Source organism: Aegilops tauschii, chromosome 2 (genome assembly GCF_002575655.3).
Source record: "Aegilops tauschii subsp. strangulata cultivar AL8/78 chromosome 2, Aet v6.0, whole genome shotgun sequence".
NCBI classification, from domain to species: domain Eukaryota; kingdom Viridiplantae; phylum Streptophyta; class Magnoliopsida; order Poales; family Poaceae; genus Aegilops; species Aegilops tauschii.
The window spans coordinates 618,587,377-618,659,465 of record NC_053036.3 but is presented as its reverse complement, the minus strand read 5'-3'; the positions used below and the strand labels follow the sequence as shown (position 1 = coordinate 618,659,465).

The window sequence follows — 72,089 nt, the reverse complement described above, 5'->3', positions numbered from 1 at the left end:
CCGGCAACACGGGTCTCACAAGAGGTGAAGTCAGTATTCAGCTCTATCGCCGCTGAGTGTGCGGCCTCCATGGCGGGGTCCATCCACCCGTCCTCGGACGGCGCAATCTGCTCCGGATCGAGGGCCGGAGTAGCTGCAGGTGGGATCTCCCGAACACTGTCCGTCGGCAGAGCTAAGTCATGCCTGTCGTGACTGTGTGGCGCACCTGACATGGGCTCGAATCCGTCAAAGATCAAGTCTCCGCAGATGTCGGCAGTATAGCTCAAGCTTCCAAACCTGACCTGATGGCCAGGGGCGTAGCTTTCGATCTGCTCCAGATGGCCAAGCGAGTTGGCCTGCAGTGCGAAGCCGCCGAATACGAAGATTTGTCCGGGGAGGAAAACCTCACCCTGGATCGCATCATTGCCGATGATCGAAGGAGCCATCAAGCCTTATGGTGACGGCACAGTGGAACTCTCAATGAAAGCACCAATGTCGGTGTCAAAACCGGCGGATCTTGGGTAGGGGGTCCCGAACTGTGCGTCTAAGGCGGATGGTAACAGGAGGCGGGGGACACAATGTTTACCCAGGTTCGGGCCCTCTCGATGGAGGTAATACCCTACTTCCTGCTTGATTGATCTTGATGATATGAGTATTACAAGAGTTGATCTACCACAAGATCGTAGAGGCTAAACCCTAGAAGCTAGCCTATGGTATGATTGTTGTTGTCCTACGGACTAAACCCTCCGGTTTATATAGACACCGGAGGAGGCTAGGGTTACACAGAGTCGGTTACAAGGGAGGACATCTACACATCCATATTGCCAAGCTTGCCTTCCATGCCAAGGAGAGTCCCATCCGGTCACAGGACGAAGTCTTCAATCTTGTATCTTCATAGTCCAACAGTCCGGCCAAAGGATATAGTCCGGCTGTCCGAGGACCCCCTAATCCAGGACTCCCTCACCCCCTCCTTGTCTAATTCGGACTTGGGGGGGAGGGGCGCGCGGCTGCCCCTTGGCCGCCTCTCCTCTTCCACCACTTGGGCCCATGAGGCCCAATAACCTCCGGGGGGTCCGGTAACCCTCCGGTACTCCGGTATTTATCCGATCACCCGCGGAACCATTCCGGTGTCTGAATATAGTCGTCCAATATATCAATCTTCATGTCTCGACCATTTCGAGACTCCTCGTCATGTCCGTGATCACATCCGGGACTCCGAACTACCTTCGGTACATCAAAACACATAAACTCATAATATAACCGTCATCGAACTTTAAGCGTGCGGACCCTACGGGTTCGAGAACTATGTAGACATGACCGAGACACGTCTCCGGTCAATAACCAATAGCGGAACCTGGATGCTCATATTGGCTCCCACATATTCTACGAAGATCTTTATCGGTCAAACCGCATAACTACATACGTCGTTCCCTTTGTCATCGGTATGTTACTTGCCCGAGATTCGATCGTCGGTATCTTAATACCTAGCTCAGTCTCGTTACCGGCAAGTCTCTTTACTCGTTCTGTAATACATCATCCCGCAACTAACTCATTAGTTGCAATGCTTGCAAGGCTTAAGTGATGTGCATTATCGAGTGGGCCCAGAGATACCTCTCCGACAATCGGAGTGACAAATCCTAATCTCGAAATATGCCAACCCAACAAGTACCTTCGGAGACACCTGTGGAGCACCTTTATAATCACCCAGTTACGTTGTGACGCTTGGTAGCACACAAAGTGTTCCTCCGGTAAACGGGAGTTGCATAACCTCATAGTCATAGGAGCATGTATAAGTCATGAAGAAAGCAATAGCAACATACTAAACGATCAAGTGCTAAGCTAACGGAATGGGTCAAGTCAATCACATCATTCTCCTAATGATGTGACCCCATTAATCAAATGACAACTCTTTGTCCATGGCCAGGATACATAACCATCTTTGATCAACGAGCTAGTCAAGTAGAGGCATACTAGTGACACTCTGTTTGTCTATGTATTAACACATGTATCATGTTTCCGGTTAATACAATTCTAGCATGAATAATAAACATTATCACGATATAAGGAAATAAATAATAACTTTATTATTGCCTCTAGGGCATATTTCCTTCAGTCTCCCACTTGCACTAGAGTAAATAATCTAGATTACATAGTAATGATTCTAACACCCATGGAGCCTTGGTGCTGATCATGTTTTGCTCGTGGAAGAGGCTTAGTCAACGGGTCTGCAACATTCAGATCCATATGTATCTTGCAAATCTCTATGTCTCCCACCCGGACTTGATCCCGGATGGAGTTGAAGCGTCTCTTGATGTGCTTGGTTCTCTTGTGAAATCTGGATTCCTTTGCCAAAGCAATTTCACCAGTATTGTCACAAAAGATTTTCATTGGACCCGATGCACTAGGTATGACACCTAGATCGGATATGAACTCCTTCATCCAGACTCCTTCATTTGCTGCTTCCGAAGCAGCTATGTACTCCGCTTCACATGTAGATCCCGCTACGACGCTTTGTTTAGAACTGCACCAACTGACAGCTCCACCGTTCAATATAAACACGTATCCGGTTTGCGATTTAGAATCGTCCGGATCAGTGTCAAAGCTTGCATCTACGTAACCATTTACGATGAGCTCGTTGTCACCTCCATAAACAAGAAACATATGCTTAGTCCTTCTCAAGTATTTCAGGATGTTCTTGACCGCTGTCCAGTGATCCACTCCTGGATTACTTTGGTACCTCCCTGCTAAACTAATAGCAAGGCACACATCAGGTCTGGTACACATCATTTCATACATGATAGAGCCTATGGCTGAAGCATAGGGAACATCTTTCATTTTCTCTCTATCTTTTGCAGTGGCCGGGCATTGAGTCTTACTCAACTTCACACCTTGTAACACAGGTAAGAACCCTTTCTTTGCTTGATCCATTTTGAACTTCTTCAAAACTTTGTCAAGGTATGTGCTTTGTGAAAGTCCAATTAAGCGTCTTGATCTATCTCTATAGATCTTGATGCCCAATATATAAGCAGCTTCACCGAGGTCCTTCATTGAAAAACTCTTATTCAAATATCCCTTTATGCTATCCAGAAATTCTATATCATTTCCGATCAACAATATTTCATCCACAGATAATATCAGAAATGCTACAGAGCTCCCACTCACTTTCTTGTAAATACAGGCTTCTCCAAAAGTCTGTATAAAACCATATGCCTTGATCACACTATCAAAACGTTTATTCCAACTCCGAGAGGCTTGCACCAGTCCATAAATGGATCGCTGGAGCTTGCACACTTTGTTAGCTCCCTTTGGATCAACAAAACCTTCCGGTTGCATCATATACAACTCTTCTTCCAGAAATCCATTCAGGAATGCAGTTTTTACATCCATTTGCCAAATTTCATAATCATAAAATGCGGCAATTGCTAACATGATTCAGACAGACTTAAGCATCGCTACGGGTGAGAAGGTCTCATCGTAGTCAATCCCTTGAACTTGTCGAAAACCTTTTGCAACAAGTCGAGCTTTATAGACAGTAACATTACCGTCAGCATCAGTCTTCTTCTTGAAGATCCATTTATTCTCGATGGCTTGCCGATCATTGGGCAAGTCAACCAAAGTCCATACTTTGTTCTCATACATGGATCCCATCTCAGATTTCATGGCCTCAAGCCATTTTGTGGAATCTGGGCTCACCATCGCTTCTTCATAGTTCGTAGGTTCGTCATGGTCTAGTAACATAACCTCCATAACAGGATTACCGTACCACTCTGGTGCGGATCTTACTCTGGTTGACCTACGAGGTTTAGTAACAACTTGATCTGAAGTTTCATGATCATCATCATTAACTTCCTCACTAATTGGTGTAGGTGTCACAGAAACCGGTTTCTGTGATGAACTACTTTCCAATAAGGGAGCAGGTACTGTTACCTCATCAAGTTCTACTTTCCTCCCACTCACTTCTTTCGAGAGAAACTCCTTCTCTAGAAAGGATCCATTCTTAGCAAAGAATGTCTTGCCTTCGGATCTGTGATAGAAGGTGTACCCAACAGTTTCCTTTGGGTATCCTATGAAGACACATTTCTCCGATTTGGGTTCGAGCTTATCAGGTTGAAGCTTTTTCACATAAGCATCGCAGCCCCAAACTTTAAGAAACGACAACTTTGGTTTCTTGCCAAACCATAGTTCATAAGGCGTCATCTCAACGGATTTTGATGGTGCCCTATTTAACGTGAATGGGGCTTTCTCTAAAGCATAACCCCAAAACGATAGTGGTAAATCAGTAAGAGACATCATAGATCGCACCATATCTACTAAAGTACGATTACGACGTTCGGACACACCATTACGCTGTGGTGTTCCGGGTGGCGTGAGTTGCGAAACTATTCCGCATTGTTTCAAATGTAGACCAAACTCGTAACTCAAATATTCTCTTCCACGATCAGATCGTAGAAACTTTATTTTCTTGTTACGATGATTTTCAACTTCACTCTGAAATTCTTTGAACTTTTCAAAAGTTTCAGACTTATGTTTCATTAAGTAGATATACCCATATCTACTTAAATCATCTGTGAAGGTGAGAAAATAACGATACCCTCCGCGAGCTTCAACATTCATTGGACCACATACATCAGTATGTATGATCTCCAATAAATCAGTTGCTCGCTTCATAGTTCCGGAGAACGGCGTTTTAGTCATCTTGACCATGAGGCATGGTTCGCAAGTACCAAGTGATTCATAATCAAGTGATTCCAAAAAGTCCATCAGTATGGAGTTTCTTCATGCGCTTTACACCAATATGACCCAAACGGCAGTGCCACAAATAAGTTGCACTATCATTATCAACTCTGCATATTTTGTCTTCAACATTATGAATATGTGTATCACTGCTATCGAGATTCATCAAAAATGGAACACTCTTCAAGGGTGCATGACCATAAAAGATATTACTCATATAAATAGAACAACCATTATTCTCTGATTTAAATGAATAACCTTCTCGCATCAAACAAGATCCAGATATAATGTTCATGCTCAACGCTGGCACCAAATAACAATTATTTAGGTCTAACACTAATCCCGAAGGTAGATGTAGAGGTAGCGTACCGACGGCGATCACATCGACTTTGGAACCGTTTCCCACGCGCATCGTCACCTTGTCCTTAGCCAGTGTCCGCTTAATCCGTAGTCCCTGTTTCGAGTTGCAAATATTAGCAACAGAACCAGTATCAAATACCCAGGTGCTACTACAAGCTCTGGTAAGGTACACATCAATAACATGTATATCACATATACCTTTCTTCACCTTGCCATCCTTCTTATCCGCTAAATACTTGGGGCAGTTCCGCTTCCAGTGACCAGTCTGCTTGCAGTAGAAGCACTCAGTCTCAGGCTTAGGTCCAGACTTGGGTTTCTTCTCTTGAGCAGCAACTTGTTTGCTGTTCTTCTTGAAGTTCCCCTTCTTCTTCCCTTTGCCCTTTTTCTTGAAACTGGTGTCTTATTAACCATCAACACTTGATGCTCTTTCTTGATTTCTACCTCCGCAGCCTTCAGCATTGCGAAGAGCTCGGGAATCGTCTTATCCATCCCTTGCATCTTATAGTTCATCACGAAGCTCTTGTAGCTTGGTGGTAGTGATTGAAGAATTATGTCAATGACGCTATCATCCGGAAGATTAACTCCCAGTTGAATCAAGTGATTGTTATACCCAGACATTCTAAGTATATGCTCACTGACAGAACTATTCTCCTCCATCTTGCAGCTGTAGAACTTATTGGAGACTTCATATCTCTCAATCTGGGCATTTGCTTGAAATATTAACTTCAACTCCTGGAACATCTCATATGCTCCATGACGTTCAAAATGTCGTTGAAGTCCCGGTTCTAAGCCGTAAAGCATGGCACACTGAACTATCGAGCAGTCATCAGCTTTGCTCTGCCAGACATTCATAACATCTGGTGTTGCTCCTGCAGCAGGTTTGGCACCTAGCGGTGCTTCCAAGACATAATTCTTCTGTGCAGCAATGAGGATAATCCTCAAGTTACGGACCCAGTCCGTGTAATTGCTACCATCATCTTTCAACTTTGTTTTCTCAAGGAACGCATTAAAATTCAACGGAACAATAGCACGAGCCATCTATCTACAACAAACATAGACATGCAAAATACTATCAGGTACTAAGTTCATGATAGATTTAAGTTCAATTAATCATATTACTTAAGAACTCCCACTTAGATAGACATCCCTCTAATCATCTAAGTGATCACGTGATCCAAATCAACTAAACCATAACCGATCATCACGTGAAATGGAGTAGTTTTCAATGGTGAACATCATTATGTTGATCATATCTACTATATGATTCACGCTCGACCTTTCGGTCTCAATGTTCCAAGGCCATATATGCATATGCTAGGCTCGTCAAGTTTAACCTGAGTATTCTGCGTGTGCAAAACTGGCTTGCACCCGTTGTAGATGGACGTAGAGCTTATCACACCCGATCATCACGTGGTGTCTGGGCACGACGAACTTTGGCAACGGTGCATACTCAGGGAGAACACTATTATCTTGAAATTTAGTGAGAGATCATCTTATAATGCTACCGTCAATCAAAGCAAGATAAGATGCATAAAAGATAAACATCACATGCAATCAATATAAGTGATATGATATGGCCATCATCATCTTGTGCTTGTGATCTCCATCTTCGAAGCACCGTCATGATCACCATCGTCACCGGCGCGACACCTTGATCTCCATTGTAGCATCGTTGTCGTCTCGCCAACTTATGCTTCTACGACTATCGCTACCGCTTAGTGATAAAGTAAAGCATTACAAGGCGTTTGCATTGCATACAATAAAGCGACAACCATATGGCTCCTGCCAGTTGCCGATAACTCAGTTACAAAACATGAGCATCTCATACAATAAAATATAGCATCATGCCTTGACCATATCACATCACAACATGCCCTGCAAAAACCAGTTAGACGTCCTCTACTTTGTTGTTGCAAGTTTTACGTGGCTGCTACGGGCTGAGCAAGAACCGTTCTTACCTATGCATCAAAACCACAACGATAGTTCGTCAAGTTAGTGCTGTTTTAACCTTCTCAAGGACCGGGCGTAGCCACACTCGGTTCAACTAAAGTTGGAGAAACTGACACCCGCCAGCCACCTGTGTGCAAAGCACGTCGGTAGAACCAGTCTCGCGTAAGCGTACGCGTAATGTCGGGCCGGGCCGCTTCATCCAACAATACCGCCGAACCAAAGTATGACATGCTGGTAAGCAATATGACTTGTATCGCCCACAACTCACTTATGTTCTACTCGTGCATATAACACGCATAAAACCAGGCTTTGATACCACTGTTGGGGAACGTAGTAATTTCAAAAAAATAACTACGCACACGCAAGATCATGGTGATGCATAGCAACGAGAGGGGAGAGTGTGTCCACGTACCCTCATAGACCGAAAGCGGAAGCGTTAGCACAACACGGTTGATGTAGTCGTACGTCTTCATGATCCGACCGATCAAGTACCGAACGCACGGCACCTCCGAGTTCAGCACACGTTCAACTCGATGACGTCCCTCGAACTCCGATCCAGCCGAGCTTTGAGGGAGAGTTCCGTCAGCACGATGGCGTGGTGACGATGATGGTGTTCTACCGACGCAGGGCTTCGCGTAAGCACCGCTACGATATGACCGAGGTGGATTATGGTGGAGGGGGGCACCGCACACGGCTAAAAGATCCAAGGGATCAATTGTTGTGTCTCTAGGGGGTGCCTCCCTCCTCGTATATAAAGGAGTGGAGGAGGGGGAGGGGGCCGGCCACCCTCGGCGCGCCCCATGAGGAATCCTACTCCCACCGGGAGTAGGACTCCCCCCTTCCATGTTGGAGTAGGAGAGGAGAGGGAAGGAGAGAGAGGGCGAAAGGAAAGGGGGGGCGTCGCCCCCCTCCTTGTCCAATTCAGACTTGGGGGGAGGGGCGCGTGGCTGCCCCTTGGCCGCCTCTCCTCTTCCACCACTTGGGCCCATGAGGCCCAATAACCTCCGGGGGGTTCCGGTAACCCCCCGGTACTCCAATATTTATCCGATAACCCCCAGAACCATTCCGGTGTCCGAATATAGTCGTCCAATATATCAATCTTCATGTCTCGACCATTTCGAGACTCCTCGTCATGTCCGTGATCACATCCGGGACTCCGAACTACCTTCGGTACATCAAAACACATAAACTCATAATATAACCGTCATCGAACTTTAAGCATGCGGACCCTATGGGTTCGAGAACTATGTAGACATGACCGAGACACGTCTCCGGTCAATAACCAATAGCGGAACCTGGATGCTCATATTGGCTCCCACATATTCTACGAAGATCTTTATCGGTCAAACCACATACTACATACGTTGTTCCCTTTGTCATCGGTATGTTACTTGCCCGAGATTCGATCGTCGGTATCTCAATACCTAGCTCAATCTCGTTACCGGCAAGTCTCTTTACTCGTTCTGTAATACATCATCCCGCAACTAACTCATTAGTTGCAATGCTTGCAAGGCTAAAGTGATGTGCACTACCGAGTGGGCCCAGAGATACCTCTCCGACAATCGGAGTGACAAATCCTAATCTCGAAATACGCCAACCCAACAAGTACCTTCGGAGACACCTGTAGAGCACCTTTATAATCACCCAGTTACGTTGTGACGCTTGGTAGCACACAAAGTGCTCCTTCTGTAAACGGGAGTTGCATAATCTCATAGTCATAGGAACATGTATAAGTCATGAAGAAAGCAATAGCAACATACTAAACGATCAAGTGCTAAGCTAACGGAATGGGTCAAGTCAATCACATCATTCTCCTAATGATGTGACCTCGTTAATCAAATGACAACTCTTTGTCCATGGCCAGGAAACATAACCATCTTTAATCAACGAGCTAGTCAAGTAGAGGCATACTAGTGACACTCTGTTTGACTATGTATTCACACATGTATCATGTTTCCGGTTAATACAATTCTAGCATGAATAATAAACATTTATCACGATATAAGGAAATAAATAATAACTTTATTATTGCATCTAGGGCATATTTCCTTCAGTGGTTGCCCTGGCAATTTCTTCAGCGGCTGGAATGCACTCATCAGCCCTGGTACTCTGAGTTTCTTCAGCAGCCTGATTTTCATCAGCGGTGCTGGCATGTTCTTCAGTAGGCTGAGCAGATCCCTCAGCCTGAGGATTTTCTTGTTGCATTGGGGCTGCAACATTGGAAGTGAACTTCTCAGCTATCTTTACAAATCTGACCTTGGCTCCAAGCCAGTCAGCATAGTAGCGATCAAATTCATCACTTAGCCGCTTGATCTCAACTTGCAAGGCAACGAGTTCTTCAGGGGAAAGCTTCAGAAACCGCTGTTTCTTGTACTGCGATTTATTCACTCTCCTTCCTTGTTCAAATTTCCATTTCTCTTCTTCAATGAAGGCAGTCAAAACATGACTTTGACCAGGAGTGAGGTTCATCTCCGGCAAAGGTGTGTTGGGATCCTTGTGCCATAGGTCGATGAAGTCTAGAATCAACTTTGGATCCAGAATCAATGGCACATTGCTACCTTTGGCTCTAGCGGCCTTGGCCTGCCTGTCTCTGATGATTTCGGCAAGTTCCTCATCATCAGCTTCGTCATCATCATACGACACTTTAAAGGCGACCTACTTCTTGTGAGGACTTGGTCGTGTGCCTCATCCAGCAGTGGCCTTTTTCTTCAGCAGAGAGGGGCCAGTTGAAGAATTTGGTGGAGATGAAGAACTAGCAGAAGCTCCTGAGGCAATCGAGATGCCTGTTGTCCTTTGGCACGTGGTGAGATGCACAGGTGCTGAGGATTTCGTCGGAGGAGCTGAGGACTTTGGTGGAGGAGCTGGAGCAGCTTGAGGAGTTGGTCGTGAGGGCTTTGAAGAGTCTGGCCGTGAGGGCATTGCTGAGGAACTTGGTCATGAGGGCATTGAGGATGAAGCACTTGGCTTATGAGCAGGCTTCTTTGCCATGGCCTTCTTTGGCTTGACAGCAGAGGCCGCGGCAGTGGTAGCAGCAGCAGCAGAATCTTCATTAAATTTCCTCACTTCTTCTTTTGCCTGTTTGGCCAGTTTGGCCTAGCGCTTGGCCCATTCTTCAGGATAGTCCTCACCGCGCTTGAGGCTGGTGGGATCTGCTTCTTGGCCAGGTGCCAATGGAGGCCTTGAGCATGGAGGGGTAACAGCGAATTTCTTCATGTACTTGGGAGTAACATATCTGTACTCCCTCCATTCCCATGCCCATCTCCTCTCAATCTTTTGAATGTGCACCTTGCGCTGATTTTTATCTTCCTCAGGGGGTGTGCAGTACCCAGCATAGATGTCATCAGGGATCTCAAATGCTGTGTTGACCTCAGGCCTCTTTCCTCCTTTCTGTGGCTTCTTACCGTCAGCCATTTTCTTCAGCTGAGGAATATGAACAACTGAATTTTCTGAAGAGGTGTGCAACTTTTCTTCGAGGAACGCTGCAAATGAGTTAAGTTGATGAGAACCTAGTGATTCAGCAGCGGACATGAGTACCTGTGAACAGAGTATAGTTGCGAGGAATTTGGAGAGGTCATATGCGTTCTCAGAAGGTTTTTCAAAAAAGAACAAGTTTGAGGAATTTGACCAGATGTTTCTTGAAGAATTTCACTAAGCGTTCTTTCTCTTAGGTTCTAGAGTTGTACAGATCGAAAATCCACACAATTTAGGAATCTTGAAGAAAAATGTTGCTTAGAGAAACGGATCAAGAATAGATGAAACGTGAGGTGTTTAGTGTGTGAGAATATGAAGAATAAACACCTTTGAAGATTTTGAAGTAAACATTTGAATCAAAGATGGCAGTAAAAGTAACTTTTAATTACCCTGGATGAAGAACACGATGAACTGGGAAGTGTAGATGTGAAGTTCGTCAGTTCAGATCTTCCACACCCTAACTCGGCAGAGGAAGACAGCTACGGCGGCGGCAGAGAGAAAAAATCCGCAGCCGGCGCGAGTACGACGGCGACGAGGTCGAGGCAGTGAAGCTCTTCCTCACCGGCGATGATGGATGTAGCGGCGGCGCTAGGTTTTGGGAAGCTCGAGCAGGAGAGAGGTCGAGCGGAGTAAAAGTGAAGTGAGGAAGGGGAGGGGTATTTATAGTCAGAGTGAAAAACTGTTCGCCCGAAGAAATTGGACGAACGTGCCCCTGTCCCTTCTCATTCGCTTGACATCTGTCACCCACGCATAGAGAGGTAGCGATCGTGTGAGATCGTGGGTGAATAGATAAACATTACATAGAATGCGGAACGGTTTGAGTGGCAAAGCCGAAAATTTAGACAAGATAGGTTTTAAAGTACTGTTTGCAAATTCTTCAGCTAACAAGGACACAGTGAAGATTTTGAACGAGTTTCAAATAGAACGCACATGAAGAATTTGTGAATACACTAGCATAGAGGGGGAAGGGTCCGATCACATTCACTTAGCAGAAAAAGCAACTTGAAGAATTAGCAATAAGTGAATGTTGTAGAGGACATAAACTCTCTATATATAAATAGCCAATGAAGAAAAACGACGGAAATGGTGAAGACAATGCAAACTTGAATAAAATGAACAACTGAGGAATTTCAAAAACTGAAAAAAAAACTCAATTGAAGATTTTTCAACTTTTGGTGGTGGCGTAACCCACCGTGTAAGAATGATGATTTCAGACACCGCGTACAATTGTCGTAGGGCTCTGAAAATCAAATTATTCGTTAATTTCTTCACACTTAGAGTGTTAGTCTTCATTGATTGAAGAAAAACGTTTCTTCATGTGTTTCACATCTAAGTCATCAATTTTGCATAAGTGTTAGGATGAGTGTCCTTTTCAAAGAACATTCGAAGATTATAGGATATTTAGCTCACACCTCAACTTGCTAAATCTCTTCTCATCCAAGGGCTTAGTGAAGATATCAGCTAGCTGTTCTTCAGTCCGTACATGCTCAATAGAGATGTCACCCTTCCACACATGATCACGAAGAAAATGATGATGAATTTGAATGTGCTAAGTCTTCGAGTGCTGAACTGGGTTGTGAGAAATCTTGATTGCACTCTCATTGTCACAGTAGAGAGGCACATTCTTCATGTTGATGCCGTAGTCCTTGAGAGTTTGCTTCATCCACAGTAATTGAGCACAACAAGAACCAGCAGCAATGTACTCAGCTTCAGCAGTATACAGTGACATGGAGTTATGTTTCTTCGAGGACCAACAGACCAAAGATCGTCCGAGGAAATGGCATGTGCCTGATGTTGACTTGCGGTCCACATGATCACCAGCATAGTCAGAGTCTGAATATCCAATGAGATCAAAAGCCAAGCCCTTGGAGTACCATAATCCAAGTGTTGGTGTGTAAGCTAGATATCGAAGAATATGCTTCACAGCCTTATGGTGTGATTCCTTCTGTGTAGCTTGAAATCGGGCACACATGCAAACACTAAGCATAATATCTGGCCTAGATGCACATAAATACAATAAAGAACCAATCATGGAGCGGTATACCTTTTGATCAAAGTCAATACCATTTTCATCAGTGCATAGATGGCCATTTATGGGCATTGGAATTTTGACCCCTTTGCAATCTTGCATGCCGAATTTCCTCAGTACATCCTTGGGGTATTTCTCCTGAGATATGAATATGCCATTGCGTTGTTGACGAATTTGAAGACCTAAGAAGAACTTCAATGCTCCCATCATAGACATTTGATATTCTTCACTCATCATATAGGCAAATTCATCACTGTAACGTTGGTCAGTACAGCCAAAGATAATATCATCAACATAAATTTGGCACACAAACAATTCACCATCATAAGATTTAGTGAAAAGATTAGGGTCAAGTGAACCGGGTTTGAAGCCTTTCTTCATGAGGAATCCCTTCAAAGTATCATACCACGCCCGAGGGGCCTGCTTGAGGCCATAGAGGGCCTTATTGAGTCTGAAGACTTTGTCAGGATGCTTTGGATCTTCAAAACCTGGGGGTTGAGCAACATATACTTTTCCTCAAGCTTACCATTGAAGAATGCACTTTTCACATCCATTTGATATAAAGTGATATCATGATGGTTAGCATAAGCAAGTAATATGCGAATAGCCTCAAGTCTAGCAACAGGTGCAAAATTTTCATCAAAATCAATTCCTTCAACATGTGTGTAGCCTTGAGCTACAAGCCGTGCCTTATTACTCACCATAAGGCCATTTTCATCTTGCTTGTTGCGGTAGATCCTCTTTGTGCCAATGATATTGTGCTTGCGAGGATCTGGGCGATTAACCAGTTCCCAGATGTTGTTCAGCTTGAACTGATGCAATTCTTCTTGCATAGTTTGAATCCACTCAGGCTCCAGAAATGCTTCATCTACCTTAATGGGCTCTGTGATAGAGACGAAAGCAAAGTGCCCACAAAAGTTAGACAAATGTGAAGCTTTTGAGCATGTGAGAGGACCTGGAATGTTGATGTCGCTGATGATTTTCTCAATTTGCACTTCGTTTGCAACGCGAGGATGAGCGGGTTGTCGTTGAGGAATTTGATCAGCATTTTCTTCAGGTGCATCAGTATGATGTTCTTCACGTTCTGGAATGATTTCTTCAACAGATTCTTCGGTAGGAATGACATCCTCGGTAGCTTTGAACTTGATAGATTCCTCAGGTGACTGTTCATCTAACACAGAAGGTAGGTGCTCTCTTTGCGAGCCATTAGTTTCATCGAACCGCACATCTACAGTTTCACCAACTTCGTGAAGAACGTTGCTGAAGACTCTGTAGGTGTGCGAGTCCTTTCCGTAACCAAGCATAAAATCTTCATGTGCTTTCGGTGCAAATTTTGAGTTGTGGTGAGGATCTCTAATCCAACATTTAGCATCGAAGACTTTGAAATAACTCACATTGGGTTTCTTGTCAGTGAGGAGTTCATAAGTAGTCTTCTTGAAGAATTTGTGAAGATATACCCAGTTGATGATGTGGCACGCAGTATCAATTGCCTCAATCCAGAAACGATGAGGCGTCTTGTATTCTCTCAACAAGAGTCCTGTTCTTGCGCTCCACGATGCCATTTTGCTGAGGAGTAAAACGAGCAGATAACTCATGAGTAATACTGAGTTCATCAAGATAGTCATCAAGACCAGAATTCTTGAACTCAGTTCCATTGTCACTTCTGATGTGCTTGATCTTCACACCGAAGTTGGTTGAAGCCCTCGAAGAAAATCGTTTGAAGACTTCCTGCACCTCATGTTTGTAAGTGACAATATGCACCCATGTGTAACGAGAATAATCATCAACAATAACGAAGCCATATAGAGATGCATCATTTGTAACTGCAGAATAATGATTAGGACCAAAAGATCCATGTGAAGCAATTCAAATGGTCGAGTGGTAGTCATGATTGTCTTCGCTGGATGCTTGGCCTTCGTCATCTTTCCAGCTTCACAGGCTCTGCATAAGTGATCCTTGAGGAATTTGACATGCTTCTTCTTTGCGAGTGTGTTCAGGTTCCTCATGCCAGCATGACCAAGTCGTCGATGCCATAGCCAGCCTTCTGAAGCTTTTGCAAGTAGGAATACAGCTGGTTGAGGTCCTGTAGAGAAATCAACAATATACAAGTCTCCTCTCCTAAAGCCTTCGACGACTTTGGAATTGTCAGCTTCCATGATCACAACACAACGATACTTGCCAAAGACAATAACCATATCAAGATCACAAAGCATTGAGACAGACATGAGGCTGTATCCTAAGGACTCGACAAGCATGACTTTGTCCATGTGTCGATCCTTTGAGATTGCAACCTTACCTAGACCCAATACCTGAGTTTTGCCTTTATCAGCGAAGATGATATGCTTCAGATGCGATGGAGATAAGGGAACATCCATCAATAGATTCTTGTCACCAGTCATGTGATTTGTACATCCACTATCGAGGACCCACTCGTTGGCTTTGGGTTGATCATCCTGCAGATGAATTAGTGCATCTTACGAACTCATATACTTCATAAGTGAAGAATATGACATCAATTCATCAGATCAATTTCATCAACCAATAGAATAGATAAAACAGTATGAGGACGTGAGAAATGAGGGTTCATTTCTTCATGATTAGCCTGCGTCCTTTCAGGCATTTTCAGGTCTCCAGCAAATTCTTCAGACGTTTAAGCACGTCTGGAGACCTGACCCTGCAGAAGAAATTAGTTCTTTTTCTTCACCACCCACATCTGAAGGGGTGGCAAAGAGTTCATTACTCTGCAAGCTCCATACGAGAAAGGTGGCATAGAAGCCAGTCCACTTCGTTTCACATAAGAGGAGTTAGAGTAAGCATATGAATAAGCAGAGAAATTCTTCGAGGACTTATGAACATAATGGTTAGAAGAATAATGCTCATTCATAGCCCTTAGCTCTTCCCTGCAAAACAGAGGTGTTAGCACGATATGAAGAATTTGATCCACGTGAGGAATTTGGTCCATATGAGGACTTGGATCCATATGAAGAATTTGGTTCATATGAAGAATTTTATCTGGGGTTCCTTTTCTTGAAAGGTGGTGTCATGAGGACATTCACCTGAAGTTTTTCAAGGTACCTTTTGGGAACCCAGATTTTCTTCATAGGGGAACCGTTCCTGCAGTTAGTGCCAACATATCTAGCAAATACTTCACCATTCTGATTTTTGAACAGTTTATAGTTGGAGTCAAATGACTCATCAGAAGAATGAGGAGATTCACATGTAAAGCCAGATAGATTAGATGGATCTACTGGAGGTCCCTTTGCAGCAACCCATGAGGTTTTGGGGTACTGCTCAGGCCTCCAATATGTTCCATCAGCATTGATTTTCCTCTCAAAGGCAATACCCTCTTTCCTAGGGTTCCTGTTGAGGATCTGCTTTTTAAGCACATCACAAAGAGTCTGATGCCCTTTGAGGCTTTTGTACATGCCTGTCATGTACAATTCCTTCAGCCCTGCATCATCAGTGATACTAGCAATGTCCTCAGATGAGGAATTAGTGATAGCAGAGACAGGTGAAGAATTTGTAGCATTAGAAGCATTTGAACATTCAGGTGAAGAATTAGCAGATTCACGTTCAATGCACTTCAAACATGGAGGAACAAATTCTTCTTGAGCAGCGCTGATTTGTTGAGCAAGTAATGAATCGCGCTCCTTTTGAAGATCTTCATAACTCACCCTTAGCTTTTCAAGATCTTGCTTTCTTTGAAGAAATTCATAAGAAAGCTTCTCATGATCAGATAAGAGAGTGTTATGATGACCTTGAAGGTTGTCAAACCTAGACTGAAGTCTCTGAAGATTTTCAGTCAAGGTTTTAGTGCGATCCATTTCTTCACCCAACATATCATCACTTTTGTCTAGCATGTTTTGAACCTTTTCAAAAGCCTTTTGTTGTTTCACAGAAATCTTAGCAAGTTTAGAGTAGGCGGGCTTGAGGTTTTCATCAGATTCATTCTCACTTGATTCAGAGGAGGTATATTTGAGTACCTTGGCACCCTTTGCCATGAAGCAATAGGTGGGAGCGTAGTCATCATTGCCTTCATCAGCCTTGTTGGTGGAGCCATTTTCTTCAGAGTTGAAGATAGACTTGCTGACGAATGCAGTACCGAGAGCTAGACTCGCCACACCAGACTCAGACTCCTCAGATGCCTCCTCTTCCTCATGTTCCTCAGATTCAGCCTCAGAGTCCATTTCCTTGCCAATGAATGCCCGAGCATTCTTGGAGCCGCTCTTCTTGTGAGATGAAGACTTTGAGGATTTTGATGATGAAGATTTTGAAGATTTCTTCTTCTTCTTCGCATCATCAGAACTGTAATCCTTGTATTTCTTCTTCTTTGATTCCTTTTCCCACTGAGGACAATCTTGAATGTAGTGACCAGGTTTCTTGCATTTGTGGCATAGTCTCTCCTTGTAGTCACTCCCGGTGATGACCATAGTTTGAGGAGTTCAGTATTCACTATGTGTTAATGCTTTGGTCCGGTACTTTATTAAAAGGAGGCCTTAATATCCCTTAGTTTCCATTAGGACCCCACTGCCACGGGAGGGTAGGACAAAAGATGTCATGCAAGTTCTTTTCCATAAGCACGTATGACTATATTCGGAATACATGCCTACATTACATTGATGAATTGGAGCTAGTTCTGTGTCACCCTATGTTATGGCTGTTACATGATGAACCGCATCCGGCATAATTCTCCATCACCGATCCAATGCCTACGAGCTTTTCACATATTGTTCTTCGCTTATTTACTTTTCCGTTGCTACTGTTACAATCACTACAAAACACCAAAAAATATTACTTTTGCTATTGTTACTTTTCTTACCGTTACCACTACTATCATACTACTTTGCTACTAAATACTTTGCTGCAGATATTAAGTTATCCAGGTGTGGCTGAACTGACAACTCAGTTGCTAATACTTGAGAATATTCTTTGGCTCCCCTTGTGTCGAATCAATAAATTTGGGTTGAATACTCTACCCTCGAAAACTGTTGCGATCCCCTATACTTGTGGGTTATCAAGACCATTTTCTGGCGCCGTTGCCGGGGAGCATAGCTCTATTCTTTGAGTCACTTGGGATTTATATCTGCTGGTCACTATGAAGAACTTGAAAGACGCAAAAAAAATATCCCTCAACTACGAGGGGAGGTAAGGAACTGCCATCTAGCTCTGCAGTTGATTCACCTTCTGTTTTGAGTAAGCTTGCGACACCTAAACCTGCTTCTGCTATTCATTCTGATATGTCGCATGTTATTGATGATGCCACTTCTGCTATGCATGATACTTATGATGAAACTACTTCTATGCTTGATACTACTGTGGCACTTGGTGAATTTCTTGATGAACAACTTGCTAGGGCTAGAGAGGATGAAATTATTGAAATTGATAATATTGAAGATAGTGATGATGAGGACTCTCCCCTAATAAATATGAATTGACTGTTGTGCCTGAGGGTTATGTTCTGGATGAAGAATCTGCTAGAGCCATTCTTGCTTGCAATGATAGAAGTGATCTTAAGAAATTATTAGCTAAATGGAAGCAGCGATCTCTTAATGCTAGAATGAAACCTGACCCTGCTTTTGCTACTTCACCTATCTGTGTTACTGATAAGGATTATGAATTCTCTGTTGATCCTGATATAATTACTTTGGTTGAATCTGATCCTTTTTATGGCTATGAATCTGAAACTGTTGTGGCACATCTTACTAAATTAAATGATATAGCCACCCTGTTCACTAATGATGAGAAATCTCGCTACCTTTATATCCTTAAAATATTTCCGTTCTCATTAAAGGGTGATGCTAAGATATGGTTTAATTCTCTTGATCCTGGTTGTGTGCGTAGTCCCTAGGATATGATTTATTACTTCTCTACTAAATATTTCCCTGCTCATAAGAAACAAGCTGCTTTAAGGGATATATATAATTTTGTGCAAATTGAAGAAGAGAGTCTCCCACAAGCTTGGGGGAGGCTTCTCCAATTACTTAATGCTTTGCCTGATCATCCTCTTAAGAAAAATGAAATACTTGATATCTTTTATAATGGACTAACCGATGCTTCCAGAGATTACCTGGATAATTGTGCTGGTTCTGTTTACAGGGAAAGAGCACCGGATGAAGCTGAAATTTTATTGAATAATATGTTGACAAATGAAAATAATTGGACACGTCCTGAGCCAACTCCTAAACCAACTCCGAAGAAGAGAGGTGTTCTATTTCTCAGTCCTGAAGATATGCAAGAGGCAAACAAATCTATGAAAGAAAAAGGTATTAAAGCTGAAGATGTTAAGAATTTACCTCCTATTGAAGAAATACATGGCCTTAATTTACCGCTTGTTGAGGAAACATATGATCTTAATCCATTACCTATTGAAGAAACGCATGGTCTTGATAACCCGACACAGGTAGTAAAGGTAAATTCTCTCTATAGATATGATAAAGCTGAAATCCCTCCTACTAAGTTTGCTAGCCAATGCTTGGATGAGTTTGATAACTTTATGGTTAAGCAAGAAGATTTTAATGCTTATTTTGGTAGACAATTAAAACAAAATGCTTATATGCTTGAACACTTGGGTGATTATATGTCTAGAGTTAAAGGTGAACTTAAACTCATTAGTAAACATGCTTCTATGGTTACCACTCAAGTAGAACAAGTACTTAAAGCTCAAAGTGATTTGCTCAATGAATTGAATAGTAAGAATAATGATTATGCTGTTAGAGTGGCTACTAGAACTGGTAAAATGACTCAGGAACCTTTGTATCATGAAGGCCATCCTGAGAGAATTGAGCAAGATTCTCAGAGAAATAATATTGATGCACCTAGTCCTTTTAAAAGGAAGAAAAAGAAAAATGATAGGACTTTGCATGCTTCTAGTGAACCTATTGCTGAAGCGCCTGAGAATCCAAATGATATTTCTATTTCTAATGTTGAAACACAATCTGGTAATGAACATGAACCTAATGATAATGTTCATGTTGATGCTCAACCTAGCAATGATAATGATGTAGAAATTGAACCTGCTGTTGATCTTGATAACCCACAATCAAAGAATCAACGTTATGATAAGAGAGACTTTGTTGCTAGGAAGCACGGTAAAGAAAGAGAACCTTGGGTTCAGAAACCCATGCCTTTTCCTCCCAAACCATCCAAGAAAAAGGATGATGAGGATTTTGAGAGCTTTGCTAAAATGATTAGACCTATCTTTTTGCGTATGCGTTTGACTGATATGCTCAAAATGAATCCTTATGCTAAGTATATGAAAGAAAATGTTACTAATAAAAGGAAGATACCGGAAGCTGAAATTTCCACCATGCTTGCTAATTATACTTTTAAAGGTGGAATACCAAAGAAACTTGGAGATCCAGGGGTACCAACTATACCATGCTCCATTAAAAGAAACTATGTTAAAACTGCTTTATGTGATCTTGGAGCCGGTGTTAGTGTTATGCCTCTCTCTTTATATCATAGACCTGATTTGAATAAGTTGACACCTACTGAAATATCTTTGCAAATGGCTGATAAATCAACTGCTATACCCGTCGGTATTTGTGAGGATGTGCCTGTTGTAGTTGCAAACGTTACTATTTTAACGGACTTTGTTATTCTTGATATTCCCGAGGACGATAGTATGTCTATTATTCTTGGAAGTCCTTTTTTGAATACTGTGGGGGCTGTTATTGATTGCAACAAAGGCAATGTCACTTTTCATGTTAATGGTAATGAGCATACGGTACACTTTCCGAGGAAACAACCTCAAGTTCATAGTATCAACTCTATTGGAAAAATTCCATCTATAATTTCTGGAGGTTTTGAATTTCCTCTACCTACTGTCAAGAAGAAATATGATATTCTTATTATTGGGGACGTGCATATCCCCGTTGAGGTAACATAGTGTTATTCGAAATTTCTCCGGTTCCATGTTATTCGGAATGAGTTTGTTAATAAGACTTGATCAACCTTGTTAGTGGATTCCTTTTGATGAGCATGAGATGGATGAAATTAGAAGGCACAACCTTCTGTACCCTCCTTCTACTTTCTGTTGTTTAGTTGAAATAAAGTAAAAATAGTATTTTTCTGTCTGTTTTCTGATTTATCCGTGCAATATAGAAATACCTCGAAAATAAAAGTTCTCCAAATGCCCTGCCAATTTAATATGATTTTTTCTGGAATATTTGAGAATATCTGGCACTGAGAACACAGCAGGGGGAGCAAGCACCTGGCCACAAGGGGCCAGGGCGCGCCCACCCCTACAGGGCGCGCCCCCTGCCTCGTGGGCCCATGGTGGCTCCCCTCCACTTATTCCTGCACCCACACACTTCTTCTTCCTCCAAAAAAAAATCACCATCCAGCTCAAGCACGAGTTCTAGCTCATTTTGCTGCGATTTTCGATCTCCTTGCTCAAAGCACCTCTCACAAAACTGCTTTGGGGGATTGTTCCTTAATATGTGACTCCTCCATTGGTCCAATTAGTTTTTGTTCTAGTGCTTTATTCATTGCAAATTTGTGCTACCTAGGTGACCATGTTCTTGAGCTTGCATGTCAAATTTATATGGTCCCAAGTAGTTCTAATGCTTGATATAGGCTCTAGGCACTTGTAGGAGTAGTTGCTATCAATTTTGTTGAGCTTGGTTCACTTTTATTTGAAGTTACTAAAAATTTCAGAATTTTTCAGAAAATAATGAAGAGATTTTTGAGGGGCTCATCGAGCCGAAGTTCGAAGGAAAAGCAAAGTGAAGAAGCACAGAGGCCCAAATATAATCTGCCTCGCACCGCGGAGGCCTCACCAACTTCCTCCGCGACCAACGCGAACAGTATCTCTTACTCACCAATACTTTTGTGCAAAACTTCTACTATTATCCTAAGGAATCACCTCCTTCAGTAGAGTTTCATTTATATGATGTGGTTAAGAAGATATCACTAGATGAATTTTGCAAGGTTTGCAAAATACCTTTCGAGGGTGGTTTAGAGGAACCGCATCGTAAAGATGTGGACGGGTTTATTGACACTATTACTGTAGGGGAAACTAGGAAGGTTTCTGATGCAAGAATCACTAGCATACATTTTCCTGTTTTACGCTACTTTGCCATATTTGCTAGTCGTTGCTTAATTGGTCGCGGAAACTATGGAAACCTCAGTGTTCTGATATTATTATTTTGTTCCATGGTTTATTCTGTGATAATACTGTTAGTATGGGCGGTATTGTTGCCAAACGGTTAAGTTTGAACCGTACAAAGGGTCCCATCTTTGGAGGTATTTATGCTTCACGCCTAGCTGCACATTTTAACATACCCATTAGGCACTATGAAAAAGAAGAAAAATTGTTGCCCACTATTTATTTAGATTATAAGAGTATGGTAGCGCATGATTTTATTGTTAAGAATAGGGAAGGGGCGCTTAAATACAAGTTGTTCTTTGACAAACATCACCCTGAAACTATTACCTTGCCTGCTCCTTCCTTGTTTGATTTATCTGCAGGCCCGTACCTCGTTCCGCTGGCGGCCATTCACCCCTACTGGAACCCTACATCAGCCATAGAGCCAGAGCCGGAACCATATTTTGATCCTCCACGACAGTCTAATTACTATTGGGATCCGGAGATGATTGCCAACCAGTGGCAATCAGAGTCTTCTTCATCTCAGTACGACCCCGGCTACAACTATGGATATCCACCAGGCCATCCGTGGCAATAAACCAACTTAGGCCAAAAGCCTAAGCTTGGGGGAGTACGTATTTCCCACCGACATTACATTTATGTTCACACACTCATTGCTAGATGTCGGTGCTCATACTCTTTCATTGTATTATCCATGCTAGTTTACTTTCTTTTTCTTGCTTTCTTCTTGTGTGTTTGAAAAACCTTAAGAAAAACCAAAAAAATAGTTGTAGTTTTTAGCTAGCTTACTTTCTTGTTGTAGTAGTAATAATTAAAAAGAAAATCCAAAAAGATTTCCTGTTCTTCTTTTGCTTGTTGGGAGCTTTCCCGTGTAAATAGTTTTATTTCTTTTCTTTGGGGGTCGATAGGAGAAGACCATGATTAAAATTGTTAAAGTGGCTCTTATATGCATTATTGTTGATTTAACCAAGAGCCCATATTGCCTTGTCTTCTCCTGTTTATTGAATGCTCGCATATTCCACCTTAGTCCAATGCACGTGCACTCTTTTATTATTCACATCGTTCGGTCATGCAAGTGAAAGGCAATTATGACGATATATGATGGACTGACTGAGATGAGAGAAGCTGGTATGAACTCGACCTCTCTTGTTTTTGTAAATATGATTAGTTCATCGTTCCTGATTCAGCCTATTATGAATAAACATGTTTGCAATGACAATTAGAGATCATAGTTGCTTATGTCATGCTTGATTAGCTATGAGTTATAATGGTTTACCTTGCGTGCCAACATGCTATTAAAATGGTTGTGATGTGGTATAGTGGGGTGGTATCCTCCTTTGAATGATTTAAGTGACTCGACTTGGCACATTTTTTTGACCATGAACAGTAGGAAAGACTCCTACTGTGTTAATATTAAGGAAAAGAACACACTGTACAATGAGTATTTACATGGGGGTGAAAATACAATCTTGTCAACTTTGTGACAAGAGAAGAAAGGGCAACTTGGAGGGGCTACTACAGGGAGTGTACAAAGTCAAGAACAAAGGGCCTACGCTCCTCTTTTACTCTATATTGAAGAAGCCCAAAATCTCCTTTGAATCTGTCCAGCCAAGAGTTGAAGGATGGCATTATTGCTCTAAAGTGTTTGTTATTCCTCTCCTTCCAAATACTCCAGGCTGCCACAATGAATTTTTCCAAGAACATAGGAGTGGGGTGAGTGATTTTTTGGACCTCAATGGCTTGCAATCAGCCATGAAAAGGCTCCCAGTTGATCCTAAGTTTATCCCAGCAAAGCTTGCTGAAAGAGCAGGTGAAGATCATGTGTTCCACAGCTTCCTCAATGATCATTGCACATAAGAGACAATTGTGATCATCCCCTATGTTGTAATGCCTTCTTTTCAACATGTTCCTTGTATTGAGCCTGTCCTGGAAGAGAAGCCAGGCAAAAACCTTCAACTTCATTGTGCATTTGGACTTCCAGATCCAGCAAAAAACTTGGTGGACTTGGACGTCCTTGAAGACGAATTTATAGTAGTCAGTTGATTTGTAGTTGGCCTTGCCCCAAGAGTAGTGCCAAACATCCGAGGCAGTCGTGGAGGGTTGTAGATGAGATGCAATAATTTGCATGTCCCGGACCTCCTCCAGCGCTTGGGGGGTCAAGGGTAGGTGGAACGCTTCCCCCAGCGACGTGCTCCCCAAGAAATCCTTGACAGAAACATCTTCGTCCAAAGAGTGTGAGAAAGCCCGAGGGTGGGGGTCTTGAATAATCTGCCCTGCCCATAAATCTTTCCAAAACAAAGTTGTAGTGCCACAAACAATATTGACTTTAGAAATCCCCCTAAATGTAGGAGTGAGCTTGAGAATGTCTTTCCACCAGAACGAGCCAACTGGGTCAGAAGCATGTGGGATTTTATGGGCGTAGTACGAATCCCAAGTTAGTTGCACCCAAGGGATATCCAACTTGTTGTAGAATTTATGCAGGAATTTCAAGAGAAGTGCATCATTTTGTATTCGGAGGTTGAGCACACCAAGTCCTCCCTTATTTTTAGGTTTACAAACCATATCCCAGGCCGCCAAAGAGTTACATTTATCGCCCTGTTCAGTCTTCTTGATCCAAAGGCACCTGCGCCTAATTTTGTCCAGCAACTCGATGAGTTTGGGTGGAAAGTGCAACGTGCACATTGCATATATAAGGAGCAAGGTGACCGTGGAGTTGAGGAGCGTTAACTTGCCAGCATGGGACATGAGTGACAGTGTGGAGGACAAACTTCGTTCAACTGTGCTGACCAGGGGCGTGAAATCATGAATGGTAGGCCGAGACGTGCCCAGAGGCAGGCCAAGATAGGTGAAGGGCATGGTACCAATTGAGCATTCAAAGATAGCAGCCAGTTGTGCAGATAAAGCAGCGTCCACGTTTATTGGAATGAGTGTTGACTTGTGGAAATTGATTTTAAGACCGATGGACTGAGCATATTTGGTTAGAATGCCTTTGATAATCAAAGCTTGATGAGGGCAAGCGGGCATGAGGAGAATCGTGTCATCGGCGTACTACACAATAGGGTAGTCCATGTTTCCATTAGATGGAAAGGGAAGCTGGATTTTACCTTCCCTATAAGCTTCATTAATTGCAGACTGAAGAAGGTCGGCCGCCAGCACGAAAATAAGTGGAGACAGCGGATCACCCTGTCGGACCCCATGCTTGCAATGAAATTGTCTGCCCGGGACACCGTTAAGGAGAACCGAAGATCTGCCAGAAGAGAAAATTGAATTTATCCAAGACAGCCATTTCTCATTAAAGCCCATATGCCTCATAATGTTGATCATGGGATCATGCTCGATGGTGTCAAAGGCTTTGGCAAAATCGAGTTTAAGCAAAACTATTGGCCGTTTGGAAGCTTGGCATTGGTGGATGTATTGGAAAGTCCATGCGAGGCAGTCCTGTATAGATCTCCCACGAATGAAACCATATTGGTTGCGGTGAATAATTTGCAGAATAACCTTTTGCAGGCGGTTGGCCAGGAGCTTAGTAATGAGTTTAAGGCAGCAGTTGAGTAGTGTGATTGGCCTGTAATCATTAACTGTGGAGGGAGACCCATTCTTTGGGATCAGAGTGATTAAACCATCATTAATGCACTGCAGATTAAGTGTTCCTGCATGGAACTGATCGCACAACGAGTAGAAATCTTCCCTGATGATTGGCCAACAAGCTTTGAGAAAAAGGCCACTAAAACCGTCCGGACCAGGAGCCCTATCACTTGGCATTTCTTTAATGACCCCATCAATTTCTTCACGCGTGAAAGGGAGCATGAGATGATCCAAGTTTGCATGAGGCCGTATCAGAGAGGGTAGATCAAAGTGCATATGGGTGGGGCTAGAGGTACCTAGTCTGTCCGAATATGCATGAAACAGTAGAGCCTCTTTGCCGTTATGATCTTCCACTACAAGCCCATCAGGGGTTTGAAGATTGGCAATGTTATTTTTGCGATATCTTTCTGTGGCCACTGCTTGAAAGAACTTTGTGTTTTCGTCTCCAAATTGAACCCATCGAATGGTGCAACATTTCTTCCAGTACTGCCTCTGATAGTCCAATAACCGAAGGAGATGATTTTTGATGATCTTGCGGAAGTTGCTCTCAGGCAGTGTGAGAGCCCGTTGATTTTCCAACTCATCCAGGTCAGCTAGTGTTTTATTCGTGTTTTCAATAGCCACCGATAACCGAGATATGCTTTTACTCCAAACCTTGAGCTCTTGTCGAAGCTTCTTAAACTTTAGTCAAAGGACCGTAGCCGCATTGGACAGGGCAATAGGTTTATCCCAAACCCTCTTAACCACATCCATAAATCCAGGGTGCAGCAGCCAATATGATTCAAACCTGAAGAGCTTGGCCCGAGGGATTTTTGTCTCAATGTTTACCACACAGGGTGTGTGATCCGAGGTGGGTTTACAAAGAGGTTTTACCATTGTGTTGGGGTAAACACTTGTCCAATGAGTGGATGTAAGAACCAATCTAGTTGCTCGAGGAGGGGATCGTTTTGCATGTTACTCCATGTGTATAGTCTGCCTTTAATGGGCAACTCCACTAGGTTAAGCTTGCGGATAATGTCATTAAAGGTTGACATATCATTGACATCACCTCCCGGTTTGTTACGATTTTCAGGCCCTCTAATATAATTGAAATCTCCAAGGAAATCTTCAGATGTCTGGATATTTCTGTCGTAAAGCCACTGAGTAAACATGTCCCGAGAGGGCCCTGTGCAGGGACCATAGATGTTGTAGAGAGTCCAAGCTTGTGCCGAAATTGTGCTGGTGAATTGAATTCCTAAAGCAAAATCTTCTTGAACAACCACAGTCCCCGAGAAGATGGAGTTGTTCCATACTGTGAGTAAACCACCCGAAGCCCCACGAGAAGGAATATAAGAAAATTTATCGAAGTGCTTAGGACAGCAGGTTTTAATAAACGCTAGATCGATAACAGGTTTTTTAGTTTCCTGCAAACAAACGATGGCACAACCACTAATAGATATCGCGTTCAACAGACTTGGCACATGTTCACACATGTAGTTGAAACAAATCAACATAGCCTTCACGATATTTATGTTCATGGTGGGTTATATCCTACTCATGCTTGTACTCAATGTTTATTAATTTTAATGCATGTTCATGACTGTTGTCGCTCTCTAGTTGGTCGCTTCCCAGTCTTTTGCTAGCCTTCACTTGTACTAAGCGGGAATACTGCTTGTGCATCCAATCCCTTAAACCCCAAAGTTATGCCATATGAGTCCACCATACCTTCCTATATGTGATATCTACCTGCCGTTCCAAGTAAATTTGTATGTGCCAAACTCTAAACCTTCAAATGAAATTCTGTTTTGTATGCTCGAATAGCTCATGTATCAACTAGGGTTGTCCTTATCTTCCATGTTAGGCGGGTTATTCTCAAGAGGAGTGGACTCCGCTCCTCACTCACGAGAAAATGGCTGGTCAACGGGATGCCCAGTCCCATGCTTTATGCAAACTAAATCAAAATAATTGCAAACAAAACTCCCCCTGGGACTGTTGTTAGTTGGAGGCACTCGTTGTTTCGAGCAAGCCATGGATTGATGCTTGTGGTGGAGGGGGAGTATAAACTTTACCATTCTGTTTGGGAACCGCCTATAATGTGTGTAGCATGGAAGATATCGCCATCTCTTGGTTGTTATGTTGACAATGAAAGTATGCCGCTCAAAATATTATTTATCTCTATTTCAAAACTGAGCTCTGGCACCTCTACAAATCCCTGCTTCCCTCTGCGAAGGGCCTATCTATTTACTTTTATGTTGAGTCATGACCCTCTTATTAAAAAGCACCAGCTGGAGAGCACTGCATTCATTTGCATCCATTACTATTAATTTATATTGGGCATGACTATGACTGGATCTCTTTTACCATGAATTACAATGTCTCCGTCGTATCTACTTTTCCAAACACTTTTGCCCTTGTTTTGGACTCTAACTTGCATGATTTGAATGGAACTAACCCGGACTGACGCTGTTTTCAGCAGACTTTCCATGGTGTTATTTATGTGCAGAAACAAAAGTTCTCGGAATGACCTGAAACTCCACGGAACTTATTTTTGGAAAATATTAAAAATACTGGAAGAAGAATCCACGTCAGGGGGGCCTCCACCTATCCACAAGGGTGGGGGCCGCGCCCCCTGCCTCGTGGGCCCCCTGACGCTCCACCGACCTCAACTCCAACTCCATATATTCGTGTTCGGGGAGAAAAAAATCAGAGAGAAGGATTCATCACGTTTTACGATACAGAGCCGCCGCCAAGCCCTAAAACCTCTCGGGAGGGCTGATCTGGAGTCCGTTCGGGGCTACGGAGAGGGGAATCCATCGCCGTCGTCATTATCAACCATCCTCCATCACCAATTTCATGATGCTCACCGCCGTGCGTGAGTAATTCCATCGTAGGCTTGTTGGATGAGATCTATCATGTAATCGAGTTAGTTTTGTTAGGGTTTGATCCCTAGTATCCACTATGTTCTGAGATTGATGTTGCTATGACTTTGCTATGCTTAATGCTTGTCACTAGGGCCCGAGTGCCATGATTTCATATCTGAACCTATTATGTTTTCATGAATATATGTGAGTTATTGATCCTATCTTGCAAGTCTATAGTCACCTACTATGTGTTATGATCCGGCAACCCCGAAGTGACAATAATCGGGACCACTCCCGGTGATGACCATAGTTTGAGGAGTTCATGTATTCACTATGTGTTAATGCTTTGGTCCGATACTTTATTAAAAGGAGGCCTTAACATCCCTTAGTTTCCATTAGGACCCCGCTGCCATGGGAGGGTAGGGCAAAAGATGTCATGCAAGTTCTTTTCCATAAGCACGTATGACTATATTCGGAATACATGCCTACATTACATTGATGAATTGGAGCTAGTTCTGTGTCACCCTATGTTATGACTGTTACATGAGGAACCGCATCCGGCATAATTCTCCATCACCGATCCAATGCCTACGAGCTTTTCACATATTGTTCTTCGCTTATTTACTTTTCCGTTGCTACTGTTACAATCACTACAAAACACCCAAAAAAATTACTTTTGCTACTGTTACTTTTCTTACCGTTACCACTACTATCATACTACTTTGCTACTAAATACTTTGCTGCAGATATTAAGTTATCCAGGTGTGGCTGAATTGACAACTCAGTTGCTAATACTTGAGAATATTCTTTGGCTCCCCTTGTGTCGAATCAATAAATTTGGGTTGAATACTCTACCCTCGAAAACTGTTGCGATCCCCTATACTTGTGGGTTATCAGGAGTCATTGCTCCTTGAGGATTTTCCAAAGCGACCACGTCTTCAGAACTTCTGAAATTTCTTCACGAGCAGTGCTAGCTCCTGGCTTAGTTCTTCGGGGTCACCAAGGCTGCTGCCAGAATCTTCATCTTCAGACTCAGAAACTGCCTTGGCCTTCAGGGCATGTGATCTGCCATAGCTCGAACCATAGAGATCTCTCTTCCCAGCAAGCTGGAACTCATGAGTGTTTAGCCTCTCGTGGATATCAGCGGGATCAAGTGACTTGCAATCTCCATGTTCTTGTATCATCAGTGCCAGAGTATCAAATGAGGAATCAAGCGATCTCAGCAGTTTCTTCACCACCTCATGGTCGGTGATGTCAGTGGCACCAAGTGCTTGAAGCTCATTTGAGATGTCAGTGAGGCGATCGAAGGTTTGTTGAACATTTTCATTGTCGAGTCTTTTGAAACGGTTGAAGAGATTGCGAAGGACGTCAACTCGAGAGTCACGCTGTGTTGAGACTCCTTCGTTGACTTTGGACAGCCTATCCCAGATAAGTTTAGCAGTTTCCAAAGCACTCACTCTACCATACTGTCCTTTGCTCAGATGCCCACATATGATGTTCTTCGCTTGAGAATCGAGTTGCTTGAGTCTCTTCACATCAGCAGCATTCAGAGAAGGTGTGACTGAGGGAACACCATTTTCCACAACGTACCAGAGATCGTTATCAATTGCCTCAAGATGCATTCGCATCTTATTCTTCCAGTAGGGGTAGTCCGTCCCATCGAAGGTAGGACACCCAGCAGAGACCTTGATCATACCTGCAGTCGACATAACTAAAACTCCAGGCGGTTAAACCAAAATCACACAGAACAAGGGAGTACCTTGCTCTAATACCAATTGAAAGTGTGTTATATTGACTAGAGGGGAGGTGAATAGGCGATTTTTATGAATTATACACTGAGGAATTTTAGGGTGAGGAAATTCCTAAGCGAACAACTACTTGCAGCGGAATAAGTACTCAGATGTAAACATAACAGAACACAAGCATGGTCATCATGATGAAATGAAGACAAACACAGAGTACAGAAAGCGTAAACACAGGATAACACAGGATGAAGACAAACAGGCTGAAGAAATTGAACTGAGGAAATTGAAAAAGTCTTCAGTCAAAGTCTTCAAACACAGATATGAACAAGCACACAACACAGTTATGAGGAAATGAAAGAGTTGAGGAAATAGAACCAGTAAGCTTGGTGAAGACAATGATTTGGTAGACCAGTTCCAACCGTTGTCTCAGTTGTACGTCTGGTTGGAGCGGCTAGGTATTGAAACCTGAGGACACACAGTCCTCACCGTATTATCCTTGAGCTAAGGCCACACAGACCTCGCCCAATCACTCGTGGTAAGTCTTCAGGTGACTTCCAAACTTTCACAAACTCGGTCACTCGGCGATCCACAATTTTCTCTTGGATGCTCAGACCATGATGCCTAACCGTCTGGAAGAAGCACAGTCTTCAAAGGTAACAAGCGTCGGATCTATGCAAGATCAATCTCTTCAGTGATGCTCAATCACTTTGGGTTTGTAGGTGTTTGGGTTTGGGTTTTTTCTCACTTGATGATTTTCGCTCAAAGTCCTCGGAGGATGGGATGCTCTCAATTGACAGGTGTCAGTTTCTCTCGGAGCAGCCAACCAGCTAGTGGTTGTAGGGGGCGGCTATTTATAGCCTAGGGAGCAGCCCGACATGATAAGACATAAATGCCCTTCAATAATATGACCGTTAGGTGGGTAGATATTTTGGGACAGCTGGCGCGCAGCACAACAACGGTCGGATATTTTGAGGCTCAAATTCCTCAGGGCTATCATGCTCCTCACTCTGTAGGCAATCTGCACTGGTGAATTCCTAACTCCTCAGTCAGAACAAATTCCTCAGCGACCAGAAGAACTTCGTCTCTGTCACTGAAGAAATTGACTGAGCTGTATGAGATTTCCAATGGCTTCACTCGAAGGGATTGGTAGGTGTGGGAAATTTTTCCTTAGTATTTCCTCGACCCCCTTTAACAGTACGGTGTTTCCTATGACTCAAGAAAGAGAAAATGAAACTACCAAAACAAAAGTCTTCACGCTTCATGTTCCTCGTATGAATACCAAGTCTTCAGGTCACACCAATTTCTTCCCTTTCAAAGTCTTCAGAAAGTCTTCAGAAAACCAAAGTCTTCAGTCGAAGATATTCATTTTTAGGGGTCGACTTTTTCTGTAAATATCAAACTCCTCATAGACTTATAGACCTGTGTACACTCATAAACACATTAGTCCCTTAACCTATAAGTCTTCAATACACCAAAATAACTAAGGGGCACTACATGCACTTACACAAACGCCAAGAAAGCCCGGGACAGGGCGGCGCTCGCGGCTGCGGCGGTGGCGGAGGATCGCTCGGCCGAACAAGCCGAGGCGGCTCGCGCGGGGATGATGAATCCACCCGGCGGCCACGGCCCGTACGCGTCCTGGAGCCAGCGTCGGGTCTCCGGCCGTCTTCTCGTCGTTGCCATAACCCTGGAGGTGCACGCCATCACTGGGCTACACCAACGGTGACGCGCACGGCAGGTTCAACCCCAACATCACCTTCCCCCATGGTCACCCGGCCCAGCGCATGCCCTCACCCGCCTTCGCCGGCATGCAGTACCATCCGTACACCTACTCACCGCCGGCCTACGCAGCCTCCCCGATGCCACCTCTCCGCCGTGGCGCGCTGCTCTTCTCACAAGCCACGTCGTCGCATCTCGGCGACACAGATGCGACGGAGGCCGACATGGACGACATCATCACGACCGGCTCGACCGCCGCCGCCTCCCCTAGGTTCGCAACCCAAGAGGACACAATGGAATTCAACGGCGACATGGATGGCGAGCTCGACTACGGCGAGGAGGAGCCAGAGGAGGAGGACGAGGAGGACGAGGAGGAGCCGGCACCTGCTTCGGCGAGGAAAGGGAAGAAGAGGAAGAAGGGGGCGGCCAGGACCGGCGAGCCGCGCGTCAAGTGGGCATCCAAGGAGGACGAGTGCCTCGCCAAAGCGTGGAAAGTCGTCTACCTCGACCCGATCACCGGCACGAACCAGAGCATTGACACGTATTGGGAGCGCATCAAGGCCGAGTTCGACGAACGAAAGCTCGTCGACTCCTACTTCAAAGGCGTCTACATGCAGCACGGGGCGAAGGCAATGGCGAACCATCGGGGGCTCATCCAAACGGCGTGCAACAAATGGCATGGGATCGTCGAGGAGATCGCGGCTCGCCCGGAGAGCGGTGCTAGCATCGAGGACCAGGTATGGCACGCCGGTGCCGGCATGGGATTCCCTTTCTTTTCGCCGTGTTCGCGCCCACCGACTATTGTTTCTCGGCGCAGCTGCTGCGGATGTTCGCCATGTTTCGCTAGGACAGCAGCGACCAAGATTTCAAGTACCTCCATGTCTTCAAGCGGATCGAGAAGTACGAGAAGTGGGCAGATGTCCGGCGCACCCTCGCCAAGGCCAAGGAGACGTACAAGCCGGACACGCCGACGCCAGGCGCTCGGACGGCAACAAAGGGGCCAAGAAGGGAAAGCACGCCGAGTCGGCTACCACACGCGTTCAAGAGTCCATCGAGCATTCCATCGCCGACGCCCAGACCCAAGCCGCGCAGCGTGAAGAGAAAACCGAGGCGCGGTGGTCGGCATTGATGAGGAACAACGCCGTCAAGCTCGACCTGCTCCGGACCAATGTTGGTGCGAAGAAGAGGAACACCGACCTGGCTTTCCTGATGGGGTGCGCGGAGATGCTCCAGAGCGACGACGAGTAGCTCAAGGCGTGGTACCTGGCGGAGCGCGGGCTCATCCTGAACCAGATACCGTCGACCGCGACGCCAACTCCCACGCCGATGCCAACGCCGACGCCAAGCCTGAGCGATGATGCCTCCACGATGCCAAGCAGTACAGAAGCCGTGCCGACGCCGCCCAGCACAGAAGCCGCACCGACGCCGCCCAGCCCGCGCATGCCGACTCCACCGATGCCGGAGGAGGACACCATCGTGTGATGCATTGCCTACGCGTCATTTTTTTTGCACGCCAAACTTTTCATTTGGTCACCGAATTATGGCAAAGGTGATCGCCGAACTGTGGCGCTGAACGCCGGACTTGTGGCGTTTTTTGGGGGCGGGAATGGACCAAGTTTGAATTTGCGACTCCTTGGGGGCGGCACCTGGGGGCGTGACTGGACCTAGATCGCCCCCGGGGCCTAAATATCGCCGGGCGAGCGCCCGAAAGAGCGCCGGCCTATATGTTGGGGGGTCGAACGAGTGGAGATGCTCTTAGGATTTTCTACAGCAGTTTGTCTCTTTAGCATGTTCACTTTGCAGTTCTTAGCAGATGCACATTTCCCCCCTCTTTTTCTAGGTTGGTGTGCCATCACTTGTTTGTTTCTTGAACAAAGTTGATGTTGGTGAGGATGAAGAGTTACTAGAACTTGTGATGATGGAGCTTTGAGGTATGCTACCATTTTTTTAGTTGTCCATACTGTTTTTGGTTGGTCGATTATGTTCCTGTTGTAAGGAAATTTGTTGTCTCCCTTTTCTTTGCAGAGCTCCTTAGTTTCTACAAGTTCCCTGGCTATGATATTCCTATCATTTTTGGATTTGCTATGTCAGCTTTGAACGGGAAAAACGAAGAGATCGGAAAGAATGCTATTTTAAAACTGATGGATGTCATTGATTCGTACATTCCTGATTCTGTGAGGGTGCTTGACAAGTACTTAATGCCAATTGAAGGCATTTTCTCAATTCAGGTGATTATACTTTCTGATTGCTGCATTAACCACTGTGATATATGGTTATTGATGTCACATTTTCACTCCGATGCTTGATTGTTAGAAAGCCTGGAGAAGTATTACGTGTAAGAATTAAAGCATCTCCGTTGTTTGATGATATGTGTACTATGCAATGTGGTGGTAGGCTACTTATGTCAGTTCCGTAGCAATCTATTGCCTATGTTCTATGACGTTATGTCTTGTTCCAAGGATAATTTTTCACAAGGTGTCATTTGCACTAAACTATGTAAGATCAGACTATTGTAATTTTGCTTCTCTAATATTTTGGCTATTCCATTATAGTTAACCTTCTTAATCAGGATTCCGCACAGCTTGAAACACTCAGGCGGGCAATTAGAAACTTCTCCATTTAAATATGTTGGGACTGCTACGTGGATAAAACTCCATTTGAAATGTTAGTTGTGAATTCGTTCTTTTGCTCATGATGTGATTTCTTTTGCTAGGATAAATTAGGCCTGAGTAGAGTAGCAGATGTGCGTAGGTTCGCTTGTAATCTGTATTTTTTTGTATTTCATTTAGCTAAGTTCAGCAAATGCATAATTTTTTCCCTGTAGCAGATCTGAGCAGTTGGGTGCCCAATCTGGATCTGAGCAAGAGAAGATGGTTACAGTCATTTTTTTATCGAGAAAAATATACTTTTCGTGCCTCAATTTTTTATGAAGTCTAGATTTAGTCCCTCAACTTTGAAACCGGACAACTTGCGTTCCCAATTCTTGAAACCGGGTAAGTTTTGTCCCTCAATCCAACCAAAGCTGTTTTGTGCTGACTCATGCGCGGTTTTGACTGGTTCTAGTCCATGTGGCAATCTGTTTCTCGCCTTTGATTTATCTCTAATGTGGGCATTCTTTCAAGCACTTGGCGTGCAAGGTCTGGAGCTGCTGGCGATGGTGAGCTCTTGGAGGAGCAGGACCACGAGCGAGTCGATGCTGCCGTCCATGGCCAGTTGACCAGTGGCGCCATAACCGCCGTACCAGATTCATCACCGGAGGAACTTCATGGGGAAGACCACGGAGTGGCACATTCAAGGAGCGAGGTTGTCCGGCTACAGGTATCGAGCAGCGGCGGCGGCCAAACTCGTCCTCGCGGCGCTCGTACTGGAGCCAGAGCCCAGAGGACGAGGTGACGCGACGTTGCAGGTCGCTGGCATCGAAGCTCGTTGAAACCCGCACCATGCTCGCCGCAAAGCACGGACGGTGCGCGTCTATAGCTCTAGGCTGAGCGTGATGGCGCGCGTGCTCAGTCAACAAGTTCCTCTTCCTACGCGCGCTCGTGGATGGAGCGGGGGACGATGCCCACGGCATGCACATGCATGCATGCAGCTATGGCATGCACATGCACTGCATCCACGAGCGTTGCACATCATCAGTGTCTTCCAGCGCAGGCGCATCTGAACCCGGACACGAGGGTTGCAAGCTTCGGCATCCCCGACACGGAGTGCCGTCGCGCAGAGCCACCGCGGCCAAGGGGATGACACGGCTAAACACTGCACTATCGCCAGGTTGCCGCGGCGAGCACTCTGTCAGTGAGGACGGCAGCAACTGAGACGACGTCGAACTGCGCCTAGCTGCTCCCCCGACGAGCCCGGCGACCCGTCAACTTAACAGGGCTTGAACGCAACTGGCAAGCCGTGCACTGAGCCGAGCGAGGGGGGCGAGTCCGACGCGGGCACCAGCACGCCCGACGCACGCCGCGCGAGTTTCTGCCGGTGGTGGACTGGTAGTGATGGTGATGATGAACGTCGTGTGGCGGGGGCGTGTAGTTGGCAGCGGCAGACATTGCACGCCAAATGTTTGTGAAAATGTCCATACCAGAGTAGATGGAAGGAAAGATAAACCTTGCCACGTGGCCTCAACGACTGGTCAAAACCAGAGTGAGTCAGCATCGTAACCCAATCGGCTGGGTCGAGGGATGAAACTTGCCCGGTTTCAAGAATTGAGGGTGCAAATTATCCGGTTTTGAAGTTAAGTGACAAAATCTAGACTTCGCTAAGAGTTGAGGGATGAAAAGTATACTTTTCTCTTTTTTATCTCGCCTTATTACATCTTGATGTTAGTATGCTTCAGAAGGTACTATGCACTCCTTTGAAGGTTTACATAATTTGCTTATGTGTTTTATATTCTTTGCAGAGTTCATATAAGCTATGTAAGATGTTGATTCATTCTATCCAGAGAAAACTTTTATATTTAGTTCATTCTGTCCAAAGTTGACATGTTAAGCAGCCAGCTATTGGTAATATGGCTGGCGGTAGCATCATAGCATTGAGCGGTGACCAAACTGAAATTTCATTTGTACACTTTTTTAACATGTAGGGAGATTTCAGTTAATATGGTTGGCGCTTATTATTATCATACTGCATATTATATATCTTTGACATTATTTATAACATCAGTTTCCATTGTAGCATTTTCATATGTTTGAATATTCACCAGAATAGCCATCTACTTGCTAGAGTTTACCACAGATGGAGTGCAATCTAGAAGTTAGGACGATGGTACGCTCTATCCAGCTATCCATTGGCAGGGAATCTTTGGTTATGAGTTCTAATAGGAAATTTTGCATGTAGTCATCAAGCCTTACTCAGACACATGTTTTTCTTGTCAGCAGGATTTTCCTTAGGAAAACAAGGTGGGGCAGGCTAGGCGGCAAGGCGACGGGCCAAGGTGGCGGTGCAGGGATACAGTCAATCTACTGTTCTGCTGCCAGCGGACCGAGGAGGCGCTCTCGGGTCGAGGTGGCAGCGCCGTCGGTGATGCCAAGGTGAGCTTTCTCTGAATCCTTATCCCCCCTTTGCTCTTGATCTCTATCACTCTCTCTCTTTCTGCACACCAATGCAAGTTCTTGTATGCCTTTGGGCTTTGGTGAAACATAGGTGACCAACAAGGAAGCCGAGGCAAACTTCTCACCTCCTATCAGGTTATTATAATTCCAGTATGCATCTACGTATAAGCTAATTAGCACTGTATTTGTAGGGCTCCATTGTAAGTCAAATAAATGTGTAGTGTGACATACTGGTTGAATTGTCCATTTTGTATTTGGAATGAGGTTTAAGATTCAGTATGGGAATGAAGATGTTAATGAGAGGTCTGTCTGTTTAAACTCAACTAAAATTCAGTTTTGTACAATGTTTACTAAGTTTTACCTCCAGTTTTGTAGGCGATCTGGAATGATTAAAGGTATTAATGAAGTGGACCCTATTAGGGTGGTTTGGTTCAAAGTGGAAAAGCCTGTTGGTAGGTGAAATTCACAACGCCATTATCTTCGGGCTGCCTTGCAGTATTTTAGATAACTATATTTTTCTGGACCTTTTATATTGCGTGACCATGAATCTGACTCAAAATGCTCCCGTTGAGGCTTAAAACACTTGAAAATGTTCGCAATGTGCTAAGACCCACCCTCACATCTAGGTTATTCACGCTTAAAGTGGGACTTGCCAATCCACCTTACGTCCTTACCGAAAGAGTGTCTACACATAGCCTGAAATGCAGTTCTTAAGATTTTAAGTCTGCGTATTCTTTTATAAAGATTTTATCCTTCAGGTAGGGGTACTTTCTAAAACATAGAATGGTGATGAAAATGCCTTCTTAGAAAATGAATTGATGCCTTAAGAGTTAGTAATGGAATGGTATATCCTAATTTGCTCTAGCTATAGAATCACTAAAGATGCATTAAGAGTTGTACCTTTTTATCAAGCATGAATTGCTCATTATGTTTATCTTAGTCCTGAGATGGACCTTGCTCATGATGTGTTTTTTTACTTGATAATCTTCAGATTTCTAATTCATAGCTCTGTGTAGTGGTGTTGTATAATGTATATATACTTCCCAATGGAAGATCACTGTTTTAATTTCTTTTTTAAAACAATTATGAGTGAGTTGCTTTCTGTCTGTTTACTAAACTCACCTCCATGATTGTTTCCGTACATGCAGATACCCTTTTTTGGTCATTGTAGACATATACTGTTGTAACAATGCATGTTAGCTATAGATTTCATATGATTCTTGTTATAAATCTTGACTGAATCGAGATATCTTCTCTAGGAAAATCGTTTTTCAACTTCCTGGGCCAGTGTTTCTCAACTTCTTTTGAAGCATGCCTTTTGTTTCTGTCAGTCAATGTCAGAAAATGTCGCCGCTGGCCGGCGTGGTCGTGGACGAGGAAGCTCCTCCCCCTTCCCTTGCTCGCTGCCGGCCGTAGCAGAGCAAGCATCTCATTTTCCTTCCTGCTCTTCTAACTCCGCACTCATCAGGCTTGGGGCTTGACTTTCTTTGATTTAGCACCATCTCACGCTCTTCCGGTGACTGGTGACAATGAGACGCCATCGAATGCACCATGGTGTGTTTCTGGGATGAGAATCCCAACGGCGGTACAACAAACTGATCCTAGAGCAGCGAAAATAACATAGACAGTGAATCAAGGTCAATATTTCCTATTGGAGAGATTGCAATGTATTTTTACAGTCAGCAAGCAGTTCCTGGGAGTAGCAAAAAAACATGCTTAATAGCCCTGAAGTAACATCAGATTACTAACTAAAGTGCACTACCGCTGGCAACTAGGAGTAGATTTTAGATGACAACACAGTTCAATTCTGTTTACCAGTCTGCACCTCATGAATACAGCGCAATTAACGCTTTCCCCCCAAGAAATAGCACTACTGTTGAGAGAGCCATTACTCAAACATATCACAGTTGTTAAACAAACTATTTTATATCGTGTTTGTCTTGCAATCCCTGCTCAAGCCTTCATATTGCATAAATGCGTAAACACCGAGTTTGGGTATTCCCAGAGGTAGGCAGCCAAATACTTTGCCACAAATTTGGATACTCTGAATAGGCCTAAATGTGTGACATAACAAAACTTCACAGATCAGAGTTACGCCTTCTTCATCACAAGAAGAGGCAAACTCATATGACTCGGAGACCACAGGCTTGTTATTTTAATTTAGAACGTGACATCAAACATCAGGCAACAATAAAATGGATGAATTTTCTGCATTTTGAAAAAAAAGGCAGGTTGGGGCAATGACATTCTGTCAGCTATGAGAGAATACCACCTTGCTTTTTTGTACGAAGTTCCAAGTAATACTGTATCGATCCTCAGCCCAACATCTCAGGAGGCTGGTACTTTACCGGAAGCAATTTTACGTGCTCCCTTAATTTCCCTTTCCTTGAGAAGAGAGATACTATTAACGAAATCGTTGAAGCTTCAACTGACAGCTGTTTAGCATCAAGTTTAGCGAGATAAGTCACAGCCTTTACAACTTCACCATTCTTCAGAAATACCCTGACCACTTGATTTAGCAGCCTGGAGTCAGGAGCACAGCCAGCCTTCTCCATTGCTAAAAACATATCATCAGCATCTGCCAGCAACCCTTCTTTTATGAAATTCGTCATCATTAAACTGTAAGTCACAACAGAAGGCACCAACCCAATGGCTGATATAGTAGCAAACAAATCCTTGGCCTCTTCAATTCTCCTAGTTTTAAACATTGCAGAAATCATGGTACTGAATGTTATGACATCAATCTTCACGTTCGTTGCACGTAATTTCTTGAACAGCTCTATTGCTTCATCAGTGCAATTGTTTTTGCAAAGTCCATTAAGAACTATGTTGTATGTGTCAATGCCCACTGGTATGCCACTTTCGCTCATCGTACGGAATTTTTCCTTTGCAGAAACTGTTCTCCCGGAGCGAAACAGCCCATCAAGTATAATGTTGTACATAATAGTCGTGGGCTTAACCCTGCTGAGTGACATTTCCATGAAAAGACTCAATCCAGCGGCGATCCTTCCAATTTTACAGTAGCCATTAAGAAGTATACCGTATGTAAAAGCATCAGGTTGGAGGCCAGCAGACTTCATAGCATCAAGTACTCTCAGTGCTTCCTCCACTTTGCCAACAAGGCAATATCCATCCATCAGTGAATTGTACATAATCACATCAGGCCGCTGACCAATACCTACAATGAAGTCAAACATATCCTGTGCCTCCTTCACCTTTCCTTCTTTGCACAGGTCGTTTATTACAGGTTAGAAGAACACACTGTTAGAACAGGGACCTCTAGTAACTGCTTCAGAAATCAATTCCTTGGCTTTCACAAAATCACCATGAGAGCAAGAACCCAGAACCAGGCATTGGTAAACAGCTTTCTTAGGTGAAACTCCTTGATTGACCATCTGATTAAATTTGTCCAGAGCAGCATCCATCCTACCCATTTTGCAAAGTGAATCCATTATGATTTGATAGCCAAATACATCCGGGTTTACTCCTTGTTGCCTCATTACTTCGAACATGTGCATAGCCTCATCCATCAGTCCACGTTTAGCATATGCATTAATCAATGTTGAAAACACGGTGATCAGGTAGAATACCATTCTGTAGCATCGAATTGAAGAGACAAGTCATATCATCGAAGCATCCTTCTTTCGCATACCCGTTAAGCATAGTAGAATAGGAGAAAATATCAGGTTTTTGGCCCTTTGCAGCCATGGAGTCAAAAATATCTCTAGCATCCTTTGTCCTTCTATGCTTGCAAAGTGAATCCATAAATGAGTTCCACATGACGGTATCTGGTAGAGCACCAAGCCTTATCATTTTCTTGAATAACCTAACTGCCTCCTTCCACTGACCCGAAGCGGAATATCCATGTATCAGGCTAGTATATGTCCTGATGTTGGGTCCAATGCCTTGATCAACCATTTGCCGAAGGACCACTTCTGCCTTGTCCATGGCTCCGCACTTGCTTAGTGCATCGATAATTGAGGTGTAGATGGCCACATTAGGTTGAACTCCCAGTTGGATCATCTCATGGAAGAGATTGCACGCTTTGTCTACTTCACCTTCTTTAAAGCAGCCGTTGATTACAATGCTGTAGGAGAAGACATCAGGCGCACAGTCCAGTTCAGGCATCCGGTGGAGCAGCAGATCCAATGCCTCATTTGAGCGCTTGGCCTTGCAAAGCCCCTTGAGGAGATTGCTGAAGGAGATGACCTCCAAGCGCAACCCCAACCTGATGAGGCGACCGAAGAAGGCAACCACCAAGTCCGGGCGGCCTGCGCGGCAGCAGCAGTCCATGAGGATGGAATAGGTACAGAGCGTGGGCGACACCACCCGTGCACCAGCGCCTTGGGACATGCGGTTGAAGAGGGCAATGGCAAGGCCGGGGCCATCGCTGCAGGCAGATGAGGGCGGAGCACGGGCTAGTGCGGCAAGAAAGTTGTTCAGCCCGCGTTCCGGGACGGCGGCGGCTTGGCCTAGCAATTCGTCGAACAGGTGGTGCGCGTCCTGCCGACTTAGCGTTCCCTCGCGGACGCGCTCCGTGGCGGCAGCCAAGGCGGCGAGGGGGGCTCGGCGCTCTCGTGAAGGAGCCTTGAAGGAGGAGGTGGAGAGGGAGGACAGGCGGGCGGTTGGCATTGCTGGCCGATTCCAGCCGAGCTCGACTCGCCCTCTGGGGTGGTGCGTGCGTCCGCTGAAGAGGCGCACCGCGATCGAGTGGCGTCGCCTGCGACGCTCGGCGCGCGCGCGCGCAGCAACCAGCGCCGCCGCCTCCGCCGCCGCGGGTTGCAATCGATGCCGAACGCGCTCAGCAGAGGCGACGAATAGGAGGCCCTGGCGCCCGAGCGGAAAGCGGGGGAGGAGCAGCGCACCTCCGTCGACGAGGAAGGGAACGCAGGAGGCAGGACCCGTGGGCCTGCCCGCCGGCGAGCCGCCTCGAACGCGGCTGACCGGAGAGGGGTGAGAGATAGCCGGACGGAGGAGTTGGGATGCCGCCGCAGCGCCGGGGGCGTGTGCTTGACTGCTTGGGGTGTCGGGTGGGCGCTACAAGGGCACTTCATGATTTTTATCTCTCCGTAGCTATAGAGGAAATGGGCGCACGAAACCGGGATCCCGTAAAAAAATTAGGATGGACGATTTTGGGATCTATTCTGGCCGGCAAATTGGCGGTTATTTTACCGGATGGCCATGTTTGCAGAATCTGCTAGAGATGATTTAATGCTCGATGACTGCTTACAGCCTTGCACTCATAAGGTGAGCTGCACTATTCAAACTATGCTGCTATCTACACCCTCTCTGTCGCTCCCCGCGAGCGGCCCAGGAGAATCTGGGCGCCCCCGCAAACTACCCCACCACTCCACCCCTCCCCCTCGCCGCCACCGGAGGGCGTCGCCGGGAAAAACCCGCGCGGTGTCGACGGCGGCGGGCCCTTCTCTCCCTCTCACGAGGAGCTCGGGCGACGCGAGGCAGCTCGGCCAAGCAAAGGTGTGGCGAGCATCATCGGGCTGATGGCGGCATCCGTGCGTGCAAAGGCGCGGAGGGAGCGTGCGAGCACGGTGTGGAGCGCGCAGATCTGACAGGGATGGCGCGGTGAGCGTCCGCCGCGCAGATCTAGGCCCATGGCCTGCCAGTGTGGCGGCAAGGGGCGCCCTCGCTTGAGCGCCTGCATGGGGCGGCGCGGGTGTGCGGATGCGCGCATGCGGCGAGGATGGTTTGCGGTTGGGGTTCGCATGCTCTGTGGTTGTGCGTCCATGGCGGCGCGGATCTTGGGCCGACGACGGGGGTGGTCTCCCTGGGTTGCTTTGCAATAAGGTTGGTGTTGCGGCGGCACCATGCGACAATGCGGCTCCTTGGAGCGCAAGTCACAGCGTCCTGCGAAGGCGGCATGGGAGCATCGCATGGCTTCACCGGCGGCAGGCTTCGGTCTACTGGGGGTGCGGCTCTGGCTGGCCACATGACGTCGTCTGCTCCATGCGGTGTGGCTCCGACAGTTCGCAGGACGCCAAGGCAGCAAGGCGGAGGCTTCGATCTGGGAGCTCTCTGTTGCAGGTTGTGGGCGAGTGGAGGCAGGCGGTCTAGCTGGTTTGGTTGGGGCTTCGGATGACAAAACCAGACGAATACTTGACTATGGTCACGGTCGGAGCCGACAACGGCGGGGTCCGAGGGCGTTGCGACCTTGTTGAAGGTGTTGTCATGGTGTGGTGTCTCCCCTACCAATCCTTCTTCAAAGGAAACCTCGTATCCTATTCTGGATCGAATGATGGCGGCACCCTTGTGTCGTGCCCCTCTTGAGGACTTCGTTTTTTGAGGAGGGGCCAGTTGGAGGGACTAGTGGCGGGTCTGATGTGGCGAGGGTGATTTTAGGGCGGTCATGGCGGCGACAGGTGAAGATGTTGGTGTGTGTTGGCATCGAGGCTGCTGTGGTGACAATGAGCGATGTCGGGGACATGGCAATGGTTGAGGTAGTCGGCTCTTCTTCGGCGTGTTCATGGGATTGCCTCGGCTTGTTTGTTGCACTGAAGTCGAAGTTGCTGTGGCGGGGCCCGGTGGCGTACGATGACGAGCAGCAGGTGGTCCGTTTGGTGATCTTCCATGACGCCGGCCGTGCCTAGTTCTCCTTCGTAGTTCTTTGCCAGAGTCGGAGCTGCGCTTTCTGGGCGCGGGTGGCCGAGTTCTGGCGCGGATCTTCATATAGCTCCACTCGGTCTCTACGGAGTGAGTTGGGTCTACGATCGCCTACGGCGAAGCCGGAGTCGTTTGCTCATAGTTTAGTGATGGCGATGATGCCTTCTAGGGCAGGAGTGATGACGATGACGCCTGCGTGCTGTCTCGATTAGACCCTCTTTGAAGAGGTGTGTGTGGGGGGGGGGGGGGGGTACACCGTGTGTGCCGCTCACTGGTTTGTGATGGTTTTCGCCCGATTTTCCACTAATTAACTGGACAATTCTCTTCTGCTTAATTAATGGACGAGGCAAATCTTTTTCCTCCGTTTAAAAATAAATAAATAAATAAATAAATAAGGTGAGCTGCACTCTAACATGCTATTTCTCGATCCCCAGGGCGGAGTCGGTTCCATCCCCCTAGACCAGATCAGGGGATGCAACACACTTTCTTCATGAGTGAGTTGCAACTCAGGGTGGGAATGGGCCGGGTCGCTGACCCAACCCAAAAATTTGAGGCCAACGGGTCATGTTGTTCGGTCTCAAACAGGGATTGGGTCAACAATGCCGGCACCCGGTGACCCACTGGATCAGCCGGGTTGGCCCACCTTATAGTCTTATATCTCACGACAGCTATAATCTTCGTCGCATCGGCATTGTCGTAGAACCCGATCTTGCGACGTAGTCTATCATATTTTTTTTGGTGAATGCTTGCGTATATGAACAACAAAATTGTCTTGATATGTTTCTGCAAAATCTGCACGTATAAAACCACAAGCAGACAGCTTGATTTTTTTCTATTAACCACATATTTGAAATCTTGTTAATTCTCATACTAGCCGGAATCCATTAAACCGTGCCTAATTTTAACATCTCGTCTGCCACAAGGCAATGTAAAGCAAGAATTTGGGCCGACCCAAAATATCCATCGAGCCAACGAGGCCATTGACTATTCTTTATATGATGGGTTGACCCATGACCTCTCAAATTGGTCCTGGGGCCACAGGGGCCGGGTTCAAGGCCATGTCCGACCCGACCCATTCCCATCCTGAGTTGCAACCCAGCAAATTTCTGCCACATGTAGCACGCGCCAGGTTGATCACTTGCACACAAAAAAAAATCAAAAATTGACAAAAAGTTCATCCATCTGAAAAATGTTGACGGATTTGAGAAAAAAAATCAGAAAATTCAAAAATATTCATTCATTTGAAAAAGTTCACGGATTCAACAAATAAGTTCACGAAATTGAAAAAAGTTCACAAATTTAAGGAAATGTCGATGAATTTAAGAAAATGAAAATAAAAGATAAAAATAAGAAGAAATAAAGAAAAATAAAAAGAATAAACCAACAAATGGCGATACAAAACCAAAGAAGAAGAAAACTGGACTGAGAAGATCCACAACGAAGAATAAAATGAGTAACTAGGGACAATAAATGAGTTGTCCTTACAATGGGCGGAAGTAAACCAATAGGTTGGTAGTTTGAATCCTACCTCACACACCTATTATTTGAAGGCTAGAAAAAGAAAAAATATGCCAAGCCCAGGACGGAGCATTTGGGTGAGGGGGCAGGCGGATCGGCTATGCACGACTACATACAGCTTGTACATGCCACATATGGAGGTGGTCAAATCCATGCAAAAAAAGAACTTTATACACTTTGTGAGGGGGTGGCTTCTCCCTCATTTTATATTACTGAAAATCTAACAATCCTATACTTCAGAAGAAACGAACACGGGGTTTGGCTCTCGGGTGCATCTGCATATGAGGTGAACAATAAATTCATTTAAAATAGTACAAAAATTCAAAAAAAACTCTAAAAAAATTGTGATGCTAGATGCTCATGTGCGTGAAGTCCGTGCCAAATTTCGTGGAGTTTGAACATTTCAGTAGCTCTCAAAAAAAACAAATTTTAGGGTTGTAAGAAAGTTTATTGTTTACGTATTGCTTTGTCCAATATTGTCTTTTTTGCCATGAGCTTCTTGGACGTCTGAAAAAGCTGAAATTTCTCACGGACATCATACATTGGAACATCTTCCACCTATATTTTCTTCGAATTTGTTGAAACCTATTTTTTGAATTTTTTTTAATTTACTGCTCACCGGGCGCAGATGAGCCCGGGCACCCAATTGAATATCTGATAAGTAAACCATTTCTTTGATTTGCATGATTGAGTGATGGATGCGGACAATCACAAGCCTGCTTTGTTTATAGAAGAAAGAGTATAATCTCTGATCTCTACCTGTCGTAGGAATCTATCGTGCGCCTCCTCTTCTGTGTCATTCGCCGCCTAGTAATGCACTATTTAAGTATAATGTTGTTTGATTCTTTTTTTCAAGGAAGAAACTTATGACCTATTCATAATCAATCATGATAGTACAAGGAACAACAGAGGTAACAAAATTTCAAGGCCAATGGATGAAGCTTGGTCTTCTAAATTTGTAACATTTTCCCGTAGTGTACAGATTAAATGATTTCACATGGGTGACAATCTATGGAAAGAAATGATAAATTTTGTAAAATTAAATTTAGTTATGCTCATTGAATCTTGGCCAGAATTAGTTGACTCGGCCGGTCAACAAATCCTCTCCTGATTGTACACTACGGGAAAAATGTTACTCCATTTTCATCAATTTTAGAAAGATAACCTCCGGCCCTGATTACTTCACCTTTCTCCAGTAACACCCTGACCACATGTTTTTTGGCAACTGAGAGTTGAGAGCACAGCTAGACTTCTGCATTGTTGAGAAGATATTGTCTACCCCTTCCAGGTTGAGATACAGGTTGACCAGAAGGTCACAAGACTAACAAAATAATCAACTCCTGCGATTTCCACAACAGAAAGCCAAAAAAAGAATGCAGTATTTATTTGGTTTCAGAGACAAGCATGCATTGTGTTTCAACCAAAGGAGCTACTTTTAAGCGTACTGGTATTGACTGGCTGACTGATCATGACCATACAGAATACGTGTAATGTGTGCATCAATTCATCGACTATAGAGCGTGAAGGATCAGTTTGTTGTACTGCCGTTGGGATTCTCATCCCAGAAACATGTACCACGGTGCATTCGATGGCCCAATAGTCACCACCCTCCTCATCAGCGGTCTCTTCTTGATCTCAGTCTCTGGCGGCACTGGCAGAGTAGGAGGAGCTGAAACGAAAGAAACTTGGATGTTGATAAATATGTAATGTGTGACAGATATGACCCTCAGGCCTCAGGCTTCTTGTTTCAATTTACCACCTTGTTTTTCAGTAGGAAGTTCCAAGTAATAATGCATCAATTGTCAGTCCAACATCTCAGGAGGCTGGTACTTTACCGGAAGCAACTCTACGTGCTCCCTTAGTTTCCCTTCCCCTGAGAAGAGAGATACTATTAACGAAATTGTTGAAGCTTCAACTGACAGCTGTTTAGCATCAAGTTTAGCGAGATAAGTTGCAGCCTTTACAACTGCACCATTCTCCAGCAACGCTCTGACCACGTGATTTAGCAGTCTGGAGTCAGGAGCACAGCCAGCCTTCTCCATTGCTAAAAACATATCATCAGCCTCCGCCAGCAACCCTTCTTTTATGAAATTCGTCGTCATTACACTGTAAGTCACAACAGAAGGCACCAACCCGATGGCTGATATAGTAGCAAACAAATCCTTGGCTTCTCCAATTCTCCTAGTTTTAAACATTGCAGAAATCATGGTATTGAATGTTATGACATTAATCTTCACGTTCGTTGCACATAATTTTTTGAACAACTCTATTGCTTCACCAGTGCAATTGTTTCTACAAAGTCCATGAAGAACTATGTTGTATGTGCGAACGTCCACTGGTAAGCCACTTTCAACCATCGTATTGAATTTTTCCTTTGCAGAAACTGTTCTCCCGGAGCGAAACAGCCCATCAAGTATAATGCTGTACATAATAGTCGTGGGCTTAACCCCGCTGAGTGACATTTCCCTGAAAAGACTCAATCCATCGGCGATCCTGCCAATTTTACAGTAGCCATTAAGAAGTATAGCATACGTAATAGCATCAGGTTGGAGGCCAGCAGACTTCATAGCATCAAGTACTCTCAGTGCTTCCTCCACCTTGCCAACAAGGCAATACCCATCCATCAGTGAATTGTACATAATCACATCAGGCCGCTGACCAATACCTAGAATGAAGTCAAACATATCCTGTGCCTCCTTCACCTTTCCTTCTTTGCACAGGTCGTTTATTACAGGATAGAAGAACACACTGTTAGAACAGAGACCTCTATTAATTGCTTCACAAATCAATTCCTTGGCTTTCACAAAATCACCATGAGAGCAAGAACCCAGAACCAGGCATTGGTAAACAGCTTTGTTAGGTGAAACTCCTTGATTGACCATCTGATTAAATTTGTCCAGAGCAGCATCCATCCTACCCATTTTACAAAATGAATCCATTATGATTTGATAGCCAAATACATCCGGGTCTACTCCTTGTTGCCTCATTACTTCGAACATGTGCATAGCCTCATCCATCAGTCCACGTTTAGCATATGCATTGATCAGTATGTTGAAAATATGGTGGTTAGGTACAACACCGTTCTGTAGCATCGAATTGAAGAGACCGGTCATATCATCAAAGCATCCTTCTTTCACATACCCGTTAAGCATAATAGAGTAGGAGACAATATCAGGTTTCTGGCCCTTTGCAGCCATGGAGTCAAAAATAACTCTAGCTTCCTTTGTCCTTCTATGCTTGCAAAGTGAATCCATAAATGAGTTCAAAGTGACAGCATTTGGTAGAACACCAACACTTACCATTTCCTTGAATACTCTAACTGCCGCCTTCCACTGACCCGAAGCGGAATATCCATGGATCAGGCTAGTATATGTCATGACGTTTGGTCCAATGCCTTGGCCAACCATTCGCCGAAGGACCACTTCTGCCTTTACCATGGCTCCGGATTTGCTTAGTGCGTCGATAATTGAGGTGTAGGTCACCACATCAGGTTGAACTCCCAGTTGGGGCATCTCATGGAAGAGATTGCACGCTTTGTCTACTTCACCTTCTTTTAAACAGCCGTTGATTACTATGCTGTACGAGAAGACATCAGGCACACAGTCCAGTTCAGGTGTCCGGTGGAGCAGCAAGTCCACCGCCTCATTTGTACGCTTGGCCTGGCAGAGCCCCTTGAGGAGATTGTTCAAGGAGATGACATTCAAGCGCAGCCCCAACCTAAGGAGGCGGCCGAAGAAGGCAACCACCAGGTCCGGGCGGCCTGCACGGCAGCAGCAGTCCATGAGGATGGAATAGGTACAGCACGTGGGCGACACCACCCGTGCACCAGCGCCTCGGGACATGCCGTTGAAGAGGGTGACGGCAAGGGCCGGGCCATTGCCACAGGCAGCTGAGGGTGGTGCACGGGCGAGGGCGGCAAGAAAATTGTTGAGCGTGCGTACTGGGACTGTCGCGGCTTGGCTCAGCAATTCGTCGAACAGGTGGTGCGCATCCTGCCGACTTAGCGTTCCGGCGCGGACGCGCTCCGTGGCGGCAGCCAAGGCGGCGAGGGGAGCTCGGCGCTCTCGTGAAGGAGCCTTGAAGGAGGAGGTGAAGATGGAGGACAGGCGGGCGGTTGGCATTGCTGGCCGTCTCCAGCGGAGGTCGGCGCGCCAGTGCACGGATCTCGCCCTCTGGAGAGGCTGACCGACCGTCCGTGCGTCCCCTGACGAGGCGCACCGAGCTCGGCGCGCGCGCGCGCGCGCACCAACCAGCCTCTCGGGGGAACCGGTCGCCGCCGCCGCCGCCGCCGCCGCGGGTTGCAATCAATGCCGACCGCGCTCAGCAGCGGCGACTTAGAGGCCCCGGCGCCCGAGTGGAGAGCGCGGGAGGAGCAGCGCACCTCCGTGGAGGAGGCAGGACCGGTAGGCCTGGCCGGCGGCGAGCGGCCCCGGATGTGAGTGACAAGTCCGGACAGGAGGGAGGACCGGGGAGATGAATCCTTCCGATGCAGCTGGTGGAGGCGCGGGGATGCAGCTGTTTTTTTTCTTCAGAGAAACCTTCCCGGTGATGTAGACTTGTAGGGCAAAAAAGAAATAGATAAATGAAAAACCAAGAATAAAATTATCAGAGCCAGGTTTCGATCCTGGGACCTGTGGGTTATGGGCCCACCACGCTTCCGCTGCGCCACTCTGATTTTCTTGTTCTGTTGTTGCAATGCCGTACTATAACAATGTTTCTTCATTGACAGCAAAATCAACGTTCCTTCATTATATAGCTATAAGAACATGGACACGCTGACTTAGTTATGTGCCAAGAAAATCTTTTCCCGTGGAGCAATGGAAGCTTACGAACATAATCTTGTAATTTACCAAACAGATAAAACCTCACTTTGTTGCAGGCCAAGCCAAACTGAATTGGCTCACGATGCCGATAAACCAAATTGGATGTTTGATAAATCAACCTGCTGTTGTTCTGTATCTATGTATACATTATTGATAGACTTTGTGTTGTGTAACACAATCTTATAGTTAATCACTGCTGACTTGTGATTTCCATGTTCAGCTTCATTTGACAGAAGGAGGAAGGAGGCCTTCAGACAGATATTAATGGAGATCGGGTTCTGGGTCATGTTCAGGTGTGTTGAAGTGTCAAAATTAGAGCTGCAATTTTCATCTGCACCACATTTTTGGGGTCCAGAGAATACTCTTCTGGCAACTGCCACTCGTAATTTATGCCTGTAAGTTCCAGTAAAATTACGGGGATTTGTTTCTCGACTGTTCGTGTCACAAGGTGTACTGTGGCTGTTAGGACTTTCCAATCATTAGACAAATTAGCTCAAATGATTTATAGGACTTCAGTTAATTTCTAATAGAGGAGAAATCGAGCTTTCTGCTCAAACATTAACTGAATATTGCTTGTTCTCTCTGTACAATTGTTACTTAATTTGCTTTGCAATCATTTTATCCTAGCTAGTAGTAGTAAGTTCCCTTTTCAGGAGATTATATCCTGTCATAAACGATTTGCCAAAATTTCTGCAATGCCTGCACCAGTACAAAGTTTTTATGATTCCCTTATCAATTCACCTTTAAAATAAACAGAGTTCATGTTTACCATGGAACTTGAGGTCTACTAATGAAATTTGAACATGAGAGAATTAGCATACACATACCAAACTGAAGGCAGTATCATATATTTTATCTTAATACTTCTTTGTATACGTTAATCCTCGTGGACCTCGTCTGCTGAGATGGGCAATTTCATCGCTCCAGTTCTTCTATGAATCTGAGAGTGTCAGAGATGACCTTTTTGCTAGGTAGCCTCCATGGTGCTTTTTTACTTCATAATCGTTATCAAAACTGCCTCTTCATTCTTTGGAGGTCACTAGGCTGTCGGTGCAAATGGTGCTGAGCAAACTGTTGGTAGCTGGTTCATGGAAGTTCTGTAACCCTGTTAGGTAGTTGCCACATCCGATGTGACGGTGCAGGAACAAACTTTTAATGTTTCTGTCTGCCATTACAACTATTTCTATCTGTTTCTCAAGAAGATGTGGGGACATTTGATCCATCTGGCTTGAGGTGGCAACCCCTGTTCTGCTCCAGAGAGGCGATGGTCATAGTACAGAAGAGGAAGTCATGGAGTGTAATCTTTCTGACAAGCCAGGTGATTTCAGTATATATTCTGGCGATTTTAGACACATCAAGTCGATGACACGAGCGGTGGTTTTACTTCCACTACCACGACTTGTCTGTATATCACTCTGGGTGACTTCATGCTCTCCAGGCCTACTTGGTCTTGATGCGATGAGGATTCTGCCCATCGAAGCAGCGAAGGGAGCAACGGGCAGAGCTTAATTCTGATCTGACCAACTCGAAGCAATAGTATTCGAAAAGAATCTGAGACGAACAGACAGTTTGGAATTGGAGGGCAATGTAAACCTCTTTTCTACTCCCTCCGTCTCATAATATAAGAGCGTTTTTGACACTACTCTAGCAGGGGAATTTCATCATCATCATCATCGAGTGATACATTTACAATCAGGAGGGAACTAAACCAGCCAAGTGAGTGACACGGCGTGGTTGTTGCTAGAGGTTTCTAACAGAGGCTAGAACTAGAAGAAACACCTATTGCTAAGCCGAGGTACTAGTTGGGACCCCAGCAGCTGAGGTACATGACGGTCCTCAGCCCCTCCTCGGCCTTCTCCGCTCGCCGCCTCTCCGCCGCCGCCGCTGCGGAGGCCGGAAGCTGCTTGGCGCCCTGCGAGACGCTGCCACTGACGTTGGCCTTGGCCTTGGCTGCCCGGTGGAGGGCGCCCACGCTCATCGCCACCATCCACGATGCCTTCGCTGGACCTGCCATGATCCTCCCTTCTTCTCGCCTGGGAAAACTGGAAACTGTACTGATCTGCTTGGAGCCCTGAACTGTGTGATATCCGTGTATTTAGCTAGCAGTGAGTCTGGATTTTTGTAGCAGCGGAGGAGTTGGGCTGAAAACTGAGTAACTGACTCGATGCTTGTGTTGATGGGAGGAAGCGTGGGAGTGGGACGGGGTTATATACGGGGGAGCCGGAGGAAAACGGGTGGCTGGCGGCGCTGGTTTTACAGGAAACCGGGTGCTTTCTGTTCACCTTGCTTGCCTTCTCCGCACCCTCGCTTTGGTACACTTCCGCTTCGGTAGACCCCCTCCAACACAAGGACGGCTAAAATTGTCCCATACCCCTTCATAACGGAGGGCACGATGGGCAAAAATCGGAAAGAGGCCGCCCGCCCGCTGTCCCAATCGCAATGTCTACGTATTCGTATACGCGCCTTGTTTTTTCCGGCCGGGTCGCCCCGCCAGCGCGCCCACCCCCACGTCCCCCACTTCCTACGCTGATTGCACGCCCACCCCGCTATGTACGCGCAGATAGGCATGCATGCATGCATGCATGGCGCGGTTACGGGGCCCCGATGCTGCCTGTCGCGCTGCACCCCGCTGCCGCCTGCCGCCCGCTTCCGCCTCGCCCGCCGCGTCGGCCGCCCCCGCTTCCGCCTCGGCCTGCGGCGCTGCTCAGCCGCCGCGTCGCGTCGCGTCGGCCGCCCCCGCTGAGGCGCTGCCGCCTGCCCCCCGCTGCCCGCTGCCGCCTCGCCTGCCCCGACGCCTCCTGCCCCCCGCTGCCCGCTGCCGCGCTGCACGCCTGCCGCGCTGCCGGTTGCCGCCTCGCCTGCCCCGCGTGCCCCGATGCCTCGCGGTCAACGCGACTGCATGGGATCTCGTCTTCCGCGCGCCGCCCCGTCCCATCCCGCGCTTGCCGCACGCCCGCGCCTGCCGCGGCCCGGCGCCTCCCTGCCGCAGTTTAATGCCCCGCTCCGCCCCGCCACGGCGCCTCACCTGCCGCGCATTAATTCCCGGCGCTATAAAACCCGCCCTGCGCGGCGAGTTTGGTCACACGGCCCGTCCATCCCTCCTCTCCCTCTTCACACGCGCGTTCTCTTCACTGATCTGCGCGGGATGGCGTCCAGCGACTCGGACTCCGACGGCGCGGCACCGGGTGGCCACTGGCCGTCGAGCCTCATGTTGGGGCAGACGGAGGACCTCGCTCGGTTCTGCCTCTACGTGCCGCCGGCGGCGAAGGTGCCGCGGCCGTGGAGGATCTCCGCGGACGGATTCCCCACGCAGGGCGTACCGGCGACCAAGGCAGAGCTTCGCGCGCACCCCGGGGGACGCTACAACCGGAAGGGCCGCCGCCGTTTTTGGACGGGCAAGCGGTTCGACGACGTCATCGGCGCCTTCAAGCGCGCCGCCCGAGGGCTCCCTGTCGGTGATCTCTCTGGTGGAGCCGGGCCCTCCCAGCCGCGCGGGTGCATACCCGCTCCCACCCCCGCCCCAGCAGCCCCGACCGACGTTGTGATCCCGCCGGAGCAGGCGGCGCTCCAGCAGGATGGCGACCCAGAGGACACGCCCGGGCTCATCGCGATCCTGGCGCAGTCAGCGGAGGAGGCCGCCGCGGCGACGGCGCTGGAGGCCCAGGAGGAGGCGGCGCAGCAGGCGGCGATGGCGCTGCCGGAGTGGCAGCAGGCGCCGGCGGCGGAGGAGGAAGAGGATTCGGACGACGTCCCGGTGGACTGGGACGACGTCGCGAACCGGTCCAGCAGCGACGATGACGGCGGCAACGGCCCGGCCGTGATTAACCTCGTTGATAGCGACGCCGAGTAGTTTTTTTAGTGTGTTGTTTAGGTAATTTGGTTATGTCGTTCTAAGCCTAAGTACTAGACTTTATGTACGAACTAGACTTTATGTACGAACTTATCATCATCGAGTTCGCTCGAGTATGTAAAATCTCTTATCTATGTTGAATGAAATTTGAGTGAAATTTGTTTTGTCCATTTCATTTGAGAGTATTGATTTGATGATGCATTTGTACACGAATATATGGTAAAACATAAGAAATTAGTAACGATGCTCAATGTAAAGTTACGTGATTGAATGCATGTAATGAAACGAAATTTTGCGAGTGTGTGCGCATCCCGAATTTAGTCCTGCACGCATGATATGAACGAAATCACACAAGAAACACACGTCGCGGCACGTCCGGACAGCGGTTTAGGGTACTTTCGCCTAAAAAACCCTAGAAAATGCATCGGACGTAAAAAAATACCAAAAATTGCCGTGCGTTCTGTGGATGGTCAAAGCAACGTGTGGAAAAAGTTACGTGACGTTTGACGGAGTAGAAAAAAAACCGTAGTTGGGAACCCCCTCTCCGGCAGACCGAAAAGTAGCTGGTTGCACTGGGGCTACGTGATCGCATGCATGCAAGTGGACCAAAGTGTGCGTACACGTGGGCACGGCCAACGTAGGCCCCCACGCAAGGTTGTAACGAAAACGGATACAAAACGAACGTTGCGTCACGTCCGGCCAGTGTTTTATTGATTTTTGACCGGGAAAACCATAGAAAATGCATCGAGCGTCGGAAAAATATGCAAATTGGCGTGGGCGCTGAGGATGGTGATGCCAACGTGTGGAAAAAGTTACGTGACGTTTGACGAAGTAGAAAAAAAAACATAGTTGGGAACCCCCTCTCCGGCAGACCGAAAAGTAGCTGGTTGCACTGGGGCTACGTGATTGCATGCATGCAAGTGGACCAAAGTGTGCGTACACGTGGGCATGGCCAACGTAGGCCCCCACGCAAGGTTGTAACGAAAACGGATACAAAACGAACGTTGCGTCACGTCCGACCAGTGTTTTATTGATTTTTGACCGGGAAAACCATAGAAAATGCATCGAGCGTCGGAAAAATATGCAAATTGGCGTGGGCGCTGTGGATGGTGATGCCAACGTGTGGAAAAAGTTACGTGACGTTTGACGGAGTAGAAAAAAACCGTAGTTGGGAACCCCCTCTCCGGCAGACCGAAAAGTAGCTGGTTGCACTGGGGCTACGTGATCGCATGCATGCAAGTGGACCAAAGTGTGCGTACACGTGGGCACGGCCAACGTAGGCCCCCACGCAAGGTTGTAACGAAAACGGATACAAAACGAACGTTGCGTCACGTCCGGCCAGTGTTTTATTGATTTTTGACCGGGAAAACCATAGAAAATGCATCGAGCGTCGGAAAAATATGCAAATTGGCGTGGGCGCTGTGGATGGTGATGCCAACGTGTGGAAAAAGTTACGTGACGTTTGACGGAGTAGGAAAAAAACCGTAGTTGGGAACCCCCTCTCCGGCAGACCGAAAAGTAGCTGGTTGCACTGGGGCTACGTGATCGCATGCATTCAAGTGGACCAAAGTGTGCGTACACGTGGGCACGGCCAACGTAGGCCCCCACACAAGGTTGTAACGAAAACGGATACAAAACGAACGTTGCGTCACGTCCTGCCAGTGTTTTATTGATTTTTGACCGGGAAAACCATAGAAAATGGCACTCCGGAGAATGATGGGAAACGCAAGAGGAAACAGTCAAAATATTGTCTTTCACCTTACCAGCAGAACGGTGGACGTAAACGTGCAAAGAAAAGTAAGTGCTAGGTAATTTATTCTTGCAACATACTTCTGTACTTGCATTCACACTTTATTAACTCATTGTTTCTTACTATTTTAGGTCTGTTTGGTGTAAGAGCTGCTATGATTAATACTGATTACATTAATGAGGATCACATAGAGGCCGCGAAGGTTTATATCCGGACACTGGCAGACTCAGAGAAGCTTTGCAGCAAAACTGTCGTGCACATGACGGGAATTGGTGGGGAAACATCTACACCTGAAATGCTTGAAGCCATCATTTGAAAAAGTGGTTGCATGGCGGTGTAAGTATTGTCAATAATTTATTAAGTTGTACATGTCATATACATAAATTATCTAATAGGCGTATTGATGTTATGTTATTTTGTAGGTCATCAATAGTTATTGCAACCATATGCAGACCCATAATCCTCGTGCTGACCGTCACATATTATCATCTTGGGTGTCCCACTGGCTTATTCTTCGTGCTGATGGAAAGGTTAACAACTCTAAGAGGCATTTTATGGATCACTTCACAAACCAAACTAAAATGGTGTCTAGAGTTAGTGAAGAGTATTTCATCAAAGATAAGGTACTTCAGTTTAGTATGCTCATTCGTAGTACATCTGTGTGTACACCAACATGAATAAACTTTGTTGTAGGCATACTTTCCTTTTCATGTGGAAGAAAATCATTGGATAACAGTTCTTATGCACAACAAGAAAAAAGAGTTTCAAGTTTTAAACTCTACTGGTAAATGCAGCAAAAGAGTTCTTGCAACGATTGCTAAGCTGGTAAGCTTGCAACGTTACATAAAACAATATATAGTTATTCGAAACGTACTTCATATGAATTTGTCATTTTTATTTCAGAGGGCAGAAATAGCAAATGATACAAAGGAGGTGAATGCTCTTATTGAAACGGAACATCCTGACGTATCATCCTGGCCAATAAGGGAGTACGATATGCCGTCACAAACAGACGGGTATGTTCCAAATGTTTAATTAGTATGTACTTGTCTGATCCATCAATAATTGACTTGTGGTTTCTTGCAGAGTCTCTTGTGGTCTTTTCGTGGTGAAATGCGTTCAAAACTGGGACGGAGATGATTGGACATTTGAGTTCGATCAAGATGAGGTTAATGCTTCAAGGGGACGCATTCTAGCTGAAATACTTTTTTCAGAATGCAACACAAAGGAAGTAGTGAAAGAGAAGATCCTCAAGATCATGGAGAAGAAATGAGTCGGAGGATGGGGTGTTGGCTATTATCTCCACTAAATAAACGTGCCGTTGTCGGTACTTGATACAATTTACATATTAAGACATCTCATTATTTGCAGTGGTCGGTATTTGCTCCAATATCACTCATATCTGCGGCATGGTTTAGCATGTTTCGCAACTAAATAAATGTGATGTGGTCTGCTACAATATCACTCTTATTTGCAGCATTGTGGGTGATGATTTTTGAACATGTTATATTCGCACTTTGTATTATGCACTGTTTGCCATTTTCAATGTGGGCTAATATTATCCACTGTTTCCCATTTTAACTTTGTATGTACTGCCATTTGTTTGTCATACTTCCTGTATTCCAATGATCCTTTGTATGTCAGCTTTGTAATCCCACATAAAAAGTGGTGGTCAGTGCGGGCAGTCCCACAAACGTCCAGCGGACTGGCCATTTGCATCCTGACCGGCCGGCAGCTCCTTTCTGTGCAAGTAGTTAAGTTACAAAAAATGTCCAAAAGAACAGTTATAAAAAAATGCCCAACCACCGCTGCTGGGCCCATAGTAGCTTACAAAACGTACCCAAATCAAGCCCAAAGGCGACTCGGGCGGCTGATCGAGCCCACTAGCGGGCCCAGCAACGGGTTCCAACGGGGCACAGGAGAGTAGTAATAGAGGAGTTCGAAACAGGGGGCGGAGGCAGCTATTTAAGCCGCTCCTCGCGCCCCCCCCCCCCCCCCCCCGCTTCCGAGGTGGTACTAAAGATGGCGCCCCCATTGCGCCCAACGCTGCACGCGGTCGCCGCAAGGCTCAGGAGGCCTAATTTGCGTTGTCTCGGGCCGGCCCAGTTTGGCCCAATGAAGGCACGCCGCCACTGGCCCCCTCCCCCGGCCCACGCCCCCTCCCGTCGCCTACGCGGGGCACCATCGCCGTTTTTAGTCCCACCTCGGAAGCGGGAGGTCGCGAGGAGCGGCTTAAATAGCTGCCTCCGCCCCCTGTTTCGAACTCCTCTGCTACTACTCTCCTGTGCCCCGTTGGACCCCGTTGCTGGGTCCGCTAGTTGGCTCGATCAGACGCCCGAGTTGCCTTTGGGCTTGATTTGGGTACGTTCTGTAAGCTACTATGGGCCTAGCAGCGGTGGTTGGGCTATTTTTTTGTAACTTCACTTTTTGAAAAAAAATTGACAGAAGGAGCGGCCGGAAACAGCAACAAACAACAAACAAAATCATCATCATGCCCAGGTAGTACAACATATATGCCCAGATAGCAAACAGCAAACAAAATCATCATCATGCCCAGGTAGTATAACATATGCAATGTCATCTCCAAATTTATTACATAAATCTTTTGACAAAACATAAACAAATATCTTATCAAGTTTTCTTGCACACACGTACGAATAAAAAACAACATAGGTTCATGCGACCACTTTTATTCTTCCTACAAACCTAGCCGCATCTCTACGCCCAGTTCCTGAACAAAACATAAAGAAATGGGTGAGCAAATATAGTTGGTAAAATCAAAGTAGCAACATAACAAAAATAAGAAGATAACATCTTACTTCTCGTTCAAATGACATGTAGCCTTATTATGACCTGGGAGACTACACAGACTGCACAAAGGACCACTTTTCTTCTCTGTAAAATCTTTTGGCCTACCATTCTTTGTAACGTCGGGGCCCCCCTTTGACCGCCCCTTCTTAGGTGCACCCTTCGTCGAAACTTTCTGAGGATCACCAATACCAGGCTCAACTTGTTGTGCCTGACTTGCCTCCTTCTTAAGCATAGCATACCTTCTACTTCCTATAAGTTCCTCTGAAATATTTTTCTGCGCTATTATGTTGTCCAGACACTTCATCAACTCGTCGAACAAGAAGGGATCATTTGCTGCAACATGAGCAGCTTCTGCGGTTTTAATGGTTATTGCACTATACCGTTCTCTCTCCCATGGCCCTGACCAACCCCATCCAAACATATCACTCTTCCGCTGCACAGGCAACCCATCTCTCGCATGTTTGGACAACCGATGCAGGACACAACACTTTGGTATTTCAGTTAAGTTCAGATGATGGAGAACAAACAGAATGTGTTTGCATGGCAGCCCTTTCCGAACCATCCTAAGACAACTACATGTAATAGTTTCTTCTGAGTTACCTGGTTCATAAACAACATTGTACCTGAACTTGTGGTTATCCTTCCATGTCACCATGAATGTCTGAAGCCCAATTCCCACGAGCGTCTCAAATATCTCCAGCTGACCCATCTTATGCAAATCATCTTGCAGGATGTAGAAATTAGCAGGTGTGAATACTTTGGCGGCATGCTCCTCAAGGGCCTTATATTCAGTAACCGACGGTGGTTCCTTCTGGAATGCCTCGCAGTCATCGTACGCCTCGTTCTCACGCAGGCGAACTATACATTTCTCATAATGCACCACCAAATCAACAATTGTCATACCGTAGTCCAGGTGAAGGTGAAGGCAGGAGTTGAGGCTTTCACTCCTCTGGTTACTTCGCATACCAAGGAAAAACCCATCGGAAAGATATGAAGCTGCCCAAAGTCTCCTCTTCCTGTACATCCTGTCAAGCCACTCTTCAGTTCTATCCGTCTTCCACTTATCATAGAAAGCTTTCCATCTCTGCTCAAAGTTAGCTTGAGAGGTGGCATAGTACAGGAGCGATCTGAACTCATCCAGTGAGTTGTAATGCAGGTGCCTCTGCATATTTTTCTCGATATGCCAGGAGCAAAGACGATGGAAAACATCTGTAAGGACAGTCCGAATAGCCCGGATCATTGCAGCGTCACCGTCTGTGATTATTGACTTTGGCTTCACCTGACAGTTTGCCTTCATAAATGTCTGTAGCAGCCACACGTATGTCCCTTCCGTCTCGTCAGCAATGATGGCACAACCAAACACTGTGGTGCAACGGTGGTTGTTAACTCCGACAAAGGGGACGAACGGCATACCGTATCTGTTCATCTTATACGTGCTATCAAACACGACCACATCTCCGTAGTCCTGATAGTCCCTCCGCGACTGTGCATCGCACCAGAACATACTCTTCAGTCGCCCTTCCTTGTCACGCACATACTAAAAAAAACTCAGGGTCCTTCTCCTTCCTGCTCCTCATAATGCCAACTGCCGTCTCTGCATCACCCTTCGCAATGAGCTTCATTTTTTCTCTGCAACAAAGATTGTAAATGTCCCTCCTGATAAGCCCGCACTTATCGTACGAACCGTATCTGCTGATGAAGTTGTCCATTATAATATGCTTTCTTATCCCGGCCGCTTCCATCGCCAATATCTCGGCCCTCTGGCCATCTCCAATCCGTCTGTGTGACCACAAAAAACAAACCTCGTCGGGCCGAGCCATCGTGTGGTTGTGATCATCCACGAATGATGCGACGAACCAAACGCCACGTTCTCTGTCCAGCTTCACCACCATATGTGCACCGCAGTCGCAACGAGTCTCCGGTCGAAGCCTGCGCTTGCGGCCCTCCATGGTTATGAACTTGCTCTGCCTCCTCCCTGCCCTGGAGCAAAGAAACCGCCGGTACCGTATCATTCCCGAAGCACCTCGTTTCACCTTCTGTTTCCTGATGCTAAACCCGTGCTCTCTGGCGTGATTGTTGTAGAATATGTATGCATCCCCTTGCGACCGAAAGGTCATAGCCATGACCTTCCAATGTGTCTCAAGCATCTTCTGCTGCCTTTGAGCCTCCTCAATATCGATCTCTCCCTCATCGTGATCAACGCTAGGACCATCTGACTCCTCCTACAACATTCATTTCAAAATATATATGTCAACTACTATCATTTAAATCATAGTATTGACCGATGTACAACATCTATCAACTAACCTGGCTCAAGTTATCTGCAAATGATTCCTGCCAACTATGTTGCACATTGTCAACATCCACATCTTCCTGCAAATTTGTACACAAGGATATATAGTTAGCCATGCCATACTTTACAAATTCAAAAATAAAATCAAAATATACGCCACTTACGTTTTCACTATTTGCGCCATGTTCATTATTATGAAAATCATCCGGAGGTAAGATATCATATGACGAGACGGAATCATTGTCGCTGCTCTCATCATCTTCGTTCAAATTTTCGTTATCGGTCTTAGTCACCTTATCAGTATCATTCTCGTCCCTCCCGAATGCGGATTCTTCGTCCATGTCAACACGCCTAACTCACAGAACTGCAAAACATCGTGTGTTAGGTTTAGTACACTGCATCATGCCCAAAGCAACGATAGTTCTCTAAATCATGCGGTAGTCCGTAGAGGCGGCGCTGCGGCATGAGGTTTTGATGAACCCTAAACCCTAAATCAGTACATGCATGAACTATCCCTCACTTCTATCCATCATGCCCGCCCCATGCCCGCTAGGTTTAGATGACAAACCTTGGCCCGCGGTGTAGACGTCGCCGGCGTTCGACGACGGCCTTCAGGCGGTGACGTGCACGACGATCAACCGGCCGGATGCTTGGCAGGATCCGCGGCGGGGGGGGGGGGGGACCGTGGTGCGGATGCGGCGTCGGACGTCGACGGTGAGAGGCGGCCCCGGACGACGTTGGGACGGCGAGGGCGGCGACGGAGGACGACAGTGAGAGGGACGACGGACGACGACGGTGACAGGCGGCGACGGACGACTTTGGGACAAACGTTGAGAGGCGGCGATGGACGACGTTGGGATGGACGGTGAGAGGCGGCCACGGACGATGACGGTGCGAGGCGGCGACGGACGAAGTTGGGACGGCGAGGGCGGCGTCGGGCGGGGTTCGTACGGCGGCGATCCGCGGCGGCGGTGATAGACCAGTTGGAACTACCGTGATCGGGCGACCAGATGGGGCGGGCGAGAAGATTGGGCGGGCGAGTAGATTGAGGCGTTTTTTTTGGCCATGCGCGCGGTATACGTATGCCCGGCACAACTGTACAATACGAGGTGGGCATACGTTTCTTCCGTATGACCATTTTGCCCTTCTATGTTTTGTTGGGGGGGGGGGGTCTACCGAAGCAAGCCCCATTTAGTTATCTGAAGACAAACGACAAAGTTATGAAGCATGGCAACTTTTTGTTTGGATAGCAAGTTTCTGAATTTTGTTTTTTTCTTCAGATGGCAATTTTAATTGTGAAACCGTCAAGGCGGTGTTATTTATTGCCACACGTGTGACACTTATCATTTGAGCTTTATTTTCTTGATTGATGAGTCGGTCATACTGTCTTGTTTATTTATGGCACAAAATTGTTTTGTCCGTTGTAACCAGACCAAATCGAAAAAAAAGGTATAGATCGCTATGGCAAGATTTATGAGCATAACTGAATTAGCTCTTGCAAAATATTCGGTGCATTTCTGTCTAGCTTCGTTTTCTTCTTGGTACTTGTGAAATTTAAGTCAAGCAAATTATCTTTTGAGTTTCTTCACATTAAAGACCAAATTCCACTGCTTATACACAACGACCACGCGGGAGGTATTTACGCAAAACCACCACATTTGAGTATAGGGTAACAACTTCGAGCATTTACAGTGGCACCAAGCTAATTTGACCCCTCAAACGTCCTCGAACGCGCCGGTCAGTGCCCAGATGCGTCCGTTTTGACCCCTCATTTTCCTGCAAAATTACCACACCCTTGAACCTCCACTTTTGTTTCTACATGGGAACATCGAACACTCTGTGTGCGACACTGTCGGAGCAAGTGGAGAGCACGCACAACAGCAACATGACCTGAAAAACACACTGCAGCTCACGCGGCCAGCCAGCCAGCCAGCGCGGCCCACCGACACGCGGCGACGGCCAGCCAGCCATCGCACGCAGCGGCTCGCCATCCCGTCGGAAGCACACAGAGCAGCCGCTGGCTAGCTAGCAATAGCATGCAAGCATGTGTGTGGCCAGCTGCAGCTAGCTCGCCAGCACGCGTCTGCGGCGGCCGGCACGCACGCACGGCTGCGAGCACGACGGCCAGAGCACAGCGGCCATGACGCGCGCGAGCTCCGAGGCGGCGCAGGCGTGGCAGCCATGTCGTGCTCCGGCACGAGCGCGGTGCGGCGGGCACAGGAGTCGGCTGCACGCGGCGCTAGAGCTCGACGGCTGAACTGCAGCACCAGCGCGGCACAGCACGCCGGCCCCGCATGCACGCCTAGCGCGGCACAACGGCCCCGGCTAGCGTCGGGAGCTACGGGCAGCGCTGCGCGGGCGAGCTCCGGCCCTAGTGCGCCTAGCTCCGGCAGCTTTCCTCCCCGATGCGGGTTTGATGGCACTGTTGCGGCGACGGTTTTCTCGCCAAGTCGCTGTAGGTGGAACCGTGTGGGCATGCAGCGGGCTGCCCGAACGTGACAAAGTGGGGGGTCCGGTTGGATGCCGGCTGTAGATGCTACGAGAGAAGAGTGGAACAGTGCGAAAGTACTCATGTGGTCTCGAGCTCCAGGGATCTGGGATGAACAATAAAATTCAAAAAAATGGTAAAAACATGCACACAAAAAAAAACTGAATTCCTCTGCCAAGAAACATTGATGTTTTTTCTACGTGCATGCAAACTTTCATGATGAAATTATATTTGTGGAGGTGTGAAAAAAAAACAAAATGGATGTTCCAAAGTGCTTCCGAAAACATTTTTTTTGGAACATCAATTTCATTTTTCCCCAACCTCCACAAATGTAATTTCATCATGAAAATTTGTACTCCCTCCGTTCCAAATTTGAACTAAAACCATGACGAGTAATTTGAAACGGAGGAAGTATGCGTCTAGACAAAACATCAATGTTTCTTGCCAAAAAGTCAGATTACAACATCTATCTGTAGCAAATTATTACTTAACTTGCTTTGCAATCATTTTATCCTAGCTAGTAGTAAGTTCATGGAAGTTCTGTAACCCTGTTAGGTAGTGAGAGGTAGTTGCCACATCCGATGTGCCGGTGCAGGAACAAACTTTTAATGTTTCTATTTGCCATTACAACCATTTCAATCTGTTCCTCAAGAAGTTTTGGGAGGACATTTGATCCATCTGGCTTAGAGATGGCAACCCCTGTTCTGCTCCAGAGAGGCGATATTAATACCAGTCATGGCGATATTATCTTTCTAATAACAAACCAGGGAGATGTCAGTATATATATTCTAGTAGCGATTTTAGACACATCAAGTCGATGACACGAGCAGTGGTTTACTTCCAATACCCCAACTTGTCTGTTTAGAACTGGGCGACGATCAATTATTTTGGGCCAACGATCTTGTTCCGTCCATCCAAGTGTTCTCCGATCCTGCCCATCGAAGCATTGAATGGAGCAACGGGCAGAGCTTAATCGTGACCAACTAGAAGCAATAATATTCCAAAAGAATCTGAAACGAACAGACAGTTTGGAATTGGAGGGGAATGTAAAGCCATATTCTGAAGCAGGGCATTGTGAACTCAAGCAGGGGAATTTCATCATCATCGAGTGATACATTTACAATCAGGAGGGAACTAAACCAGCCAAGTGACACGGCGTGGTTGTTGCTAGAGGTTTCTTCTAACGGAGGCTAGAACTAGAAGAAGGTAGCTGGTACTAATTGGGACCCCAGCAGCTGAGGTACATCACGGTCCTCAGCCCCTCCTCGGCCTTCTCCGCCACCGCGGCCGCAGAGGCAGGCAGCTGCTTCTTGCCCTGCGAGACGCCGGCTCGGACGTTGGACTTGCCCTTGGCAGCTCGGTGAATGGACCTGAGCGCGTAGTTCCAGCGGCAGAGGCCGGCCTGGTCCTTGAGCGCCTCCACGGCGCCCACGCTCATCGCCGCCGTCCACGACGCCTTGCCCGGACCTGCTGCCATATCTCCTCTCATTCCTTTCTGCTGCGTTGATGGACACACTGATCGCTGCAGATTAGCTGGTGACCGTGAAGGGGAATTGAGCTGAAGCTTTGTGTTGTTGAGAGGAGAGTGGAAGAGGAGTGGGTAAATATAAACGGGACATAGTAGGCCGGGAGGGACGGGGCGAAAGCGGAACAGGTGGCTGCGGACGTTGGTTTTCCAGCAAACAGGGTATAAGAAAACGTTTGTGGATTTGAAAAAGTTTGCAAACTCAAAAAAAAAAATTCGTGGATTTGAAATAAAACGTGAACTTGAAAAAGTTCATGAGTTAAAAAAAAAACCACAGGTTTTAAAAAGTTCACATATTCAGAAAAAGTTCGTGATTTGAAAAACGTTCACGCATTCAAGAAATATTCATGTATTTGAAAAAGTTCATACATTTGAAAAAAAAAGTTCCCGGAAATATAAAAAAACAACAAAAATAGAAACCGAAAAAACGCTCGGAGCTTCTAGAAGCTTTAGAAAATTGGATGGGACAATTTGGAAAAACAAAGCAGCGCCCGCTTTACATGGGCTGGCCCATTCAAGTTGCGGAGAAGCAAAAAATGCGGAATGAGCCAAGCCCAAGGTGGAGACGGGGTGTGCGTCCGTTTGTCAAATGCACTATAATTCCACTAAAAAAATGCACTATAATTGGATGGGACTATTTTGGTTCAGGAAAGGAAACTAGTCCGTGCCGATGGAACCTAATTTGCTTCGCATCGCACCACCAATGGCTTTAGATATCAACGTTGCAACATATCTAGAGCTTTTTTTTTACCTGAGTTGGATGTAAATTATCTGAGTGGCTTTTTTTCTTGAGTTGGATGTAAAATATCTGGAGCTTTTCAAAAAGTTGTGTGCTTGCAGTTTGTATTCGTGTCAGATCATGCATCTGATCCATTGTATTGTGATAAATAAAAATTAATGAAGTTTTTGCAAGTCTTTAATCTGCTTTTTTTTTTTGAAGTTAAGTCTTTAATCTGCTAATCAACATGATGGTGCTTCATCCTCGTATCGTATATGTACATGATTGGTGTAAACAATTATTGAAACTAGAAGATACCCTGCATTGCCATGGGAATTGGTTGATGAAAAATTGGGTTCATAACATGAGAACCAAAATTAAACACAGATATGACTTATTATAGTTGATTACGTATAGTTGTAAAATATTTACTGAATATAAGTAGAATAATTGAATAGAAAATATTTCCCCATGCATGGTTAAATGTTGTGGTGGGTTTTCTCATGCATGATTGCACGTTGAGGTGGGCCTTCTCCGATTCATAATTGTGTGGTGAAGTGTCATGCTTGCATGTTGAGATAAATAAGTTACGATGGGTGAAAAAATGACTGGACAAAAGAGTGAATCAATCGGGTTAGGAGTAGCGTAGCACCAGTCGCGGGTGGAAGGTGTGGAAGGTCTATTAGTGATGACAATGTTGAGACAGGTCGAGCGCACGCCGCACATGAGGGTTCCGTGTTGCGGATGAACTCGTTTATGCTAGTGTATGTTAGTACATCTTGCTATAAACTTGGTTAAACATAAAAGATAGTTTATTTAGAAAAAGTGTGAATATCTTTAAGTTTGGAACAAAGGGGGCGACATTCATACTTTGTATTACAATTTACAAGCACAATAATTTCTCTTTTCAAATACATGTAAGGTTGTACTTGTAATAAAAATATACACGCACACTAATGTTGTCACGTGAATGTTCTAAACAGTGTCAACTTAAATCTCCCCTACATAAGAAAAATGTGTCCACTCGTCCTTCGTCCAACCTATTGTATGTATGTTTCCTTATATTGACTTACCAAGTAAAATTACAGAAATACCAGCTGGGAACGAAATGCCAGTGAACCACCTCTGAACCACACGATCTTCATCCAATTGATGGTAGTTTTTTTGCAGAAAAGACAAAAAAGCACTCTTAAAGGAAGAAACTGCCATGGCAATTTCTAAAAACTGCCACCCCTGCCCCCATAAAATGCACTAAAACTGCCACCTGAAGACGTTCGCCTGCCACCCTGCTCCTGGCGAACGTTCGCCATGTATGCGCGTCCTAAAATTAAGTTTTCTTTGTTAAGCCAATAAGTGTGTACCAAAGGAAATCATGATTCTTTTTTCAATCATATTAGCAATAACATGACCTGTAAATTGTGGGCTAACCTTCTGGGATATTTATCACAAACTATCTATTGGTTGCAAATGTTAGTACCATATTCCTGCCTTTTTGAAGGTTGTCATCGATGAGGACGTTTTTGGTGCACCGGAGCTTGACTTGCTTAAGACATGGACCACCACGTATGGGCGATCCAACAAGAAGTGTTTGAACCATACAATAGTTGGCTACTGAGACACCCATTGCACCATACAAAAAGTCCAAAAAAAACTAGGCAGACGAAAATACGGAAAATCGAGAGTGACATGACGCCACCAGAGATTGTCATGACATATTGCTACACAAATTCTTATCCAGAAAAATTCCTCCAACAAAAATTTTATCCCAGAAAAACAATTAGTATCCAGCTCATAATGGCGAAGCATAGACAGATGTACGAATCAACAAGGCCTTGGTGGTAGACGTGAAGCAATGGGAATACGAACATCGGGAAGTTTGTGGACTGCATAGTGCGTTTGATCTGCGTCGAAGGCACGTCATCTGGAGCATACGCCGTTGTGACCTCTACATCTATTAATTGATGCTGGGTTGTGCTTTTTTTTCACTGTAATACGTATCTCATTTATATATCACTAGCAAAAATGCCCGTGCGTTGCAAGGGGAGAAAAAATGTCACGACCCTAACCCGATAAGTATTCCCTCTCATCCCACACACGATCAAAAATCTATCCTCGACCAAAAATCTATCTTACTGACCTGTTCATTTAATCAAATCGAGACTCATGCAAACTCGAGACTCTGAATATTCAGGATGCGGAATGGAGTGCAGAGTTGAAATCCTAGAATAGAAGTACAACTGTACATGAGGAGGGACATGAACAACCTCGTTCGCAGAATGGCCTTCATGGCAAACTGACCCAAAGATGATGATGTAGATCTTGCGGATGATGAACTGAAAGAAACAAGAAGACCAGGATGAAAAACAACCAACGATAACTTTGGCAAATTTTCAGCATATCAGAATCTGAGGAAAGCATGAACACATTAGCGACAATATATGTTAGACAAAATAATCAATTTATTTTATAAACTTAATACCAGCCAATCAGTGCTGTTATCTCGTCGCTCCAACTTTTTGATCTACTCTGTGATGATATTCTTATAGAAGGCTTTAGATTGCAGCTTCTGGAGGCAGTAACAACACAAGTGATCACAAAAACAAGCAGGAAAGCACCGGTTGCGATTTCCAAAACAATAAGCCAAGTCAATTGCTGGACTTTAACATGCTTATGCTCAGAAGTATTATGTTTTCATTGAAAAATCACTCACTTTTCTTTTGATTGCAGAAACTGAAGGTTCATTTTTTAGTCACACTGTCCCAAGACACACCTCAACTTGTATCTTCAAATTCGAGCTTAGCATAGAAAGTGAGAATTTTTTTAAAAGTTTAAGACATACACATGATCCAAGTCAACCAGTCTAGGCATGGTAAAGTCTACAAAGATGATTCACTACCTTACTGTGTTATCAATTGATGAAAAATTGGCACAGCTTCTAGGATAATCCTGCTAGTACAACTGTAACAGTTACAATAATAATCTTGGTTTTTTCATTTGAATAAAAGAACACAAACCATCATGAGGCCCCTATGGAATCAGCACAACCATGATTCTGATCTCTCTTTTTTTTTTGCGTGGACCATGATTTTGATCTGCTATAAGATTTATCCTTAAGTTCATAGTATTCAGAGTTCAGACCTCACCAGTGGAAAAACTCCTAGCAAAGCCATGTATGCGTGAAAGAAACATCAACAGTTAGTATTATCCAGATAATCATGGGAAGAACATATAAAATTAATAAAGTCCTAAAGGAATAAATCAAGCGTGGGAAATTTACATGGTTGCTAGCTAGCTAGCATGGGCTATTGGCCAATGAAACACGTACCGGAGGATCAATCAGGCATGATGTATGGTCGTTTCGTGCACATCTGGTTGGCTTGCTTCATCGTCGTTGCCGGCTACTACTTGTACATCTGGTCAGCTTGCTTCTTCGTACTTCTACAACAGTACCTTGCTCTGAAGTGGATTTGAGTTTCACTCACTCCCTCCAGATCCTCCCAAGGAGAGGCGCTCCTCACGCGGGAGACCAGTGCCCTCGCACCGCTGCACCCTGCCGCACCCTTCCTTCTTCTCCTACCTCTCCTCCTCCCTGGATCCTCCTCTGTCTCTCTTTTCTACCAGAAAAATCAAAGCCCCGCCATGACCTTGGAGCTCTCCCTGCCAGCCATGGAGGCCCGCCTCCAGCTGCAAGGACTTCGCCCACGGCGCCGGATCCCTCATTCTCCCGCGCCCGCTGGATCCCGCCACCGCCATTCTGCACCGAGCAGATGCGTCGTCCCCAGCCTCTCGAGCAGCCGCGTTGACCTGATCCAGAAGCTGCGGTCGAGCAGCCTCTCATGTACCCTGAATTGTTAGCATGTAAGATTTCAAATGAAGTATACCCTTCAGTTTTAATCTAAATAAACAGCAAGATCCCTCCAGATCACAAACTCTTCATCCAGATCCATTCAACATCTACCAAATTGTCAGTGGATGAGAAATTCAGGTTTTAATCTATTGCATGGAACCTCAGATGCATTCAACATCAAATGAAGTGTAATAATGGATCATAAAAATCACAAACATCCAGATCCATCCAGATCACAAACTCTGAATAAAATTGCATAGAAGCTAATTTAGGAATAGTAAGCTGTCGATGCTTATGTATTGAATAAAAGAACAGCTTCAGACAGAGAAATAGGGATAGAAACAGGGGCCACCATTGATTTCATTGGCCTTGTTATACATAATTTTCTCCTGTTTTGGGGTCAGATCAAGTGGTTTCCCGTAAAGCACAAAATCCAATACTTGAATTAGCAGCAATTATACAATGCAGAGCTAAAAAATTGCAACAAAAAAAGGGGTGAGACATCAGAATAATAGAGACAACTAACAGAGCAGCTGCATACCACAGGCTGATACTTGTAAACATGTGGAAAAATTCAGAGAGGTTCACCTGAAATACGATTCCGGCAAGGAACGATCGCCTCTGCTCAAACAGAAGCTGCAGCTAGCCCGCAGTTGTCTCTGCGTTCACCTCCTCCATAGCTGCAAACATACCAATGAAGGATGAACCATTTTTTGTGCAGGGAGAGGCAGGAGGATGGACTGAATAAACCTTCCTCCTTCCAAAAACAGAAAGCCACCCAACCACATTAGCAAACATCCTTCCTTCCCTCCGTGAGGACCCAACTTTCTTCTGCAAATTGAAGATGATAGCAGCAAGCTTGGACCTGCAAGTCCCCGACAGCGTACATGGATGGAGAACCGGAGCGGCAGGGCTCGGCGAGCAGGGTCGGGGCATAAAGTGCGGCGGTCGCAGCCAGAGCCTCCACGTCCGTGTCGCCGTAAGCCGAGGCCGGATTCGACGCGTTGATTCTGACGCTGCCGCGCCTCCCGCGCGTCCTCCTCCTCCTCCCGGCCGTTGCCCGCGGCGGCGAGGAGAGTGCTGAGCAGCTCGTCGTGGTGGGCGGCGCGGCGGCCGGTGGCCATGGCTGCTCCTGTAGAAGAAGGGGAGAGGCAATCCTTGTGTGAGGGAGAGAAACAGAGGGGAAGGAAACGGAGAAGAGGGATAACCATAAGAGGGGGCGCGAGGCGTGGAGGTCCGGCTATGGTCGACGGCGGCGCGGCGGCCGGTGGCGAGGCCGAGCGCGAAGGCAGCGGGGCGGCGAGGGGCTCTGGATCGGGAGCTCCCCTCCCGATCTGGAGCTCGGGGGGCGCTGCGCGTGGGGAGGAGAGCCCGTGCGTCAGCCCACGAACGAAACGTTTTTTCACCGCAGACCACTTAAATTAGTACCGCGGGTTAATTACCAAAAACAGTAGGGACTTCTTTGCAAAAAAGCCACGACGGTGAACGTGCTTCATTACACCTAGCGCAAATGCCGGTGCGTTGCAACAGGAAAAAAAATTCTGTTCTTATAAACCATGGCTGGTTGGGTCGAGGAACTATATCACGGGATAAGTTGCTTATGATAAAAAAATGTATAATTTGAGGATCACGAGTTCATGACATGAAGCTTAGGACATGGTGCGATTCAGAGTAAATTGATCTGCTGACAACATTTTCTTTTCGTAAAACTTTTGATCTATTCTTAACATCATGGCAACATAAAGAACATCAAAAATAATAAAATGTAGTAAGTAATAACAATTACGTCGAGCATTTCAATGGAAAATAAAACTGTTGCAAATTTAGTTCTAATATTAATGCCCATGACAACGTCTGGGAAAGAAATCTAGTTCCTATGAACAAAGATAGAACTTGGGGTACGATTCGAGTAAATTGATCCGATTAACAATATTTTCTTATGAAAAAAGTTCTGTTTTATTCATAGCATCATTGTGATAATATAAAGCACATTAAAAGTAATTAAATTTAATGAGTATTCAAAACTACATCATATGTTTCAACGAAAAATAAAATTAACACAAATTTAGTAAGGAATATTAATGCCGATGGCAACGTCCTCCTCTACCATGCATTATAAACCATTGTGCAACATCCTCTTCAATCATTGTGCAATGTCTTCCTTTCATTATTTTGTTGTTACTTGTGCGCCCAATCCCAATGGATGGTACTTTCTTTCTACCTTGCATGTATGTGAAGCCCCATAATTACCCCACAATTCTGGGAATTATTTCCTACCCAATCGACGATGCATCTTTTTTTTAGATGCATGGCAAGCCCCCATGGTTGCGATGGTCAAGACTCGAGACTGCACTTGGTAATTCTACACAAATATGGCAATGGAAAAGGAAGATAAGGGTACCTGTCCACGTAATTGAAGCTTGGTAGTGGTCATGGCATGCTGGTTCAATTAGCTTGGAGCAATCCCAGGTCAAGGTCACAACAACGGTGATTTGGATGCATGCATGGTTGTAAAGCTACATCGACAGCACTCGGTCCTTCAGCCTCTGCCGCTTTTTTTATCTGATGAATTTTGCTGCTCTACTCCTGCTGCTATTGTATCACACAACAGAATTTGATCGAAAGACGAAATCTGCGTCCACTGCGACCACAAGGCTGGGCACGAATCCTTTTGTGACTGTGATTGAGACGTGTGTTCTCGACGAGTTCATTTTAACTGCGTCACCTGCATAAGAGAACTCGGCAAGGATGGTCCTTGTCGTCGGCAGCGGCGAGGCCGCAGACGGAGGAGTTGAGCCGGAGAAGCTGCAAGACGCTCTTGTAGAATGCTGGCTCAGGTATGCGGCTCGACGACTGCTTTCGGAGACGCCGAGTACAAACGCCACGCTTGAACGATTCTCTTTGGAGAGATACACGTACAAGGCCAATGCTAGCTAGCCAACGCTAGCGCCTTGATTAGAACATATAAGTTGAGCGGATCGATTTCGCCGGCTACGGACGCACACACGACGAGATGCTAGTTGACGGCAACAGGCTTGCCGGCGGCGCGCGGTGATCAGTACGTGCGCCAACGCTGAGGACGTGGAGGCGGAGCGGCACTGATTTCTTCCAGCGGAGGTATCCATCCTCTCCGTCCAGAGCAAAGGCAACGGCGGCGACGATATTGATCCCTTCGCATCTGTCGTGTTGTGATTCTTCCCACGATCTCACGATTTGAGCAACGACTTCGATCCCGATCTAGCATCGAGGTGAGAAGCGGCGGCGGCGGCGGCGGCTTCG

General features: G+C 45.9%; 4 protein-coding genes across 5 annotated transcripts; all 4 read right to left on the bottom strand.

The window, feature by feature from the left end:
• Positions 1-37,753: 37,753 nt before the first annotated feature.
• Positions 37,754-41,604, bottom strand: LOC109748119 (uncharacterized). Its single transcript, XM_073509297.1, has 2 exons — positions 38,842-41,604; positions 37,754-38,170 (listed from the first exon to the last, which is right to left on the bottom strand). Exon 1 carries the CDS (start codon positions 41,199-41,201, stop codon positions 40,122-40,124), a length of 1,080 nt encoding a protein of 359 aa, XP_073365398.1. The 5' UTR covers positions 41,202-41,604; the 3' UTR covers positions 37,754-38,170; positions 38,842-40,121.
• A 4,468-nt stretch (positions 41,605-46,072) lies between these two features.
• Positions 46,073-49,193, bottom strand: LOC109748118 (uncharacterized). The gene has a single exon (XM_040400040.3). It carries the CDS (start codon positions 48,824-48,826, stop codon positions 46,508-46,510), a length of 2,319 nt encoding a protein of 772 aa, XP_040255974.1. The 5' UTR covers positions 48,827-49,193; the 3' UTR covers positions 46,073-46,507.
• Positions 49,194-57,652: 8,459 nt separating this feature from the next.
• LOC120974746 (protein FAR1-RELATED SEQUENCE 5-like) lies at positions 57,653-61,421 on the bottom strand. 2 transcript variants are annotated; one of them, XM_040401151.2, is made up of 3 exons: positions 60,247-60,312; positions 57,948-60,161; positions 57,653-57,859 (listed from the first exon to the last, which is right to left on the bottom strand). In XM_040401151.2, the coding sequence occupies exons 2-3, from the start codon at positions 59,441-59,443 to the stop codon at positions 57,847-57,849; spliced, it is 1,509 nt and encodes a 502-aa protein (XP_040257085.2). In that variant the 5' UTR covers positions 59,444-60,161; positions 60,247-60,312; the 3' UTR covers positions 57,653-57,846. The 2 variants fall into 2 exon arrangements, with proteins under 2 accessions (XP_040257085.2, XP_073365769.1); XM_073509668.1 differs by having other exon boundaries at positions 57,948-61,421.
• A 2,177-nt stretch (positions 61,422-63,598) lies between these two features.
• LOC109748110 (uncharacterized) lies at positions 63,599-64,753 on the bottom strand. The gene has a single exon (XM_040401150.3). The coding sequence runs from the start codon at positions 64,207-64,209 to the stop codon at positions 63,937-63,939; it is 273 nt and encodes a 90-aa protein (XP_040257084.1). The 5' UTR covers positions 64,210-64,753; the 3' UTR covers positions 63,599-63,936.
• Between the last annotated feature and the right edge of the window lie 7,336 nt (positions 64,754-72,089).

Excerpts from the sequence above, each read along its gene's own strand:
- LOC109748119 (XM_073509297.1), bottom strand. The coding sequence starts at position 41,201 with ATGCCAACCGCCCGCCTGTCCTCCCTCTCCACCTCCTCCTTCAAGGCT.
- LOC120974746 (XM_073509668.1), bottom strand. The coding sequence starts at position 59,443 with ATGTTCTGGTGCGATGCACAGTCGCGGAGGGACTATCAGGACTACGGA.
- LOC109748118 (XM_040400040.3), bottom strand. The coding sequence starts at position 48,826 with ATGCCAACCGCCCGCCTGTCCTCCATCTTCACCTCCTCCTTCAAGGCT.
- LOC109748110 (XM_040401150.3), bottom strand. The coding sequence starts at position 64,209 with ATGAGAGGAGATATGGCAGCAGGTCCGGGCAAGGCGTCGTGGACGGCG.